Source organism: Trichosurus vulpecula, chromosome 3 (assembly GCF_011100635.1).
Source record: "Trichosurus vulpecula isolate mTriVul1 chromosome 3, mTriVul1.pri, whole genome shotgun sequence".
Classification (NCBI taxonomy): Eukaryota; Metazoa; Chordata; class Mammalia; order Diprotodontia; family Phalangeridae; genus Trichosurus; species Trichosurus vulpecula.
The window spans coordinates 424,366,380-424,438,468 of record NC_050575.1 but is presented as its reverse complement, the minus strand read 5'-3'; the positions used below and the strand labels follow the sequence as shown (position 1 = coordinate 424,438,468).

At 39.5% G+C, this 72,089-nt stretch overlaps 1 protein-coding gene across 2 annotated transcripts; it reads right to left on the bottom strand.

Annotated features, from left to right (window-relative positions):
* Positions 1 to 32,799: 32,799 nt before the first annotated feature.
* Positions 32,800 to 49,363, bottom strand: LRRTM4 (leucine rich repeat transmembrane neuronal 4). Of its 2 annotated transcripts, XM_036751767.1 has the most exons (3): positions 48,681 to 49,363; positions 45,168 to 46,763; positions 32,800 to 32,833 (listed from the first exon to the last, which is right to left on the bottom strand). In XM_036751767.1, exons 1-2 carry the CDS (start codon positions 48,682 to 48,684, stop codon positions 45,211 to 45,213), a joined length of 1,557 nt encoding a protein of 518 aa, XP_036607662.1. In that variant the 5' UTR covers positions 48,685 to 49,363; the 3' UTR covers positions 32,800 to 32,833; positions 45,168 to 45,210. The 2 variants fall into 2 exon arrangements, with proteins under 2 accessions (XP_036607662.1, XP_036607661.1); XM_036751766.1 differs by lacking the exon at positions 32,800 to 32,833 and having other exon boundaries at positions 40,852 to 46,763.
* Positions 49,364 to 72,089: the final 22,726 nt, after the last annotated feature.

Sequence of the window (72,089 nt, the reverse complement as noted above, 5' to 3'; positions counted from 1 at the left end):
CTAGCTCAGCGTTTGAAAGGCTCTGAAGGAAAGTGTGGGAGAGAAGAGGTATTAGACTGCCTACCAAACTGAAGGTCTAAAGAGCCATTGTACTGACCTCATTAATATATGCCCATGAAACCTGGACAGTAAACCAGTCAGCACCACGCCAAGAAACTGAATCATCTCCATTTGAATTGTCTTAGGAAGATTCTGAAGATCACCTAGCAGGAAAAGGACACTGAGGTCCTTTCTCAAACTAAACTGCCAAGCATTAAAACTCTACTGCAGAGAGCACAACTCCAAAGGGCTGGCCACATTATTCGAATGCCAAATGTAAGCTTGCCAAAAAGACTATTTTATGAAGAACTCACACAGGGCAAACACTCACATGGTGGGCAGAAAAAGGGATACAAGGACACTCTCAAGGTCTCTCTTAAGAACTTTGGAAATGATTGTGTGACATGGGAGACACTGACGCAGGACCCCTCAGCATGGTGTGCCCTGATCAGAGAAGGTGCTGTGCTCTATGAGCAAAGCAGAATTGAAACATTTCAAAAGAAATGCAGGATGTATAAATTTAGAGAATCTACCCCAAATGTTCACATGGACTATTTGTGTCCAACCCATGGTAGAACATTCTGAGCTTGCATTGTTCTGATCAGCCACAGTGGAACACACTGAAAATTGACTTTCGCATAATGATGTCATTTTGGTCCTCTTGGAGAATGAAGGACAACAACCAACCAACCAACCAACCATTATCATCCTAATATTACAGAAGAGGAAACTTGAACTAAGGGGCATTAAGTAAATTACAAATATTTGTTTGGCTTCTTTATTTCAGAGATAGAATTTGAACCATTCTCTTCTGATTCTGAGGCTAGCATAATTTTTTTTTTCTATTTTGTGACACTGCTTTAAAGAAATAACAATAATATGAAATAATTCCTGGTAAGAGAGGTTCAAGCAAAGGTCTGGTGTGAGGAAGAGGAGGGAAGGATGAAGTCATTGAGCTAGGGGACAGGCTGAGAAAACACACTGCTGAAAATTGGAGGGGTATGAATTGATGGGGAGGGGAGGGGACAGCAAGTAGCTCATTATGGCAAGAGTGTAGAGTATCAAAGAGTATTTAGTATGGCCTGTGTCTAGAAAGGTTGCGTAGCACAAAAATGTTTCAAGGACCATGAATGTAAGGCAACAGAGTTTGAATTTTGGAGAGTCGGCAATAGGAACCCATTCAAGGGTTTTTAATAGAGTGGCATGATCAAATTTGCAATTCACATATTCCTGAGAAATTTCTTACTGACAGGCTATAATTACTGTAATAATAGCTCATATAAACAAAGGAGATAAGTTTAAATAAACAAATGATTTTAGTGGGTAATACAAGCATAAATAGAATTCTAATGAATTTCTTAATATGATTGTCACTTTTATTGACATTACCTCAAGCTTTCTGGGTAATCATAATGTTTTTGGGTAAATGTGGAAAGTCCTATTTTGAGCATTGCCTGACCAAAGAAAAGAGGGAGGAAATGATTGGGGGGTAGGGAGACACTGGGAAATGCTTTTCTAGCCACCTCTTCCACAGCTTCCTCAACAGCTCACACCAGAGAACAGGACCCGCAGGAACTTCTGCCCTGGGGTTGTACTCTTCTCATTGGTCATTGCCTCTTCAGGAACTTTATTTCAGGAAAATGACAGCCCTGCTTGGGGCAGCTAAGTTGGCCATTGGATACAGTATTGAGGCTGGAGTCAGGAAGACCTTAGTCTAAATCCAGACTCAGATACTTAATAACTGTGTGACCCTGGGTAAGTCACTTACCCCTGTTTGCCTCAGTTTCATCATCTGTAAAATGAGTTGGAGAAGGAAATGGCAAACCATTCCAGTATCTTTGCCAAGGAGATCCCAAATACGGTCACAAATAGTCAGACACAACACAACAACAAACAACACCAACATAGCCCTGCTTCATTAGCCTTTCTCTCCAACCATTTCCTCCAGACCTCTCTCAGCATCCCCCTCTCTACTGTGCATGATGGCATTTCTTTCTTTTCTCTCTTCCACCCTCATTTGGTACCGAAATCATGATCAAATCAACTTCTCCATTGTTCTTGAATAGGAATGGGGTGCTTCAATTAAACCCTCCATACACACTCATCAGCCTTGTAACCTTCTGGACCAAAATGCCCCTCCCTTTCCATCATTCCCTGATCTGTATTATTGCCTCATTAGAATGTAAACTATTCGAGGGCAGAGACTGTGATTATATTTGTATCTCCGGAGCTTGGCATTCATTCATTTAGATTAGTAAATGTTCCAGAGTTGAACTCAATCCTTCAATCAAAAACATTGACGATGAGTTCTACTTCTCCCTCTCTCATTTTTTTAACCTAGGTGACCTTGGGCAAGTCAACTTCTTAGGCCTCAGTTTCCTCTCATAACAAGATGAAAGAGTTAGACTGGACATTCTCTAAAGTCCTTCCCACATCTAAATATGTAATTCGATGAGTCTACATTTTTCCACTGGAATCAAGCTATTCTTTAAATTACAAAGTATCTTAGAAAGCCCATAATTTCTTGTACTTCTTTGATGAGGCACTGGTCTTAGAATTAGTAAAATATTGGTTCAAATCCCACCTCAGATACTTACTAGCTGTGGGACACTAGGCAGGCCACTTATTTTCTTTACGCCTCTGTTTTCTCTTATGTAAAATGAGGCCAGATTTAACAGCTTTTATCATGCCTTCAAGTTGTCAATCTAGTTTCCTATGATTATAAATCATCAAGGTGAAATCAAATCTCCATCAATTGCTTCCAATCTGACTAAGAAAGGAACAAAGATATAGAACTTGCTAAGAGTGCACGTGGTACAAGAATTATGCTGGGTCAAGATCCTCTCCCTAGAAACATGCAGGTCAGGCTTCATTTGTATGGCATGTTTATTAATCTGAGTTTATGGTGTGTTTCTTTACACATCATATGTAATCTCCTGTAATGGAATGTAAATTCCTTGAAGGAAACAGATTTTTCCTTCCTGTATTTGTTGTCCTAGAACCCAGAATAGAGCATGTCATCTAATAGATGTATAATAAATATGTATTGAGTTTGTTGGAGCCATTCACGATCCTTGAAAAAATTCATGGTGCACCCCATCTCCTTCCTTTCCCTCACATCAGAGAAGGACATGTCCATGATCACAAACACATATTCATAGAACAACAGGTTTCCAATGAAATTTCAGACTGAAATTCTAAAAGAGGAAAAAGCAGGACTGACTCAGTTAAAAGAAAATAGGTATCAGGAAGACCTGCAAATAATCATCCCTTTGATAATCATAAGGTCGTTTGATTCACAGATGATAGTGAAATCATTTTAAGCAATTGGATTTAAAAAGAAATAGAGTAGGCCTTCCATCTCCCCTAATTAGCACTCAAAACAGGGAGGAGGAGGCTGTGAAATTCCCTACTTGGGCAGAAATTTAAGCTCAGCAAAGCTTAGTAGGAGGCAGAGACATTCCTTCAACCTGGCTCTAGAAACAGCCTGGTCCATGGGAAAAAGAAATGGACTTGAGGTCCTTGTCCAAGCACTACCTTGACATATCATCCTAGGCCTTCTGATCCTTGATTTTCTTATCAGTAAACCAGGTATTATCATATGTGTAATTTTTATCCAGAAAACTGTGAGGAAAATGAAGCATTCTGGGGTCCAGCTAGATTGATTTGCTTGTCTTTCACAGAGATATTCTATTTTCCATCCTTGTGTATTTGCACAGCCTGCCCTCCATGCCTAGACTTTTTTTTCCCCCTTGACACTCCACCTCTTGGAGACCTTACCACCAATCAAGATAATGCTGGAGTCACCAACAGGAAGCTGTTCCTTTTAGCATTTACTCTGTCAGCTCCTTATATCTCTGTCCTTCCATTATCATTCATTTATTTCATATATTATTTCTGAATTTACTTAACCACCTATAAGTTGTTAGCTAGAATGTAAGCATGCTGAGGGAAGGAACAGATTTTCCTTTCTTTTTTGATCTTTATAAACAAAAAAGCTTATTAATTGTCCAAGAAAGTATAGAGACTTAACAGATATTTATTGACTTGAATGCAATTAAATTGAATATCATCACTTTTATATAGATAATAAAAGAGAGACTTAAGGCATGCGGTCTTGTCCATGGTCAAATAGCAATAATGCATCCTAATCATATCATCTGTCTCCAAACCCAGTGGTCTTTCCAATACATTATTTTTTATGTATGCTCTCTCATGTCAGAGGCCATATCATTTTTTTTTCATGTTTTATCTTTATGTTGCCAATGCCTTACCCAATTGAGGTACTGTGCATAGAGAAGACAGTCGATTCATTTCGTCTCCAATCAATTTTAGATGAATTGAATACTCATTCACTCTAAAAGGTCACTGACAATATATTATTCTTGAGAAGGGCATTTAAAATTTAAAAGAGGATTCTGAAGATATTAATTCAAAAAATAAATCTCTAATGGTCAATTGGTAGGCATTATAGAGGATACCTGGATTATTTGGCTTCCTGAGACTACTTAAATGACACCATATAGACTACATTTCAACAAGCATTTATTAAAGGCCTAGTATGTAGCAAGCATTGGTCCAGGCACTGGTGAACAAAGACAAAGATGGAAGCTTTACTTAAGGAATAAATGGATTCTACTGGGAGAGGAGACAACAACTACACAGATAAGTAAATACAAGAGAAAAAGCACAATCACCTGAGTGGATTGGAAGAGGATTTCTGGGATGTAGCAGACCCTTGATGGCAAATGGAATTTAAATAAAAGCAGTCACAGCCAAGCTAAATTGGGAAGAAAAGTAGAGATTCTAGGAGATTGAGGTAATGTATTGTATACTGAAAAATATTCATACAAAGACTTGGAGACAGGAAAGGGATTGTTGAGTTCTCCGAATGATAACTCCTAGTCCAGTTATAGCACGCATATGACGTTTGCAGAGTAGTGTTCTGTTACTTGATCCTCAAACAACTTTTTGAGATAAGTGACATTATGCTCACTTTATAGATGAGGAAACTGAGGCTGAGAGAGGGTAAGTGACTTGGCCAGGATCTCATAGCTAATGTCTGAGGAAGGATTTGAACTTTAGTCTTCCGGATTTCCTTACGGTATTCTCTTGCCCACTGTACCACTTGGCTGCCTGACAAGGTAGAGTATATGCTGTGGAGTAATAGTAATTGAAGTTGAGAAGGTACAGCACCAGATGGCCCCAGATAGGGAAAGGATTGAAATTTGTTGCCACATTATGAGGAATTACCTAGATTTTGCCTAACTGCACCAGCTCTGGTCCCTTCTAACATTCCTGGTTTGATGCAAAATGAGCTTCTGTCATCATCTGTTTCTGTGTGCCCAACCTGGAAACACCATGACAACAGCAATACCACCAATGTTTGTAGTCCTGATAAAACAAGGGAAAGTCTTTTTATTTCTTTTTAATTGAAATGTGCATTATTTTCCATTTTCTTCCATGGCAACATTTTTTATGGGAAACCCAACACATTTAAAAATAGTGTAGAAACTTTTGTAACTCTGGCCTATGCCTCCACGGATCCTTCTCATGTGAGAAGAAAAATAAAATAAACAGATAAACAAACAAACAAAAAGCCTTTGTTTAGAAAAGAGGCAACCTGACTTTAATCATGGGATAAATTTCATAGAAACAAAAGAATTAAATCCAGTCTGGCTCTCATGGTCCTGAACAAAGCTTATCAGACAGGAGCATATGGGCCCAGCAAAGACTTGCAAATGTAATTGGGTGGAAGGGAAAATAGCCTAGCTTCTCTGGAACTCTAATTAAAAGAAAAAAACCCTAAATTAATTACTTTAGGCGAGTCAGAGTCAAACCGGCCTTTGGTACCAAGCAAATAAAAAAATATCAGAAGTCAAGTAGGATCATCATACGCTGTCTCATGTTTCAGTTAAACTTTTGAGTCCATTAATCAGAGAGGACGAAGTAATATGAATTTGATGGGTTTGATTTGGGAAAATAAAGTCCTATTCTGATTTGTTCATCTTGACTCCTGAAATCAAAATTACATCTTTTCTCAGGATCACAGAATTTGAGATTTTAAAAGACGTCAAAAGCTAGCAATTCCAGAATAGGCATATTATCTACATAAATAACCATTTATTATCCTGTTCTGCTTTAGAATCTCCATAAGGAAGAACCCATCAGCTGGTGAGGCAGACAGCCCATTCCATTCTTGGACAGCTCAAAATGGGAGAAACTCCTACAGGATATCAAGAAGAGATGGCTCTTTTTGCAACTAATTGTTGCTAGTCCTGCCTTCTCGAGGCCAAACAGAATAAATCAATTCCCTTCTCCTTCACATACATAAAGGCAATGATCATGCCCTCCCTTGACTCTCCTCTTCTCCATGCTAAACCTTCCCTACTACTTCAACTAAACATTAAATGATAAAAATTTAAAAACTTCATCATCCTAGTGGCCATATTCTAATTTATCAGTGTCCTTTCTACAATATGGTACCCAGAACTGAATGTGAAACCTCCAGTTGGGCTGATTATGACAGTGTTTAGAAGAAAGATTTCTTCCTTATTCCTGGAAGTTCAGCCCAGCATTAACTTGAATTTGCATTTTTCATAAAGCCTAATTGGTCACTGTAGGGCTCTCTTTTGTCCAGAGAGTAACAACTTATTGACAGGAAATTCTGGGAAGAGAGGAATACTCCTAACATAGCAGGTGTCTGAGCTCTCCTTCTATTGGTGCCACCACTATATAGAAAGAATACCTTGACATGTGGCAGAATCAGGCAGAGGCTCTCTAACGAAAAGTTCAATCTGTGACCCCTCTCCAGGATTGGCTAAAATATCTTTCTAAATAAGGACAAAAGCGATGGTGGTGGGGGTCGCAGATTGTCTTCCAATAGGTACTGGACAGATTCCATCAAATCATTCCCCATGATTAAAGAGCTGGAATATTCAAATTGATTACCACTCCATAGATCATCCTTGGAAGGGATAGGAATTTGAATCCTATCTTAGATATTCACTAACTGTGTGTCCTTGGGCAAGTCACTTAACTTCTAAGAAACTCAGTTGCCTTATTTGTAAAATAAAGAAGTTGTACTCAATGGCCTCTAAGGTCAGGCCCAAAGCTATGATCTATGACCTCACTGGCTATCTAGTTCATCCCATGCCAGGCTAAATATTTTCTATAAAACCTACCCAGTGAGTGCTCATTCCATCTCTACTTGAGGACCTACCATAAAGGAGACCTGGTTTAGCTCATCTGCCAAGATAGTTTGACCAAGGTGTGGCTGCTACATATGCAACACCTTCTTTGGAGCCACAGGTGAAAGTTGAGTGACAGGTGGACATTAAAGGTGGATGAGCAGCACTTAACAGGGCTTGGTAGGCCCTCACACCAGAGGTTCTAGTCCTCCCAGAACACCCCACGCAGCCCAAGCATTCAAACTCTACTTCAGAGGGCGCAACTCCAATGGGCTGGCACCATGGTCCTGCCAAATGTACATTTACCTAAAAGGCTTTTTTTATGGAGAAACCATGCTAGGCAAGCATTCACTCAGAGGTTGGAAGAATCAGCACAGGGACACTCTCAGGGATTATGTAAAAAAACACTTTAGTATCAATTGTAAGATATAGGAGACACTGGCGCAGGATCATCCAGCATGGCATGCCTGCATTAAAGAAAGCATTGTGTTCTATCAACAAAGCAGAACTGCAGTATCACAAAGGAAATATGAGAGGTGAAAATCAAGCAATCTCCATCCTAAATGTTTAAATGAACTATTTGTACCCAACCTTTGGTAGAGCATTCTGAGCTTGTATTGGACTCATCAGCCCCAGTTGAACACACTGCCTTGACCCCAACATTGTGATGTCATCGGTCTTCCAGCATGAAGGGTAGGCAACAACAACAATAAAGGAGAGCTAAACTACATCACCACGCTATGCTTTTTGACAAGGCTAATTAATAGAGATTTTTCTCTCTGACACTAGGCCTGATTCTGTCTCTGTTGCTTCCAGCTATTTCTTTTACTTTTGACCTCCAGAGACAGCAACAACCCTGTTCACATCTTTGATGGCAGTTATGAGGATATTCCTAACATACATGGGTCCACCTGTTTTGATCTCTCTGTCTCAAATACCCAGATTTTATTTTACCTTCACTCCAAAGGTGATGTTTTACAAAATGGTAAGAATCATATACCTTAATCTTCAGAAGCATTCACAATATATCTTTTCAGCTCCCTTATACTGAGCTCTTCCCATAGGCATATTGGCCATACTCAGGCTTTGCAGACACCATTTTCACCATTTTCTCCTTTCTCTTTCCTCTCTTCCTCATTTTCTCTCTCTCTCCCTCCTTCTTTCATTCTTTCCTACTTTTTTCCTTCTTTCCTTCCTTGAATAAAGCACAGGTAATATTTAGTTTAAAAAGAAATCATGTGAGAGGTACCATGATACACAGTATATGGAGCTATCCATGTTGAAATCAGAACGATCACCATTCAAATTCTGCTTCTTACCTATATTGGCTGTGTGGCTATGAGTAAATAGTTTAACTTACTGGTGCCCCAGGCAACTTTCTAAGGTGATAATTTAGAGATGAGTTAACCTATTAGTATTCTACTGCAAGACCCCTCCCACTAGCATTGGCATGTTGGGTTCTCTGGAAGAGGATCTTTATTTTTCTGCTCAGGATTCTAGCAGCAAACCTTGATTAGTTGGTGTTTCTAATACTACTGGTCATGAGTGCTCATTCATTGTTTTACTTATTACCATTTATCTAACCAGAGTGAATTAGCTTTTAGAAAGGCATATATGATAAGTTATAGTAGAAACAATTGGCAAATAGAGTAACCCTCTTCCCTGTGAGAGAACGACGCATTCTCTCACAATTAAATGCAGAGTCCACAGGGAAAGTGAATTAAGTCCAAGAGATCACATGTGCAAAATAGTGTGATCTTACTGAGTGCAGGGACTATTTTTCACTTTTCTCTGTATCCCTGGAGCTTGCCACAGTGCCTAACAAATAGCAGACACTTAATAAGCGCTTACTGTCTTGAGTTCATAGTTCCTGTTTACTAGAAATCCTTGTGTGGATATGTGGAATCCTCATGAGTTCCCCTTTGGGTGTAGCTCTCTCTTGGGCTATCAAGTCTGGGCTACAAAGGTGCCCTTGTGGAATACCCAAGTTGTCTTTCCTTTAAGTGTCTACCTTTACTTTGATGTATCTCTCAGCTCTTCATACAGAAGCTTCCATCATCTACTTGTGTTCTGAGAACACTGCTACTGATGATGACAATGAAAACTCCCAGTGTTCTGAATTAGTCAGTTCCCTCAGCCACTACCTGACTGACCAGTTACTGGAATCCTTTAATTCTAAACTGTCTTGATATGATAGACATAAAGGTGTGTATCAGACACATTATGTCTTTTAAACAATCCAGAGGTATTTCCTGTCTGTTACCTGAATTCATTCAATGATTAGAATACTTCATTCCCCAAATTTATTAAGGACAATTTTTTGCATCTAGTTCATGACTTTGATTGATTGTTTCAATGGAGAAGTATGGACCTTCTTTCATTGATGTGAAGTGGATGCCCACCCTTAATACTTATATCCATGGCAGAGGGGTTTTCCATATGTGTTACATATCCTTATGAAAGCATAGGTTCAGAAGATTCCCTATTTCGTTCCTCCACCCTCTTAAAAGTACAAGATGTTTAATGGTCTCAATGCCTTATGGGGGGGAAGGGAATTACATTATTAATAGTCAATGTGTAGCAAGAACAGAAAGTAGATTCCTATTTTTTAGAAGGCTGGCCAGCCTCAATGCTGGTAACTATACATAAAGTGAATGAGATAATATAAGGTTTTCTCAGACACAATTCAAGAGACAATTTTATCTTGAAAAGAATGAAAATTTGAATGAAATTTTACTTTGTCCAGAGAAAATAAAAACACTGTTTGGATCAGTTAAACACTATGATTATGATTAGTATTTCCCATTCAAACCTAGGATGGATCAAAGGTCAAAGCATTTCCTCTTTTTCTTTTTCTCAAATAGGCAGCATCAACGTTAGCCACAGCTTACAAACACCCATGTGGATTTTTATCAGTGTTTACTCTGGGTCCAGCTCATTTTATATGCCAATGCATTTCTGATCAACTTTTGTCCCATCATTTTTTAGGAAAAGGTAAGATTATGTTATGAAATTCATTTAGAGACATTCCCCTTTTTATTCCTCTCCTTGTAATGGAGGAGCAGAGAAAAAGATATTGGAGGATGCCAGAAACCTTGTGCACCAATGGAAGGTTTGCTAACGGCTAACTTTGTGAGAAGGAGGCCAAGAATGGAGAAACCTCCAAGAAACTGAACCCTCCCTCCCTTCCCCCAGTCATTAATTCTGCAGCCATTAAGCCTATTTGCCAGAAAGGACTGTCTCTTTCCCTATATAGATTCTTGGCTGAAGGGATCTTAGAGGATATCTAATCAATCCCTTTGGATCCTCTCAAAGAGCCTATATTTGCCTTAATGCCTCATAGACTTAGAGTTGGAACCTCTTTATTATAAATATGAGGAAACTGAGGAACAAATAGGTTATGTGGTTTGCACAGAGTCACAGAGCTAGAACATTCCTGAGTTGGAATTTGAAACCTGGTCTTGCAACCCCAAGTAGAGTGCCTCATTTGTACAAAATGCTACCTCTCATTTGACCTTCTCAAAGAGGTGTCTCTTTGTAAAGGAGAGTGATTGTGTCCAGGACACATTTTAAGGGATTCAGAGATACCATGCCTTCTTTTGGGGCGGGGCGGGGATTTTTGAGGTACTTTTGCCCTCAATCAAAAGGCCTGGCAATTCAAGGTTTAATGACTATCTAGGTTTTCCCTTTCTGGTTCCTTGGGCATACATTTAAATGATTCATCTCAGGAAAACTCCATGACTTCCTAGGCTATAAAACAGAGTCCTTAGAGCTGGGATGGTCTTCTGACAAATCCCCTCATTATAACAGAGAAAGAAAGAAACTGAGCTCAAGATCACACGGGTAGTTCCTGGCAGAAATAGAGCTTGAATCCAGGCCTTCTAGAGCTATTCAGATGTTTCAGCTGCCACTCTGGGTTCCTGGACTTCTAACTGGTCAATATTCATCAAATCTTGCTTGGCTCAAGATACTTCTCTTCTTTCCCCCACTCACCACTTCCCTGCCATGCTCCTTGAAGATTACTTGCTTCCCCTGCCAAATACCATTTCAATTCTAGCTCTGAGAGTATTCAAATGAACACTAGCATTCCTGGAATGGTTTTGCCAATCAATTTCCCTCTGTTTCTAATCACCATACTGATGGCTTTTCTGTCCACAATACTTCTCCCGGTCAACCAGTCATCTATATGTTTTGTCTTCTCTTATTAAAATATATAATCTTCAAGAGTAGAGATTGCCTTGCTCATTTGTATTTGAAGAAGCAGCACCTAGCTCAGTGGCTAGCACAAAGGAATTCTGTAAAAAGGTTTTTATTTTGCCCATTTATTCACTCTTTCCACTGTCATGAAAATCCTCTTGATGTGTTACACGCACATAGCGAAAATAAAATATTTCCATAGTGGTGAAAGGGAGTAAGTAAAATTATCTAGAAAAGCCTTTGTCATTCTCTTCTTGGCAGTGAAGAGACAAAGTCCAATAACAAGACTGAATTTTTATTATTTTTTTCCAATGTATTCATACTTTAAAAAATTAAACCATTTCTTAATTTGCTGTTCACAATGAGTGTTTTCTTGGAGAAAATTAAAAATGACTAATATCCAACAAAGTATCCCCTTGTCTGCTAATATGTGAAAGAGCTCTCTACTTTTGGAGTCAGAGACTTAGATTTAAATCTTGCCACTGACACTAACACTTTGGCATGTTACAAGGCATCTCCTTGACTCAGTTTTTCTAATTCTTACAATGCAGGAGTTACACTAGCTAGACTTTGAGGTCCTTTCTAAAACTACGATCTTATAACTATCTCAGGTCAGCTGGGTGGTGCAGTGGATAGAGCACCACCAGGAATCAGGAAGACTTGAGTTCAAATGTAGCCTCATACACTTACTAGTTGTGTGACACTGGATAATTCACTTAACCCTATTGGTCTCAGCTTCTTCATCTGTAAAACAGGCTGGAGAAGGAAATAGCAAAGCACTTTGCCAAGAAAACTCCAAATGAGGTAATGAAGAGATGGGCATGACTTTAATAACTCAAGAATAATCCCTGCTTCATTGAAAAATGAGGAAACTGAGACACTAAAAACAGGAATTTACTTGTCTAATGTCACACAGCTAATCTGTGGCAGATGTAGGATGAGAATCTCGATTTTCTGATTTAAAATCTAGAGATCTTTTTTTAAACTACAATACACTGTCTTTCTTACAGAACTGTCCTAGCTATGAGGCAACCTATTTTCTGTCCTTTTTTAACCAAAAAAAAACCAAATTATTTGCCTTTACACAACACTTGAAGCCTACAAATCAAGATAACACTTATTTTAATATTCTATAATTCATATAAAATACTGTCAAAAACTCAAATTCACAGTCACAAATATGTATTAGGAATCTCTGTTATTAACTATGTCTGAAACTCACAGTCTGTAAGACTTTGCTCATTTAACATCTCTGTACTCCAAACTGCTCTGTACAATCCAAGGTGTGGAGAAGATCTGCCTTGGTAGGGGGACTGTCCTCACCTGGAAGTTTACCATGCCAATGAAATCTCAGGTCTAATGCCACACCGTCTCCAGAGCCCATGTTCTAGGATTTGGGAATACAAAGACAATAGTGAACAGCCTCTGTCCTCAAGGAGCTTATATGCTATAGAAGAATCCGAAGAAATGGTATTGTTGTCATATTTTGCATCTGAAGGTTTGGGGTGTATGTGTTAATTGTCTGTTTGTTTTTGGCATAGGTGTCACGGTATGCATGTTAATTACTCTAAGGAACACTCAGTGAGGAAACTCTCTACCAATGAAGATCAACACCTGGTCTTTCCATATGCAGCTGAGGTGAACCTATTTTCACTATACTTTGCATAATTATATGAATTTTACTGTAATCATAGATTATTAAATTTTGATTTAAGCAGTTTGTACCTTTTGGTGCATTCCTCCCCCCATTCATTCTACCCCAGCATCTCAGACAAGAAAGAAGATAAATCCCCCAAGACCACACTAATTCCTGTAACCTTTCTTTGCTTGTCTAGCTAAGGGCCTGAAGATGGATGAGGGTAGACCTATCCTGAGCAAATATAAAGTATATCACATTGGCCTTACCTCCCTGTCCTGGAGGAGCATATGGGATTCTGTTAGTGAACACCCAACAACAGCTGCCGACTGTCAGCCCAGCTGCTCAGGGCTGTTAGGGAGCAGAATGTGGGAATGGGACATGGAATATGCCTCCATGTAGACAGATCTGTGAAGAAATCAAACCTGAGCCTGTGGTTTCCTACCTTATTCTTAGAACAGTTTCACTATCCTCATATGGCTGCCCTTACCTTGGGAAATAATTTATTCTGTCAACAAAGACTTATTAAGCATCTATTTGTGTCCAGCATTGGCTTGCTAGTTGGCATAGCAGATAGAGTGTCAGGCCTGGAGTCAGGAAGACCTGAGTTCACATTTGGCCTCACATAGTTACTAGCTGTGTGGCCCTGGGCAAGTCACTTCACCTGTTTGCCTCAGTTTCCTTATCTATTAAATGAGCTGGAGAAGGAAATGTCAAATCAGTCCAGTAACTTTGCCAGGAAAACTCCAAATAGGATGACAGAGAGACAGATGTGACTGAAAAATGACATATATGTATATATGTACCTATATTGTATATGTATATTTTATACACACGTATGTACTTATACATATATACATGCAATACGATATGCATATATACACATACATACACCTACAGGCATTTGTGTGTATGTACATATACACACACATCCACACGTGTGTGTGTATATGCATGTGTGTGTGTGTGTAGACAGATAGATATAGATATACTGGCTGAGAAATGGAAGTAGGCCAATTTTGTCTTTTCTATTTTCCCACCTAACATTCCTGTGACCTTCCCCCGATATACACGCACAGCCTTTTTCATTAAAATTTTACTATTTTGTATTTAAGTTTAAAACGAATAAAAATGTAAAAATAATGCTACATTAACCCCCCATGGGCTAAACTACCATCAGTGATTGCCTCATTCCCTAAAATCACCACTCACTCTCCATCTTTATCCCCATTCATTCATTGCCTTAGTCATTGCTGTGAGGCAGCTAGAAGACACAGTGGATATAGTACTGGACCTGGTATGAGGAAGATTTGAGTTCAGATTCAGCCTCAGCTACTTCCTAGCCGTGTGACCAAAGGCAAGTCAGTTATGCTCTGTTTCCTCACCTGTAAAATGGGGATGAGAACAATACCTAAGGAGCAGGTTTGCATGATTATTAAATGAGATAAAATCAGTAAAGCGCTTACTTCCTGGCACATAGTAGGTGATCTACAATCCTCTTCACTGTTCTCAGGCAGATGGCATGGATTGCAAATAATTTCCCAGGAGAAGGGCTTTTATGTGGAAAGAGAAAAGGATTTATAGTCAGAGATGCCTGGTTCTAATGTCGGTTCTTCCATTTACTATGTCTATGACCTTGGGAAAGTCATTTCTGTGGCTCTGTGTTTCCTGTTTTGCAAAAAGGAGGAGGTTGGAACTCTCGGGTCTCTTTCAGTCTTTGATCTCGTCAAACGCCTTTAATTTGACCGATGATACTGACAAGCTAAATGACATCCTCAAGGTAAATGAGAAAAGGAGATGGGGATTCAAATCTAGTTCTTCAGGTTCCAAGTCAATTTATAGAACACACCCATTTGGAAAAATTGCATCATAAATCCAGGGCTGGAAGCATCCTTAGAGGCCATTGAGTCTAATCTCCTCTTTTTCCAGATGGGAAAACTGAGGCACAGAGAAGTGTGTTAGTAAGGATCACGCATCTCTCAAGCATTTGAATAGAGGTTTTCCTGAATCCAAGCCCAATTTACTCTGTGCCTGGAATCCTGTTATTCTATGATCTAGGAAGCAACCATAGAAAGCATGCCTCAGCGAATAAAGCCGCTGAGCTTCCTCCCAGTAGCCATGGGGGGTGGGTAATGCAAGCCAACACAGAAGCCAACACAGAAGGTCCTTTCTTTCAGAGAAGAGGAGGCTGATAGATGAGTAAAACAGAAGCTTCTTAGGAGAAAATGTTAGAGACGGAGGGGGAGGAGAGAAAGAGAGAGATGAGAATCATAGGGGAGCAGCGTAAAAAAATCGCAGCAAGATTTCAAACTGAAATTCAATAATAGAAAACTAATGTAGCTGAAATTATAAGCTTGCTGTGAACTCTAAAGATATTGCTATGGAATAGATGGGAAACAGTGCCAGGTTACCAGCCACATCAAGATACTGTTCTCCAGCAAGAGAATGCTGGAATGAGGTTTTATTTCCAAGAGGAAAGGATTCATTTATAAGTGTGTATGTATATTGTATGAAGGCATGTGTGTACACATATGCACATATATGCATGTACATACATATGGATACAGGGGTATACATATGCACTTGTATGTGTGTGCATATACATACACATATATGTATATATAAATACATGCATACACACACCTCTGTGTGTGTGTGTGTGTGTGTGTGTGTGTGTATGTACATGGGGACAGCAAGGTGGTGCTGAAAGAGATAGAATGCCAGGCCTGAAGCAGGAAGACTCATTTTCCTGAGTTCAAATCTGGCCTGAGATACATCCCAGCTGTTTGAATCTGGGCAAATCACTGAACCCCGTTTGGCCCAGTTTCCTCACTTGTAAAACGAGCTGGAGGAAAAAATGGCAAACCACTCCAGCATCTTTGTGAAGAAAGCCCCAAATGGGCTCACCAAGGGTCAGACACAACTGAAACGCCTGAACAACAACAAAGGACAAAGTGGAAAGGGCGCTTGCAGTGAGAGTACAGGCATTCAGTCCTTACTTCTGTTACTTACAACCCTTTGTGACTTTGGAAAAATCTAGGATGTCCGGGCCTATGGAATGAAGAGATTGGAGTAAACTCTTTTTAAGGTCTATTTGATCTCTGAGTCTATCCACCAATTCTCTATGACATTCTACTTCCTAACCTGGTAAATGTGGAAAGTGGAATAAGGCCACCTGCCATGCCAATGAAACTCACACATAGCAAGCTTTGTAGTCATTAAAGTTTCGTGTTCTTGAGGCTGACAGTAGTGCTGACCATGTTGTGGGAGCAGGCTAAGCAATGAGGACCACAATACAAAAGGTGAACTAAAGAGGTTTTGAAACAACAGACTTTGTCGACCTTCTTTGGAAGACATCGCATGCAGTTATGTTAACAGAGAACATCTATAAGCCATATTTGTATTGACTTAAAGAGTTTGCTGGAAGTAGGAAGGAGTGGGGGAGGTAACTAGTCAATCTTCTCGCAGGCCAAATTGTGGTTACAATCAACATTTTTTTAAGTCAGTAGAGTGTCATTAATAAATGTCTTTCATGTGAAGATAGTAGAGGGCTGTGTACCCAAATGTGGCCAAAGGATGACAGACATTTAGTTATGTGCACTTGGATGAAAAAAAAAAAACAGATGGATGGGTGGAGCTACCAACCAATTTGATACCCTCACAGGGTGAGCCAGCTGGCACTTTGGGTGTTTTATGGCACTGGTTCATGGGCTTCTGGGAACCTTTGGCATGTTCCATATAAATATTTATATATATATATATATATATATATATATATATATATATATATATACACATACATATATATACATATATACGTATATAAACATATATATATATACATATATGTATGGTCTACCTACTCGTCTCCAACCCTTGAAATCTCTATCTTCCTTCATGGCCTAGCATTAATGTCAACTGCTGCAGAAGCCTAGTCCTGATGCACCAGTTGTCAGTCCTCACTGCTCCTAACATATTTTTTTATTTATTTTACCAATAATCTGTATTTACTTATCTAGAGACATGTTGTATCCCTCTTCCACTCCACTCTCTCAGCCCCAAGTAGCTTGTGATATCCTTGAGGAAAAACATCTTTTCTTTTCTTTTCTTTTTTTTTAGTGGGGGATGGGGAGAATCAGTTGTATCTGCAGCACCTAAGAAAGGGCCTGGAAAATAGTAAGTATTTAATAAATGTTTATTGATTGGTTCCATAAGGCAAGTCATTTTGGAGCCAATGTGTATTAAACTATAAAGGGTGACCTAGAAATTGAACATTATTGAAGAATAAACAAATTCCCTGAAAAAGAGGAAATAAAAATTTATTTTAGACCATTAAGAGACTAATGGATAAAGGAAACTAGTTCCTGATGGGGCGGGTGATATAAGGCAGATATATATGAATTCAAGAAGATTTCTATCATTCTGTATACTTTTAAGGAAAGTTAACACTACTTAAGATCCATCGTGACTGTTTGAGCTTGACACCATGGACAAAAGATAATGTATTTTCCTGGGAATATAGTCTATTTCTAGAGAATGAGTACTGGGCTAAATGGATAAGTAACTTGTTCTAATGTATTCTTCCCCTTAAGATCTCAGAATTTTCTATTGAAAATGTTTATAAAATTTTGCCTGAATATATATGTGTATGTATGTATATGAGGGGGTAGGAGTATGGGGGGGGGGGTTCCAGGAGGACTATGGTGAGAGGGCTTGCCAAGCCCTTTTGAGGGCTGCTCATTCACCTTTGGTGTCCACCTTTCACTTAACTCTCACCCACGGCTGCAAGAAGCTGTAGCGTGCACAGCAACCATACACCCAATAAACCATCTCAGTAGACAGACTAGATCAGGTTAAGGGTAACCAAAACGTCTCAAACCCATCAGTAAGTTAGGAAGATTTCTACCCCAAGTACTTCCTCTGGCAGATTTGGTGGATGAGAACAATTTGTTCCAAGGGCCATGAAGATGGGCTGAAGTTGGTGCTGTGAAGCGCTTAGAGCTTGGTCAGACACTGAAGAGGCCAAAGTGACTGACTGCATCCCAGGCCATGGTTACTTATCTTAACTTTTATGCAGCCACTGGGTTTCAATGATTCTGGAAGAGAGTGTGAAACTTATGACTTTGTTCATCTCTGCCTCACTTAAATCTTGTTTACTCATGAGTCAAGACATCACTCCAGGATGTCACAGGACTTCTTTGAAAATAAAAGACCAACAACAATGTACATACATACATACATACGTACATACATATGTACGTATGTATGTGTATATCCATGCACATCTATTCAGGCCAAACTTCATATATGTGCATAGTAACAAACGTGTGTATATATGTGTGTGTGCGCTCGCGCACACGCTGTGGGAAATTCCATGGGTCCTCAGCTCCTATTGAAAAAGCAGATCTATGAGCTTTTCAAGACTCTTTGAGAAGATGGGTAGTTTTGCTTGTTAGGACTTAAAACGTCACTTTACCTTGTGTTGTACTTATGTGCTGTATGGAGTATAGAACTGAACCAGCACCACCACCACCCCTCTAGAATGTAAACTCCTTGAGGGCAGGCGTTATTTGTTACCTGTCTGTCCCTAGTCTCTTGAAGAGTAGCTGTCACATAGGGCTTCTTGAGTTGAATTGAATGTAACATCAGTTATGCCACCATCTTAGGCCATGTTCCTGGCTCCTTGCCTTGGTCATGTACCTTGGAAATAAGCTGCTACACTTTGCTAACTCCTTAAATGGAAGGCCTTTTGCCCTGCTATCCTCCCTAACTTAAACAAAAAAGTAGATGCAGGTGGAGTACAAACTCCACGGGACCTGCAGACCACATCACACAGAGGCCTATGGATCAATACCCATCATAAAGTGACTGGTTTTTTCCCCTTTGTTTCCCATAGGACCTGTGCTTAGGGCTCAGATTCAATTTATTCAATTCTATTTGATTCCAGAATCATTTATGGAGTGCCTACTACAGGCCAAGCCTGAGCCTAGTGCCTGGTGATACAAAGACAAAAACACTACTTCACCTTCCCTTGAGGAGACATCCTTCTCTCTGAACCTATGTGGATTACAGCAATTACAGCCATTTTCTCTTCAAAAGTATGTTGTATTCATATACATATATATACATATGTGTGTGTGTGTGCACGCGCAAGAAAATAAAGGAACTCTGCCCTCATTGGTTCCAATCATGGTTGGACAACTAGTAGTAATGGCCTCCACCTCCAGCTCTTGATTTAGTCTCCAGGGGCCTCCCAAGCTGGCAACATGACTTAATTGTTTCTTTAGGGACACTGAACTCATAATGGACTTTGATTTGTGTTGATTTTCAATAAACTTCCTGCTAGGGGTATTTAGGCTGATACATCTGCCTAACAGCTCAAAGGCACCGCTGCATGTGACACTAATAAAGAAAGAGAAGAGGAAATAGAGATTTCCTTTTAAAAAAAGGAGCTGAACTTCTAATTGCATCAATTTTGAAGCAGGGACACCTGATAAGTCAGCCTTGAAAGGTTGCCAACATGAGATGACTGTCCCCATCACCCGCACTAAGTAGCAATCAAGACCCGACAAATTGGGAAGAAACCATTGTCAAAAAGGAGCGTCAATGTTAAAGGACTGTGGGAAGACAAGGACACTTTCATCACTACTGACACTGCAAACTGGTCCAGCTATTCTGGAAAAGGATTTGCTATCTGTGACAAGTGATTAAGTTATCTATTCCCTTTGAACCAGTGATCATAATTTGGGGCATGCACTCCAAGGAGATCAAAGATAAAATGAAAGTTTAGGTATATATATAACAATTCTTAGCAGCATTTTGGATTGTACCAAGAACTGGAGAGAAAATATGGGTGCCATTTGACTGAAAAAAAAATGTCCATGGATGAATGCTAGTAAAAGAAATAGCAAGTATGTGTAATCCCCCCCAAACATTTGAAGACTTATAAGAACTGATATAGAGTGACATAAGAAAGACCAAGAAACTATTATGCACAATACATACAAGAACGTGAATGGGAAAATTCACTAAAAGCAGCCACAGTGAGTAATTTTAATGACTAACCTTGGTGTAAGAGAATAGATAGTTACAGTCAATTGAGGCATGGAGCAGAAAGTGTATTGGTGGTCTATTTTTTTGTTAATTGTTTATCTTTAGTATAAGTCCCCAATATAGGAGGCTAGAGAAAAGTGAAAGGCTAGCAGATTGGTTATTATATTGCTGGCTATGGAAAAGGAAGACCTGAGTTCAAACCAGACTTTAGCACTTAACCAGGTATGTGGCCCTGGATGAGTCCCTTATAACAATAACAAGAAAAATAAGAAGAAGGACAATAAACAGCAACAGCAGCAACAGCCAGCATTTCCACTGTGCATGCTATGTACTAGGCACTGTGCTAAGATGATTTACATTATATTTCAGAAGTGGTAAAGAGCCACTGAAGTTTCTTGAGTAGGGGGGTGAGATGGTCCATCCTGCATTTTAAGAATCTCACATAGCTTAGTGTAGGATGGACTGGAGTGAGGAGAGACTTGGGGCAGACAGACATACCAGCAGGCCATGCATAATCGAGACATCGATTATGAGGTGAAGAAGGCATGTTCCACTGCCTGCATGGAAGTATCAGAGAGGACAAGGGGGTAATTCTACATTTTGTATAAGGTCAGTGTCCCAGTCTGTTAAGAAATCAGTGCTTTAACTAATTTTATTGAATATTAATGTTCCAATACCAATGATAGAGAAAGCACAGACCCTGGGGTGAAATGGTCCAAGTTCAAATACTTCTTCTATCACTTGCTACCAAGAGCAATTCAGTTAACCTCTTTGACCTCAGTCTTTTCTATGTGTGTAAAATGGGGACCCATGATCTCCGAGGTTTCTTTCACCTCTCAGTCTATTATACCCTGCAATCTCTGCTTAAGATGACTGCCTAAGCCCCCTCCTTTTTTTTCGAAGTGGCCCTCAGAACTTGCAGAGGAGACCAGCAAGGTACAAGATGCAACACAGTTCCAAGATGCTAATTATTTGAGTACAAACCTGGAGTAGCCCAGAAGTCTATGAGCTGCCAATATCAGCCAGCAGAGGTCTCAGAGGCTTCTTTGATTACACTGAGTAAGGCCGTTCCACTTTGGAACGTCTCTAAGTGTGAAGAATTTGTGTTTCTTTCACTGAGCCTATATATGTCTCTGCAACCTTCCCCCATTGCTTCAAGTTCTTCAAATCTGAGGCCCTCTGAACTTGTCAAGGGTCAGACAAACTACTTTCAGGATGGGCAAGAGCTCCAAATGGAGCTGATCTGTTGTTTTTTAATGATTAGGAAATCCATGAAGAGAGTCAAATAAGGGGAGGAGGGACTTCCAATCTCTATTGGTAGAGCAGTTACCTAGATTGTGAAACTCCATGTTTGTGAAGTATTGAAGAAGACTATATAACCTATGGACTTCCCAGCCACAAGCCTTGGGTCTCTATTGGATAGGAGCTATCCTGGAGCAAACCTATCAATGACAGTGGCAAATCTACCAATGATACTGAATGAGTGTTGCCTCACTCAAAGTGAAAACTTGGAAAGACCTTAGTGCAAGGTCTCCCATTGCATCCTGGGGCATCTCCAATCATCCTGATCTATATCTGGCCACTGGATCCAGATGGTTGTGGAGGAGAAAGTGAAGCTGGTGAAGTTATACAGCCCTACCTCACTTAAATCCAATTCAGTTGCAAGTCATGGCATCATCTTCCTGATGTCAGTCCTCTTTGAGAATGAAGAACAAACCACAACAACTTTGGCTCATTTTGCCCTCAAACCCTCCTCCCTGCCTCAAGATTTCCCAGTCCAGGACCAAGGGCCACACAGATATAGCTAAGAAGGTCCCACCAGATTCAGTTCCAGCATTTAACATAACAAAAGTTTTATCACTCATAATTCTGCAGTTATTCCACTTCCTCCAAAAAGATAATAATAATAATTATAGTACAAACTAGGATTCATATAGTGCCTACTCTGTTCCAGGCAATGTGATTTATAAATATTATTTTATTTGATACTTACAACAACCCTGGGAGGTAAGACCTATTATTATTCATCATATTTTATAGTTCAAAAAACTACAACAAACTGAGATCAAATGACTTGACCAAGGTTGCACATCCACTAAGAATCTGTATTTGAACTTGGATATTCCTGAGTCCAGGTTTGGTACCCTATTCACTGGGCTACCTAGCTACCTATCAGATGAATGATCACTTGCTTACTATACATGTTGCCGAATGATTCCTTTGGGGGGCATGGACTGGAAAATAGCCACTGAGATACCTTTCAATTTTATTTTTCCCCACTTTGTGATGTTGACATCCAAGTTGGCATCATTCTTTCTATTGCTGATAGCAAAAAGCTTAATTTGTCATCCTCAGATGGCTAACCCATGATACTTTTTTAGTCAGGCCTTATGTGTTTATATTTCTCTCTCATTAGGTCCAACGCATAGGATGATATCTTTGGGGATTTGACAGATTAAACAAAAAAAATCACACACATACACAACTTCAAAACTGAGTGATAAGTTTTATTTTGAGTGAAAACTGTGTACTTCTGGAGGGTAAGAGTGGATGGCATCTGGGGCACTTCCCCCCTAGTCACAAGGAAGCTGCTGTAGACATGAGATCGAATACAGATGGTGTATCTGATGAAAGCCACTGGCATTGGAAATCAGGCAAGATCATGTCTCCCTGAAGGGACAGTTGCACAGCCAGCAGGATTGAGTAGAAAATAAGTCTGGGACCCTCCACAAATGGGAGTAGAAAAAAATAGGTTTTAAGCTTTATGGAATGAATCTCATGTTATATGTCTTCATTTAACCTTTTTGAGATAAGGAGATGGAAATTACTACTACAAGGCAGAAAATTGATTTCCTAGTAGGCATTAGTCCCACTAGTGATGAAGGTGGCTGAGTTGGGTCTGGAAAAGGAGAAGGAAAGACACAGAAGAGCCTCTTGAGGACATTAATTCTTTTCTCCCGCTTCAGAACAAAAACACATTTTCTTCAGAATATCCTTGAAAACCCAAGGATTAGAAGATCACAGATTTAGAGCAGAAAGAGAATTTATTGGTCTCATCTAACCCCCTGATTTTACAGATGAGGAACTGAGGTTTAATGACTTGATCTAGGTTACACAGAGTAAAGAGTACAGTAGGGCTTTGCACCCATTTCCTCTTTCTGGATGCAACACTGTGTGTCCCATACTCAACATATCTAAAACAGAATTCACATTTGTGCTCTAAAATTCTAACATTCAAAAATTCTCTATTATTGCTGAAGGCACCACCATACTCCAAATAACAGAGGTGTGTGTGTGCGCGCGCATGTGTGTGTGCATGTGTGTGTGTGTCAATGCTTATGTGCACATGTATGTGAAGAGACTTGGAAGTTGGACTCTGATTTGGGAGCTTGAGAGCCAAATTGTATCAATTTTCCCCATTAAAAGTCATTATAAATTGTAGGACGATATGAACCTTTGGGTTTGCTCATCTTTGTTTCTTTTCCACTCTGCCCCTTGATGATTTGGTGGGAGAGAAAACTGTCTTTTCTACAGACGGATAACTCGTCCATACATTTGCTGAAACTAGGTCTGGGGACGAGAAGAATGGAAAACCTACTTCCACGATGAACTCCCAGACTCATCCTGATGATAGGAGTCTGTTATAGGAGATACAGTAGTAAATTTGGAATCGAGAAGACCTAGGGGGAAAAGTCTGCTATTGACATGAACCAGGTATATGATCACTTCACCTTTCTGAGGTGAAGAAGGCATCAAAGAGGTCACATGCTCCCATGTGATCACTGTGGAAGAGAGTGTGGCGAAAGAAGGGAAGATAACTGAGGTGTAACTACGGATAACATTCTCCTTAATGCATCATGCAGAAGCCAAGGAGCTATGAACTTAGAGAACCCAAGAATCTCAGAGTTGGACGGAACAACAGAGGTCATCCCTTACTACTCCAACCTGAAATAGAAGCTTTTTCTTCTATAGCAATGCCTTGTTTGCATGGTAAAAGGCCATGATAGATACAACAGTCTTTTATTACTAATTCTTTTCAAGTTATATTTTGTCTCCTAAACCAAAACGTAAACTTCTTGAGCAAGAACCATCTCATATTTCTATGTGCTACCCCCAACACCCTAACTGCCTCCAACAGTGCTGAAGCACGTAACAGGGGCTTACCATAGCTCCCTGGATTACTGGTTTAGTGGACATATAAAATCAGATTTCTTTCTCCACACAGAAGTGCACACTTGTCCTCCTTTCATAGAAAATAAGCTCTGCCACTGAGATATTGAATCAGGCAAAATGTATTTATATTTGTTACTCTGTCAAGAAGCTGTTCTATGTACCCATGAGTGATGCTTAATGGGTAAACATTATCTGCTTAGAAATGTAACATGTGTTTCCCTCATCCCCCCACCCACAAACAATCCTTCCCTTCATAGAAGAGTGTGGTGTAGAAAAAGTAAAAATATCCACTTAAACTTGGGTGCAAAAGATCACATTTGGATTCTGAGATTTCTCATTCACTCACACTGCTGCTTCAGAAGGGTTATTTGATGCAGCATACAGAAGAAAAGGAACCCCAGGAACATGAGACTCACCCATTCATGAAGGGAGTTGCCACTGTAACATAGATGGCATGTGACCATGGGGCCTCTCCTTGAAAACTTCTGAGAAGGGTGAACCCCATGCCTCTAAAGTCAGACAATTATTTGAACCCACTGACTTCATTTTGCAGATTTGGGGAATAAAGGTAAGAAATATTGAAACAGATCCCTCCAAACGATAAAGGGGGAAAAATTGAAAGAGGCACAATTAAAAACCAAGTCCCCAGGTTCTAGATCCAGAGTTCGAGACTTCCTCCCCTCACTTAAGATCATAGGGTCATAGTTTGAAAGCTTAAAGTTGTTTTAGAGCTAATGGAATCCCAATTTTCAGGGGCTGTGTATGTTGTTTTCCTTGATTTCTTACCCAGCATCTATCTTGCAGGTGCATAATTCTCTACACATAGTTTTTACTAAATAGATATCAAAATGGCTTTGAGCTACCATTCTATAGTTTCTTAGCAATATGACCTTAAACCTCCATCTTTTCTTATTTACACTTATACATACTATGTGTAAATATACAATGTGTGCAGGAGAGAGAGACAAAGAGACAGAATGACAAGAGGAGAGAGAAAAAAAGGAGGGATGTAGGTGAATGAAAAAGAGGGGGAGAGGAAGGGGGAAGAGAGAGAAGGAGAAGGGGGAGGAAGGGAGGGAGGGGGAGAGGGGGAGAAAGGGAGAGAGACAGAGAGCGACAGAAAGAGAGAGACAGACAGACGGAGGCAGGGAGGGAGGGGGCAGAGAGAGACAGAAAGAGAGAGAGACAGAGAGAGGGACAGAGAGAAAGAGACAGAGAGACAGACAGAGAGAGACAGACAGAGAGACAGAGAGATGGAGAAAGACAGAGAGAGCAAAAAGAAATAGAAATCATGAATTGTTTTTGTTTTCATTCTGTCCTCCTCATTTTGGAATGTTAAGCCTGTTGATGAGAGGTGATGGCTCTCTCAGCAGGCCTACGTTTCATAATGTTCTCTTGGCAACAGATTCCCCTTGATTCATTAGCGTGCAAACCCCATTGCCAATCAATGGTGGGATGATAATGAAAAGTTTTCCAAAACTTGCTCATGCCTGATGCTCCATTCTTGACAGTCTACAGGGAGAGGGGAGGTTTAACTCAGTTTCAAAAGAATAGTATTTCCAAGAACCCCACCCCCCCCACCAAAGGGGAAGAATAAGCAACAAATGAAATATGTCAAGAATAAGCATAGACAATTTAAAATAATTTTGAGTCTCTGGTGCCTTATTTCTACTGTGATTTGAACAATTTTTATTCCAACTGTGACAACAGACAGAAGCCTTCATTTTCCATTTTTATTTCCTACAAGGCATTGGCTTTTAAATCAAATACCCAACATGAGATTTTGTAACTCGGGGAAGCAAATGAAAAGGCTGAGAAAGAGATGGGTGATGATTCACCATTAAGAGCACACATTTTTGTTGCACTCAATGATCACCGTGGACATATTGGAAGCATTAGTGTCTTTGAGCCAGTTTCTAGGCTAATAAAAGGAAAATAAAATTTGATGCAATTACTAATCTAAAATACCTTACCCTCCCCCTGCCTCCATTCATTGTAAGGTAAATGCAGTGGTATGGAAGGCAGAAATATGTTTTTAAAGTCCACATCCCCATTTAAGCCTTTATTATAGCACCATGCTAACAATGCTCGTCCTGTTCAGCTCTTCTTGTTGGAGTTCCCAGTCATCTTCATGCTTCCCTCTCATATAAAAGGCCATTACTGAACCTTACCTCCTAAATTATTTTCTATATATTTTGTATTTGTTCTTGTTTGCATATTGTTTCTACCCAGTAGAATTTAAATTCTTTGAGATCAGGAGCTATTTTCATTGTTTTCTTTATAACCACAATAGCTAGGATAATTCCTGGCTAAATAAATGCTTGTCAAATTGAATGGTATCTAAAAGTTGAACATTTCAAAACCGTAATATGAATGAAATGTATCATCCACAAGTCCAATCAGAATCTCTGAAGCCATTACTATTGTTATGATCAAAAACCTAATTTTCTAAAAATAACATATGTAGATTACATATATATACACACACATATATACATATACATATAAGAGCTTTGCAAATTAATTTTATAGGCCTCTGGTGGATAGACTGTGCAAATATTTTTTATTACATTTACAGATGAAAAAAATGAGACTCAATGTGGTTAAGTAACATATAGACATGTAGCTATTAAATGTCTAAGGCAGGGTTTGAATTTATGGCTTACCTGACTCCACTCTATTTCCTTTGTCCCCTGTTATCTCTGAGATAGGAAGTTATGCTGTGTTGTGAAGCAACTCTAAAATTTAGGTCCTCAAATACACCCTTATTACCTACCCTGAGAATGGCAAATCTCATATTAATAAATGATTAGGGTGAAAGATTTGAAGGTGGTAGTTAAAATTGAAAACAATCAAGCCATTTATAGCATACCATAAGTTTATTTCTCAAATTAGCTATCTTCTTATCTAGAAAGAGAAGGAGAAACAAGCCAAGTAAATTATTGTAAGAGATGGGAATAAGGAGAAAACTGAGCCAACATCGAGTATTGTCCAGGAAGCACAGGTCTGAGATGGGGTAGTCCTTGAATAACCCAAGTTAACATGAGAATTGTTCAGTATCCATTGGAGGCCTGTTCATGGCTCTGAAGGAAAATAGATGTGCAATAAATGTTTATGAAATGAATGAATGAGACTGAATTAATTAATAATGGAATGTGGAAAATGAATGGATGAATGAATGAATAATTAAAATGGAATATGGACCAATAACCACAGCAAAAAACGAGATACAATGTATAATCCAAGCAAGGGCATATACAAGTTACATACAGCAGCAAGCTTAGGAGATAGCATCAGAAAAAGAATAAAGTAGGTAATATGCCCATCCATTCATTTGTCTATTCTTTACCTACAGTGTCGCATTCAGCCTCCTGCGTACTGTGGAATATGCCCCATGGAGGGTCTTCAGGAAGTCAAAATCAGAAAAGCAAGAACAAAGCAATATTCGGCCATGAGTATCTGAGTTTGGAACCACTGCATAAGAGAGAATTTCACGTGGAAATAGTTCGATAACTATGGATAGCACGCAGGGAGGGAAGTTGTTTGGGGAGGTGGAGAGCTTTTACCTTAGAAACACAACCACCAAACCTAATTTCTTCCCTCGTCTTGTTAAAGTGATCTCATTAACTTCATACTGAGTTTCTTCATCTTTACTGCAGCATCTTCAGCCCTTAAGAGCACATGGTCTATGTGTTCGGTCAGTCAGTCAAGAAACATTTATTGCATGTCTACCATTTCCCAGGCACCGGGCTAAGCACTGGGGATATAAGCACTATGTATTATGGCATTACTTGAGACATCACAGCGATGGGCATGTCCTCCTAGCATTCATCAGGCTGAAATCTTAACCTCATAGTTCATCCATTAAGGTTCTCTCTTGAGGAAAAGGGTCCTGCTATACTGTGTTTGTTTACGTACATCAATACATCTAACAATTCAACAGCAATACATTGAAAAAGCCCATTATGTGCAAAATTATGTATAACTGAACTTTTTTTTTCTCCTCCTGGGCAAAGGTTTTAGGACATATTGTGTCTAGAACCCAAATCCCGAAATATTGATGGAGGTATGAGTTTTAATCAAATTTTGATAAAGTTATATTTATCTGGTGAGTAGTCTGACTTGAATATAAATGTTTATAGATGAAAATGTGTATTCTCCATGTTTATCTCATATAGATTTGGCCATATCACCTGTCTAGGCTTAAAGATTGAATGAAACTTCAATTCACTACACATCACACTTCACTCAGGTCTCTCGTGAACAAAAGCACTCAAAATAATTTCCTCCCGTCAAATAACACCCATCCTCATCTTTCAAACAAATTGCTAGGTAACTCCCAATTCCTCAAAACCTATTTATAATCTGTCAGGTCATGTGGAAAGTTAATTGTGATGTTTGTCTCTATTTTGATGAAGGAAAATGGTGGAGCCAAAGGGATAAGATATGTCTGGGTGAAGGCAAAATCAAACAAAAAACAACCACATCGTCATGGTTCCAGATGAATTTTTAATGATTTCCAAACAAGGATTTGACCATCACATGTTCAAGCCCAGTCTTCAGGTGGGTTTTCATACAATGCTTCTTAATGCTTTGGGGATACTGTCTCCAATAAACATCATTTAAGATTTGTATAACCAGCTGCTATCCACATACATTCTAGTTAAATCTTATTTGCATTGGAACCCTCTCAAAAAGCATTATCTAATTTCTCTTCACATTCTGTAAAACTTTATCATACTCTAGTCAGCACCTCACACAATGCAGTCATTCCCTGCCCCCTAATTATACATGATTTTTTTATGGTGATGGGCTCTTAGGAGAAAATATTTATTTCTCACCATCTTGACATTGTGATTAACTCATTGATGAGGAATGAAGATTACTGATTATTCCAGAAACTTCCATTTCTTTTCCTGATGTGTTTTGGTGATAAAATAATGCCAGTTGAGCAAGTGATGTTTCCCCTCTATAGCTAATATGGAAAATTTCTTCCTTTTCTTGTCAAAGCACCTATCTTGGAAACTCCTGACTCTGGTTCTGTCTTCCACAAGGTTGTCAAATTAAACTAATGAAGCTTATCTTAACATAAAGCATTTCCAATGACATCAGAAAAGGATACAGTTATATAAAAAGCAAAACCAAGATTTAAAAAAAAACTGTTATTTCAAGTGTGTTTAGAAAATCCCCAATGAGCTGATTAGACACAACATTCTTTTGCTAATCCCAAAAGACTATCCTTGTCTTTCCTACTAAATTACTAGGGAACTCCACTTCCCAAAACTATTTATAATCTGTCAGTCATAGGAAACTAAAATTTGGATGATGTTATTAGGGAGTGGAGACACTGGAGGATATCACACAGTTCTCATAGGAAGAAATTAAGTCCCAGATGAATGACTATTCACACATGCTGTCAGAATGGATGTGGGATGTAGATGACTCCTGGCCTATGTGTGTATTAAATTGATTGAGTAATCTTCAGAGAAATTGATATGAGTTAGTGACAAATCCAAGATAGACACTGGGGATTTCAGAAGAATGATCTTGTCCATGGATTTTTTTTAAAATCAAATAATTTTTGCTTTGTTTCCCATATTTCTGTCAGTTTTGTTTAATTTGATGAACTCGGAACCAGTGGGGTGGAGTGGTGGATAATGTCTCTGGAGAGAAGAATAGTGGGTCAAAATGAGAAGAAGTTCCACCCATCAATATGCAACAGGGCCTACCTGTAACAAACATGGATTTCTAAACTGTTGTTATTTTCATGATACCCAATTACCCAATCACAAAATGAGTGATTTCTATTGCATCAAATAGCCCACACCTTCCCTTTTTCCATCTCCCCCCCACACTGCCCTTTCCAAAGAGTGAAGGCCAGGTGACATCAATGAGAACACATGCATGCTGAAAGAATGCAAAGCATTATTTTATTATTAATATGATAATAAGTACAGATTCCCAGTGACACAGATGACATAATACATGTGATCCTTGAATACCAGTCTCTGAATTCTGCAATGCTAACATACTGAGGAATGGAATTTATGAAAATTAACAGAAAGCTGAAAGGGCATCATGCCCCATACTTTGGTGGGATTCTTTTTTAATAACTCATTCATAGAACTGACCAAGAGTTTAACAGATTTCCTTTAGGAGACTGGCACTGAGCAGACTACGAGTAACTTAATCTTTACTTTTATTGTTCTATCATCTTCTGGCCCAATTGGATGGTTCAGCAAATAGATATCCATTTTCCTGTGTTTAATGAACCCTTGTATCTTTATCTCATAACTAAAATCTGAACTTAGAGCTCTGCTATGAAAAAATACAAGTTATGGCCCCTGTTGGGATAACCAATTACCCAAGAATTTCTGACCCTCTAATAGGTCTCTAGAGACTACCTGAAGCTTGGTACTGTGTTCTGAACAGTTCTGAACAGAGTAGGCACTCAAAAATGCTAGTAATAAAGTAACAAATAAACAAAAAGTAAGACACCGTCTCATCTTCTCCTTCCTTTTTCCCTCTATCTCTCCATATCCAATGTTTATGATAAAGTTTCTTGTTCAAAATACGATGTATTTATATAAAAACAAGTGTAAGAAAATAATGAAATAAATGTATATAAATGTAGTCCTCTCGAGTTCCATTTCCACACCTCATCAGACAATTTAATCTCCAAGTCCTTGGTCTATCTTAAACATGAGATTTCCTTTATATTGGTTGAAATACAAGCTGGTGGTCATGAACTTTAGATGGCTTTTACCCTTCCCCATCCCATCCCCAGAAAAAAGGTTTCAGTTTGCACATACAAGGAGAATGGATATTCAGGCAAGGAATATGGGGAAAATAAGATGCTTAATGTATAAATAGCTAAATACTTCATACTTTAAACATTATGAAACATCCAAAAAATCTCTGTTCCTTGAAACTGAACAATAAGCATCTCCCTGATTTTGGCATACTTTTAATATTATCTCTATGCACTCTATACTGTCATTAATAAAGTGCTTCCGATGCAAATATTTTATGCAAATAAATAGCCTATACCTAACCATTAAATACAATATAAAAATGATGGTACTTTTCCCTTCCACAGCATATTCATTGGATTCAAAATTAGTAGCAAAAATTCAGTGCTGTCATTCCTGACATCAATACTCATAATATTTTACTTACTTTCCATTTCTTTCCATCCTTTTCTTCCCTCTATACTTTCTTGGTCTTGCAGAAAGAAAAGAAGGAAGAAAGGGAGGGAGGAAGTAAAGAAGGCAGGCAGGGAGGGAAGGAAAGTGGGGAGAGAAGGAGGGAAAGAAGGAAGGAGGGAGAAAGGGAGAGAGGGAAGGAAGGAGGGGAAGAAGAAAGAAAGAAAGGAAAAGAAGGAAGGAAGGAAGGAAGGAAGGAAGGAAGGAAGGAAGGAAGGACGGACGGACGGAAGGAAGGAAGGAAGGCAGGACGGAAAAGGAGCTGACAAAAGCAGGAACAATAAACAGAATCTAATTTCTTTGTAGTGACTGACAAGTCTGTCTGGTCTGAATTTTAGATTTGCTCAAATCTGGGAAATGAAGGCTTAAGACACTTAATTGTAGTATAAGGATAAAGTGAGATAACAAGAGAAAATGACACCTTACCATGTCATTAATTGATCTGTCAACATTTTTAAAGAATCATTTCACAATGAAATTTGTTAATGTCATGAACTTTGGAATGATTCAGGAAATAAAAGGATATTTAGCTTATTTTAACCCCCTTAGATGAATAAGTCTCAAGAAGAATGTCAAATGGAACATTCTTATCTCACAAAAGAGGAGAAATATTATATTTACTTATAAAGTTTCTCTCACTTTCCTATTTTTTAATAAGGGAGGGAGTGACAGCATAGTATATTGGATAAAGATTCCTTGGTTGAACCAAGAAATGTGTCTAAATACTGGCTCTGACACATATTGGCTGAATGACCCTGGACAAGTCACTTATACTCTTGGTGCTCTAGGCAAATCTCTGAGACTCTGGGTTTCAGAGAAGTCACTGCCCTGTAGTGGCAGGGGGAGTTTCCTCCATCTGAGTGTTCTCTATATAAATGAATGAAATGACAGGTCTAGTCCTTATCCCTAAAATAGAAGAAAAGGAAGAAATGAAGTAGAATTTTCAAGCAATTGCACCTTAGTTGTCTCACTCTCAGTTGAAATTCCCATTCCCATTTACAGAAGGATTAGTGACTAATCTACTAATCAGAATTCTGTCATCATCAAAGTTGAAAAGGTAATTAATAGTTAAATATCCTAATACCACTTGCACCCTTATCCTTCGCAGCAGGGAGGGGAGAAGCAATGGTCTATTTTGGAGACAAAGCGAGGAAATACTAGAGATATGCAAAGGGCAGGGGCGAGGGAGGGGATGATGTTTAGCATTCCCTTTCCTTTTAAGTATTAGATGTATAATTGAAAATATTTGGTTCCATAAAAGGGCTGCTGAGATGTTATAGCCTCAACTCACAGATGATATATATCAGTCGCACTGGAGGAAAACAATACCATTTCTGCACCTGTAGACAAGGAGAAGGAAGAGGGAGATTGAATTCAGGGGAAAAAAATAATAAATGATGACAGAGGTTGTAGGGGGTAGAGGAATGAGAGCTTAGCATTTCTTCCCTCCTCAAATAAGCAGCAAGCTACTCTTCTTGGTTTTATTCTACCCTAATCTTGCAAAGTTAACAAAATGTGTTAGAAATTAGCCCACCTACAGTTATGCACTAATTCCAAAGCAGGTCAAAAACATATCCAAAAAAATTGGATGGTGGATGGAGAGAGATGCACACATAACGTAATATGCACGACGCATACACACACACGTGTGTGTGTTAAATATGTGTATATATATATGCAGACATTTATATGTATATATACGCATATACTTATATTTATAAAATACAGAAGGAAAGATATTAATTGCAAATGTGCAATGTGGATTTAATGGTAGTGAGTATGAATAGTATGTATTGTTGTATTATAGCACAAAAGGCGAGGGAGCCATTCTGGAAGAGCAGCTCTGCCACATAGGAATGGTGGTTATTGGAGAAGAGATGCCAAAGAAAAATATCATATGAATACAGCCCCATTATTCTTAGCTTTATGGGCAGCATACCACTGGGGCTCAGAAGTCAAAGAAGATTTCCCAGGGGTGGGGAACCTGTGGCCTTGAGTCCACACATGGCCCTCTAGATCCTCAAGTGTGGCCTTTTGATGGAATCCTAACTTCAGGAAGTTTTTCTGTAAAGTCTGGATTCAGTCAATGGGCCTCACTTGAGGACCTAGAGGGGCACGTGTCCCTGAGGGCACAGATTCCCCACCCCAGAATTCTATGCTTTGATCCAATGATCAAAGCCAACCTATGAATTAAACCTGAGTTTTTTTGTAATAAAAAAAGAGCTAATGTGATACTAACAAGGGACTTTGCTGTCACCCTTGAGGTGAGGCAGTGGGGTTCTATGGACCATGGAAATAAGGGTATTCTTTGAGCTGCTCAATAATAAATCAGGAATGAGGGCCAAGGAACCAAGGAACTTCATTCTGTGCCACAACATCAAATCATCTGGAAATACAGGAAATACCAGGTCTCCTGTGCTAATTAAAATTTACCTTATCTGAATACTTGGAGCTGAGACAGAACCGCTGAGACAGAACCAATGCAACATCACCAGCTTATATTCTCTATAATAAGAATAAGGTCTCCTAAACAAAACACACACATGTGTATGCACACTAGGTACACAAAGTCATATATAATTATGTATTTGTATATATTAGAATTAAGCAATATGGCTGAAGGATGGCCTTGGAGTCACAAAGACCTGGGATCAATTTCCATTTTCGGTAATCACTGGCCATATGATCTAGACAACTCATTCAATCTCTCAGTGCCTCCAGTTGACTTTCTAAGATTATATATTTTTAATGGAGATCCAAAGAGATGGGAGGAGTCGAAACATGGATAAAATCACAATTATTCATCCCTCAGACAGTTATCACATGTGGCACATATATGTATTTCACAACCAAACCCATTCGAAAATACTAAGTATTTGAAGCTCCTAAAAGTGATTCCTAGAAAAAATGCCAATCTATTTTGATTGCTCTTGGTAAAAACTCCTGTGGCTCAAAATGGCATCAGGGTTTTCCTCCTACAATATTATGTAATGCCTACATTCTCTTTTGCAATTAAATCATAAAGTGCTTCTGGAAATACAACTATTGCTGCCTAGATTTCTGATACTATTTGTGGCCAATACTGGGAATGTTGTCAACCCTCTTTCTGGGTGAGGGGCATAAAATGTTAATTGCCACCTAAAGAAAATCCTATTAAATATAATGTAGGTGTAGATTATGGAGTTCATGAAATAACATCAGTGTTTACAAAATACTTTATGCAGTTCTCAGGAACATAGACAAGGCAAACGCAAGACGAGAAAGCAGGGACAGAATTCAAATCGTACTGATGGAAGGCCCATATGGTTCAGATAAGAAATGTCTTGGAGGATGTAAATTGGGATACTTTTTAACAGATAGCTCCCATCTGTGATGTGAGGGGCAAAAGCACTGAAGTTAATAGATAGAAAAATAGAGGCTTCTGGCCCATCTTAGTGAAACCCTCGTGACGTCATCTGTTGCCACCTATTGTCATCATTATGGCTGATAACAACAATGATGATGCATCCATGGTGAGCAGGGCATTTTTCACACCCGCAGTTGTGTTTATCGATAACGATCATTTTATATTTATGTGGCAGCTCGCAATGGAAGAGCTCAGAGTGGTTTCCAAACAGTAGCTCATTAATCATTTCAGCATCGCTGCAAGTTTGTTGGGCAGTTATTATCCCTGTTCTATAGGTGAAAAAAAAAATGTTTCGCAGAAGGGTCAAAGATACTTCCCAATTCGACATATCAGAAGTCAAGCAATTTAGTTATAGACCGTAGAGACCTAGTTTTACCACCTGATCTAATGATGGCCTCAATGTAATATTGTCCTAATTTGTGACTTGACCATCAACCTCAAAGTATTCCATGGTGACCTTTCCTGTATTATTTTTTCCATCCTATAAACTTAAGAGTAAACATCTACTGTTCACTTAAAAGTATGACTGACTGAAAACATTAAAAGATTCTTTTCTTTCCCCTGTCCTCACACCTAATCAACACATCCCCCCCCTTTCTCTTTCTCTCTGAAATAAATATGTCCGTAGGAATTACTAAAAATTGCAAATCCCAATTTCAAAGCACTTCATATGAAAAATGTAATGAGAATCCCATCATGCCCAAAGTTACAGGACAAATTTTTTTAAATCATTATTTTGATCACCTATTTTGGGGATGTATTTGAACACGGATGGCTTTAAATGATCATGAGTTCAGAAACTGCACCTTTCTGACTTAAAACAAAACAAACATTTATATGTCGGGGAGCTCGGGGAAAATTATTTAAGCTATATTAAGCAGGACTTGAGGGAGAAGGGAGGAGAGGAATAATAATCAGGCAGCCTATCACCTAGGTGAGTTTATCTTCCAAAGATGATAACCATATAGTCTATAATAATTACAATGAACTTTCCATGCCGTATTCAGTGACATTTAAGTTCATCAAGAGAGATCACCTAAGCTTTGTATTATTCTATCTAAAAACAACTGAAAAGGGGAAAAACAAAGAGAAGGGCTTTTCATGATGTAGTGAAAAGAACAAAGGATTTTGAGGCAGATGGCCTTGGAGATACTTACTAACTAGGGAGTCTTGGGAAGCTCTGAGCTCCATTGTCTTCATCTGCAAAATAAGGGAGTTGGGAAAGTCGATCTCTACATTTTCTTCAAGCTCTAGATCTAGGATTCTACGATGGAAGCATGTGGATGGAACTTCGCTAATCTGTGTGATACATATTGGGAGTCATTGATGCCTACATGCTTAGAATGTTATTTGGAATATTTTTTTAATTTTATATTAGGGAACTTTAACCTGAGTCTGTAAAATTTTTAAAATATAGGTTATTACTGTTACAGTATAATTGGTTTCCTTTTAATCCTTTGTATTTTATTTTATAAATTTTAAATCGTTATTCTCAGAAGGTGTCCATAAGCTTTACCACAGTGACAACAGGGATCACGGTACACCCAAGAATGGAAGGGAATAAATGTTCATATAGCACCTACTATGCTCTCAAATACTACGTTAAGCACTTTTAAAAAATATTTTATCATTTCATCCTCACAACAGCTTTGAGAGGTAGGTGCTGGTATTATCCCCATTTTATAGTTGAGGAAGCTGAGGAAAACAGATGTTAACCGAATCACCCAGGGTCACACAGCTAGTAAGTGTCTAAGGCTGGATTTGAATTCAAGTCTTCTTGACTTCAGGGCCAGCATTCCTAATTTATGCCATCTGCAAAGGCATGGGAAAGTTGTGATATTCAGCACCAGAAAACAAACACAAAGACCTATACTAATGTAATCACAGACTTCAGCAACAGATATAGTATAGATATAAAAATATGTATTCAAAGAACTTGGGTTCGAATCCTATATCTGACACTGCTTATGTGAGCCTGGGTAAGACACTTAATCCTTCTATGGCTCAAATTCCTTATGTAAGCACTAGGATTCAATATTTATGGCATAGCCAGTACCCACACTGGGACATCGCTCAAGCTGTCTAAATCACAGCGCTCACTTGTGCTCTCTCTCTCTCCATATATACACACATATATGTGAGCACACACGTACATACATGTATGTATGTGTATATTATATATGTATATTTGTATGTGAATATATTCTGTGCATGTATATATATACACATATATACATACACACCACACACATATTATGATTTTCATCATCTATATGGTCTACCACATACAACAGAGAATTCTTATCCTTTCCAACTTTCTCTCAATATGATAGAACTAAAATATCACCACTAATGAAATATATACTCCTTGAGGGCAGGACTTGTTTCTTTCTTTCTTTTTTTCATTTGTTTTGCATCTCTAGTGCCTGGAACATAAAAGCACAATTTTGATAAGGCATGGCTGTATATTTACCATGAACATATCCATTCTGGCACCTCTATACATCATTGTCTACATACAAGTGGGCATTTTGCTTATTCAGACACCAAAGATGAAGTAGTACAGTGAAAATGTGCCCTGCCATAGATAGTAACTATGAGAACTGATCTCCATTACAACTGAATGTCTCTGTATTGAAATAATCAAGCACATTAAAAAAAACATAGCCCATTGTTGACTGTGCTAGTCAAGTGTAGCTTTGGGGTGACCAGTGGTTGAAATGCTTCTAGGTGCCCCTAGGTGTGGTCCATGAGTTTTAATTCCATGCCAACTTCTTCATGGTTGCATTTATTTTATTTTCATTTTTCATGGTTCTAGAACAGGCATGGGAGAGGTGTCACTGCAGGAGAAAAAACACTCAGGATCTTTTCATCAAGGGATTAATGTAATTAAGGAACAAATGACGAGGATTTTTGTTGGACTTAACTATCAGTGGCTGTAGGTCTATCTATGACTGTTCAGTAAGAGAGCAAAGTACTGGGAGATAACGATTCCAGGCAAATTACATGTGAATAAGTATGTATTTATCAGTTCCACACAAGAGATAGATAGGACCTCCAATATCATCTAGTTTAAGACCTCTATCTTTACAGATTGAAAACTAAGACCTAAGGCAGTTAAGTGACCTGCCCGATGGCATGCATATAGTGTCAGAGACAAGATTTGAACACATTTCATCTGCTTCCAGAGTCAGCATTTTTTACATTATACCACACTGACTTGGAAGGCAAGCATAGAGAATCCCAATGAATTTGTACAGTGTTGAAGAAAAACAGGAAAATCCAGAATGATTCAGGATGGCTACATAAAAAGAAAACAGAAGAAATGATCAGTGACATTAAAAAAATGTCCATTTGCATAGAATTGTTTGGAAAATGTAAATTTGGCTAAATGTGACTATAACTATTTATTATTGTATCTACTATCATATCATCATAGATTTCAGGCTGGAAGGAAACTGTGGTGTACAGGCATTTAGTCACTTCTGACTCTTCGTGACCCCATGGACCATAGCACATCAATGCTGTCCATAGTGTTTTCTTGGCAAAGATACAGAAGTGGCTTGCCATTTCCAAGAAGTCAGTCAACCTCCTACTCCAATGTTTTTAGTGATGAAGAATCTGGCTTGTCTAGGGTCATATACTTAGTAGGAGATGCAAAATTTGAACCTAGGTCTTCCTGAATCTAAGTTCAGAACTCTATCCTTTACTGAACAGTGCCTCTAAATACATTACCTTTTAAAGATTCACATTGCTTTCTTATTGGGGGCTGAGGGGAACAGATCTGTAAATTCATAGGTAAAGGGAATTCTGACATAAATATCTTCTTCCATCCCTGTAGACAAGAAACTTCTGAATATTTTTGTTTTAGAAGGTTGCTTGAGGCATTGACCAATTATGTAACTTAGCCAGGGACACATCATGCATCAGTGACTGGCCTGTAATCCAGGAATTCCTGACTCTTCATCTGCCCATCCGCCCCTTACATTATGCTATGATGCTCTCTGATGTAATGTATATGTCTATTAATAAAATTAAAATAATATTATCCATCTGTATATATGCATGTGTATAGATAAATACATATATTTATGTGTATATATATGCATATATGTATATTTGCCCACATTAGTGAAGTCACAGATCTAACAAAATATTGAAATACTTTCTTAAACATATAAGATTGCCTCATCTCCAACTTGGAATGAATTCACAGAATTCCAGTTCCCGTAATAAGTATATCCAATATCGCTGATGTTTAATTTCCAGAGGCAGAACTTACCAGAGGCAGGCAGACAGACAGATAGATAGATAGATAGATAGATAGATAGATAGATAGATAGATAACCTCTCTCTACCTCTACATCTATCCCTCCATCTATCTATCTAAATATTAGCAATCTTCTAATAGAAGTCAAGTTCTTATCCTTGGAGCCTAGCAGCTCAGCTGGCGCAAAGTAAGCCTTAACAGATGCTTTTCAGAAGATAGATGGGTGGTTTGGCATTGACTATTTCAAGTTTTTGATATACTTCCCTTTCCTTTAACCTTCAAATATCATAAATGAGCTCTGGATTCACCCGGTCCTCAGTCCTCCTATTGCTTGCTAACATATCTGGTTTGACCTCACATAAGGATGTATTCCAATGGGCAACATTCTAATGGCCAAATTTACTTTAATCTTTACGTTCCTCAGTAGGGAAAACACAGCCTACTTAAATCTGTTATTGAACGCTGCTCATGGCCTTGATCCTTCCCTAGCAGTTTCTGAGAGAGAATTTGCTAAGCACATAAGACTTTCTTTCCCACAGGACAATTTGTAACTTCCTAACTTCCTAACTTAGGAACTAGGATTTACAGGAGAAAAGTATCATGGCAATTTCCCTTTTACTATTAATCTGTGTTCATAAACATTGAGAATACCCCTAAATTGTTGCAACTGTTATATCTAAAGCTGTTTTAACTTAAATCAAACTGGAAAAAATGTTGAATTTTTCCATTAATTTTATGCTTTTCCACTGATAAGATGATCATCCCATTTTCCCAGACATTCACTGCATGGGTTAATATATATCATGCCCTAGTGTCAAAGCCCTGTCTTTTTTATGACCATTTATGGGAATTTCAGTCATTTAGGGAATTCTGTATTATCTTGATACATGGGACGAAAGTCCTGCAAGATTATGAAATTACATACACAAAGTTGTCTTAAAATACTGTCCCCAAACAACATACTATATGCAGAGTTAGAAAAGAAAATTCCTGAGAAGGCTGTGGGAGATAACAATAACCCATTTCTGAGTACGGTTGGTACCTCAAGAAAGAAGTTACCGAGTAGGATAAGAAATACTGATTAATGCTTTGTACTCCAAGGCTGATTGATAGTGAGCCCTCAACCTCCCCACTCAGTTATGGCTTCCCCCCAACATGTCCCAAGATATGGGGGCATACTACGTAAGCTGGAGAAGACAGGGTCCAATACTGGACAAAAGACGTATCTGAGAGTAAAAGGATCTTTGGCCCATCATAGGCCAAAGCCTGGAGGGCCTTGGGTTCTCTTTTGTCTTCAGTTTGGCAGACTGCTTAAAGATGTCAATTTATTACATCATTGCCCACAGACATTTAAGAACCATATACAAAGGAAAATATTAAGTTCGTTCATTTAAAAAAAAAAACTTTTAATAACAAAAACATTTGAGTCCAGACAGACAACTGGGGATTTAGAAGAATAGCCAGATTTTGAAATCAATTAGGAATTAAATGAATTCTTTCAGAAAAATGATTTATTTAGAGGAATTATTTTCCCTATTTTTTTTAATCCTCGAAATCAGTTTATGCAGGTAGACACAATTGTATTGGGAACAAAGGAGCAAAATGTCACGATAGTAGAAAACCATAGACATGTTCGGTAACCAATATAGTCTAAACTAGTCCTCAAGAAGACAAACAGGCTTAACGGGCTTAGGCCTAAGAAAGGCATCCAGTTTTATTTGACTTGTTATACATGTCTTTCTTTTTTCCACTTATTTTTGCTAATCAAAATGAAATTGATGGCTTAAGAAATACAATGTGGTGAAGTAATTTTAAGAATATTGCAAACCATCCATATCATACAATATATAAGGACTGTCACAATATTTTCTTTCTTTATTACAATTTCTACATTTGTGTGTGGGGATAACTGTTTATGAGATGAAGGATCTGGAAGAGTGATGGGTCTGAGCCTACCGCTATCATATGTTTGCATAAGTATATTACCTTTCCAGGCCACTGGAGTACTGCCGTTCAGAAAACTTGGAAAAAGTCAGTGTCTAAAGTGCCTATAAAATAGTCAAGGGAAGTAGGAAAGTGGACAGTTTGCACCTAGTCAGAGAATAGAAAAGGGAGAAGGATTGCATAGTCACATGATGTCTGAAATCTTCATGGAACCAATAAAAATAGAGAAAAGCTAACAATTAAAATCCCAAGGAAATGCAAATGAACCCAAGCTACAGCTAATACATCCCTATAAAAACAAAACAAAAAACAAAAAAATAGAATCACTCCTAACTTTTAAAACCATCGCAGCTTAACCCTTAAGAGATTACAATAAGGTGCTTATTTCAAGGATTAGTATTCTCTTTTCCTAAAATTTAAAGTGGTATTTTTTTAATTTAAAATCAAAGGTTAAAATCACAGGAACACAGACTTAGAGCTAGAAGGGTCCTTAGGAGTCATCTAGTCCAACCCTCTTTATTTTTCAGATGCAAAAACTGAGGCCCTGAGAAGCTTAGCAGTTTTGCTCAAGCTCATATGGGTAACACACCACAAATGCAGTAGAATTTGAACTCCGATTCTCTGACTGATGACGAATTTTTCTTTCCACTGTACTCCACCATGTCTCCTTTCCCCAGTTTCTTGGTTAAGGTCATTATTCTTTTAGTCATTAAGCTTCAATGATAAAATTAAAAATGAAACACTCAGAGACAAAAGCAGCCACTGGTTTATTCTGTATGACCCCTTCATTGAGAAATAAATAAATTAATTAAAGTATTTAAGGATGGAAGAAAAGTCCTTCAGGAGGTGAGAGAAGTGGTTCCATTTAGAGAAAGATCAATAAAATGTCATGAGAAAAAGCAAGAAAATTTAAAGATTTGATTTTTTTTTCTTTCAATCAACACTGTAAAGTTAGGGAAGAGTTGTTTAACCACTACGTCTTCTCTCTCTAGTCACACTCAGTGAATAAGCAGTGAGGGACCCTGCTAGGCTAATCCCAGTGGAACAGCAATGACTGCAAACATTGTGACTTGTGAGTTTATTATTTTTAAGGTGCTTTCATTCCTTCCATCAGAATATTCATTATTAATAATGATTTATTTCATGTCTGCTTTCTACTTAATAGAATTCATGGTTGCCAAATATTATGCATATATACATACATATGCATGTATGTATAAATACATATATACATATACAAGTACCTTATGACACTTACAAATTGAATTGGAGAAGTAGAAATATATGTGTATGTATATATGTATGCATGTATATGTATATATACATGCATATATATTCATATAGGTAAATACATACACAGATGTGTGTATGGTATATATGTATATGTCTATAATTTTTCCTTCTCCAATTTGACTTGTAAGTACTATATGGTTTATAATCATTTTTAAAAGTGAATAATTTTAACTATGGCATCAAAGATAATATTATCTTGGCCTATGGTGTCTTTGTGGTAGATTCTGGATACTATTACTTGTCCTGCACAATCAAAGGCATTAATAACTCTTTGAGTTTCTGACAGAACTTAACAACTGAGAAAATCCCAGTGTGTGTATGGAACATGAGGAACATGAGAAAACTTGACTGCCTAACTTTAGCTAATGGACATGATTGGTTTTGTTTTGGTTTTTCTCTTTCAGGAATTATTCTAGCAAAAAAAAATGATATAGACATTAAAAAAATACTGATACATAACTGGTCTCTCTAGCTAAGCAGGTTTTCCTCATGTCAATATCTAATATTTCCTCTCATATATACTGCCCTATGGATGTATTTTTGAGAGGAAAAATGATTTATCATCTCATATAGATTTCTTTGAGACCCCTCCTATTAAAAGCAAACCTACATGTGTATTTCCTTGATAAATATTTCTTCAAACATTTTGACATTGGAAGGAGAAAGAAATAGCATGAAAACAATAGGAAAGATAATACTGGAAAGGATATCTTGTGAAATGTTATCTAGTCTTGGGTGTGTTGCTAATCAGATGTTTTGCTTTGGCTAAAACAATTTCTCTCCCCACGATGTGGTTGCCTCAATTGTAAAATGATGGGTGGGATTGGACTTGGTGATCTCTATAATGTCCCTATCAGCTTTCAAATGCCTTTGTGAATTTCCTTCCTATTTAGTACTTCTCCAAAGGAAAGAAAAAAGCATCAGTCCTTAGGTAAAGTAAGGATACCAATTAACTTAGTGAAGAGGATGGTCTTTCTTTCCATTCCATCTTGCTCAATATTTAAATGGGTATAAAATATAAGGCACCAATAGGGAAGAGGTTCTTCATCAATGTTAGCATTCTAAAATACTAATGAGGGTTCAAAATCCATCAAGTCTTGTAGATCTTCCTACAAAACCCTCTACTACCACCCAGTATTCACACAGCAATTTATAACCCGGGTGTCTTGTTACCTATTTATCCTCAAGCTGCATCAGATGTAAAAAGAAAATTTGAAAAGTTCACCATTTGCAATGCTTTTCAATAGTCCTCACGGTCCTAATCTGTAGGTTATTTGAGCTTCAGTGGTTTGTCCCAAAGTGTTTTAGCTACTAGCCATCTTGAGTACTGTGGTGTGGTTGGAGAAGAGACAGTTTAAGGCTAGATGAAATTTACTATATTGTTTGACTGATATGGAAGCAGTGGGCAGGATGGCGGGGGGGTGTTGTGAGTTACAGGGCTCTAAACTGTTTTGGAAAATCTTTTTTCCAAAGGCAAGTAACTGTAAATAGAATATCAGATAGCCCCCCGGCCAATCCTGAGCCCCTCCTTGTACCAGAGTAGTGGGATGATAGCGTCACCCTAATGATTCATGTTTTAAGGTTAACTTTGCCTTAGAATATTAGGAATTTATCCCTAATTATGAGCTAGGGGCAGGGACTAAGGGAGCTTTAGGTTTTTCCTGGTCTTTATTATGTACCCACAATTTATAAGGCCTAAATTTAGGATTCAAACTACGTGTTCATCACCCATGACATTTCTTCCCCCAAACTTTAAACACAAATTCTAAAAGGCAATCCCTTAAAATATTGCTTTGAGACATTAGGTGAAGCTAAATGTATAGAAAGAGAAAATAGTCAAAAACTCAATCCCCTGCCTTTCACTGTAACGGTATTTGTGGTCAGTTTTAGTCAAAGAGATTAACAATACACATCATTTCCTTCTGGGATAACACCAGCAATGACAGACAGTTCACCTCATGCCTTGAATTGTGTATGGCTAAACCACCTATAATATCACAGCCCAGTAGAAGCTATCCCTTGACATGTAGTTATAGTTAACACAAATCCTCTGATTCCGGACAACTAGCCAATAATCAAACATCATATGCCTTTAAAAACAAACCAGAAAAAAAAGTTTCACAGGCCCTTCTGATGACAGGGAAAATCCCACATTGAAATAATAACAATAATAAAACCTCCTTGCATTATAGCAGAGCAGACTCCTGACATTCCCTAGGTTGGCATAAAGTTTGAGATGAAAAGTAAAAAGTGGCAGGTATCCCTGTGTGTTAGACATGGCTATTACCTGCTTGAGTTAGAAACTGAAACATTTACAGCAAAATCAACCCTTGGTCAATTTCTCTTTGGTTTATATCCTCTTCAAATCCAGCAATTTTGGTATTTTTTTTTTATTAACATGGACGCTCCTTCATTCATATTGCTAAAAAAAATAAAATAAACAAACCAGAAAACCAAGAACCAGACATCAAATCCATACTCAAAAAAGAGAAAGAAAAAAGAAACAAAAACAGTTCTTAAAAGTCCAACCCCTATGTACAAACTTTAAGAAGTAGATGCTGTAACACGGAGGTTTATTTCCAACTTAATCTCAGCCTCGAATGTACTTCCTTCAAGTCTCAACTCCTTTAAAAATAACCAGTCACTTTCCTGGTGGTTGTAATTTAATTAAATAACCTTTCACACTGAGCAAAACCCCAAAGCAAAAGGCTCATTAATCTTTCTAGTGATTAGAGACACCTCAAGAGCTTCAAACATTTACCTCTCCTTCCCAGCAGCTGAAATGCTTTTAGGAGGATCATGGTTCATACCTCACATTCCCTGGAGCCAGAGATGGTGTATGTGCAAGGCCCTGATCCATTAACTGATACATCCATGGTCTCAGAGTTTGTTGGCTTGTAGTCCACGTAATACTCCTGTAATGGGGAGTTCATTTGTCTTTCAGACTCTCTGGCCTTTTTCCGGCGTCTCTTCATGAGAGAATGCTGCTGGAGCTGCTTCATGCTGGCCGGATAACGCTTCCAAGACACGTAGATAACCAAGAGGATCATAGCCACAGAGAGAAAGAGGGCCACACTGCCAGCAATGATCTTGTGGAACGACACGTGCTCATACTCTGGCTCTGTGCCAGGCATCGGAAAACCCGGGGAAGGGCTCGGTGTGATTGGAGTCGGTTGGGTGGTTTCCAGTTTGGAGACAGTGGGTTTGAGAACAATCAGAGGCTTCTGGGGAGTTTGTGGGGCCTGATGAGACTTCTCTGTCACAACCACCTGGATTTCAGCACATATATTGTATGTTTCCACGGCATCGCTGACCTTCTCCCCCTGGATTTGCTTAGGGCCCGCACATATCATGGTGCTCTCTTTATTCCCTTTGAAATTTTTAAGCCAAGAAAAAAGGGGGCAAATGCTCCGACTACATTCCCACATGTTCCCTGACAAGGTAATGGATATTAAAGAGATCCAGGCATTGACAGTCTCCTGAGAGATGTTGGTGAGCTTGTTGGAATCCAGATTCAACTTCTGCAAGTTGGGCAGGCATTTAAAAGTGCCTGGCTCGATCCCTTGGATATCATTCCCTGATAAATCCAAGTTGTGAAGGGAGCTCCAAGTCCACGTCAAGCCTTGGTTGATCGAACGGATCCGATTCCACTGCAAATAGATAGAACGAAGGTTGAAGAGTCGGGGAAAGTGGGCAAAGTTGATCTTAGAAAACTGGTTGTGCTCCAGATGGAGCTCCTTCAACTTCAAGAGGCCAGCAAAAGCATTCCGGGAAAGGCTCCGGAGGCGGTTGTAGCCCAGGTCCAGAAAGTCCAGGTTCCGGCAGTCTTGGAAAACCCGGATGGGCACTGTCTTCAGAGAGTTGGACCTCAGGTGCAAGATGATCAGCTTCCGGAGGCCCTTGAATTGCTCTGACTGCAATGTTTGTAGTTTGTTGTAGGAGAGGTCCAGGTTCCGGAGGTTAGGAACCGGGTGGAATGTCTTGTTGTGCAGGTGGGTGATTTTATTGGAGCTCAGAATCAATTCCTTCAGCCTGCGGATCCCCTGAAAGGCATCCTCGTCCACAGAGCTGATGTAGTTATGGTCCAGATAGAGCCACACGAGCTGATTCAGACCCGCAAACTGATTGGCTTTCAGTTTCTGGATGCTGTTGAACCGCAGCGATAAGCCCTGGGACCCACCAGAAATGTTCCTGGGGATGTCTGCGAAGGCGTGAGACTCACAGTACACAATTTTCCCATCGCATCTGCAGTTCCTGGGGCAAGGTCTCTGAGCACCCGTGAGCATCACAAGCAGGACTGTGGGCAACAGCACTAGTACCACGCTCATGCCTCTCAGCTGCTTAATTAAATGGAAACCTACAACAGGGAAAGAAGAAAACAAGTGGGCATTTGAGGCTAGGTAAATCTCTCGCTAGCAGCTTTCCGTGGGGGAGGAGGGGTTTCGGAGGGCTTTGGCAGGTGGGGAGGTGTAAAGGAAGCTTACTGCTTTTTTTTTTCTTTTTTTTTTCCTAAGGCATGATTTTCCTTATCACTGCATAGGAGCTCTTAAGGAAGTGTCTCTTTCTTGATGCTCAATTACTTTGGGAATGATTTATGGGTCTCTGGAGCTAAGCACAGCCTTCTTGGGTTCCAGCGGTTCGCATGTTCATCAGCATGATACGTTGCAGGGATTTTCTTATCACCTGACACCACAGTTCTAACAAGTAACATATTTGTCAAGTCACTGTATTGAATGCCAGCCATGGAAGGAAGTGAAGTGTGGCTTCTGGTGATTTGGGGGGGGAGGGATCCTTACTTAATAAACCCACCACTTATAAATCCTTCCTGACTGGGGGAAAATGTGATTGTTTAACATTACTGCAGAGAGAGGAGTTCATAGCTTGTAAAGTTTCCCCTGCCGTAAAATGTGTGCCCCTCTCCTAATAGGAAGCTAGGATGCGAGGTCTGGGAGATGGCATGGGGACTGATCCCGACAGCCAATGGAGCGTGGCATGAAGACTAATAACACAGAGCGGCAATTCTAGCCTCTTAATAAATGCATACGTAATAAACAGACAAGAAGATAGCTGCGTTTTGTGGGTCCCTTGCCCATGATCCATGCATGGCAAGCAACGGATACTGCAAAGTTTCCCTCGCCAGAGCCTCATGAAACGTTTCCTACCCGGCAAGAAATGGTCCGTGGGTAGAAGAGTTATGTTACTGAATACAGTCAGTCCCTCTTTCATATTCAGGGACTGATTAAGGGGACAGAGATCAGAATACTTTCTCTCCTTCAACTCCGCGTCCTCCTCGCCCCCCCCAACCCCCAGTAATGTCAGGACTGCTGGGTTCCCGCAAAGTTGACTGCTTCTAGCAATCAGGTTTCATTTCCCTGTCGTTTGGATTTTAAAGCTCTTCTCTCCTCTATCAATAATGGTTTTATTATTTCTCCGACGGGGAGGGGGGGGGGAGGGAGGAAAAATAAAGACTTCGATTGACTGCAGTTTTCTCTTTCGCATGTTCCCAATTTTAAAACAAGAGGCAATCAGCACAGATCCTTCATCTAAAAATCCTGTCTTCCAGTGGAAGGGCTTTTTTTTCCTTTTAATTTAGACCCTGATCTTGCGCTGTGCTCTCTCCTCGCCAGCCCCAGTCTCACTGAAATACGTTCCAGTTATTCCAGACAGGAGAAGGGGTGGGGGTGCTAGAGAGAAGCGGGGGGTAAGGCAGTCACACTTGAAAAAATAAGGCTGGCAAATGACTGCTTGAAATTTGGAAGCTGGGTTAGGGCTCTGGCTTGAAATACAGGAACAATGCTGGTGAAATCACCTCTAAAGTAACAAACAGACACACAAACACACGCAAACTAGAAAGTGTTAACTAGCCTCCTGACAGCCAAGAGGACTCAAAGCATGGGTAATATTATCATGGAATCAGGAGGCAGCCCTGTGTTTGTGTAACCCACAGATCCCAATCTGGCTATGCAGGAGCAGCTAGAGATCATCTGAGGAGGCATCCCCTTTTTAGAGTCTGGTCAACTCCTTTCTGTAAATTTACAAAACCATTGTATACTGGTGGGGGGGGGGGGAGGCTAGGGGGGGGGGGAGAGGGTGGAGGAGAATGATCTAAAAATATTGTAACAACTCCAGTGAGTCACCTGGCCAAGTAATGTCCTACTGCTAGCTGCCACCCCCCATCACCCCCCTACCCTTCTGTCAGCCTTAATGCCATGGCTGAGTCTGTCCCCCCAGAGCTAGAGCTTTGATGAGAAGGAAATAACAAAAGTTCACTTACCCATCCTTTGTCATCCAAAAGCAGCTCCCCCTCTCTTTCTTCCTTTCCTTCCTTCCTTCCTCCCTCAGGTCTCTTCTTGCTGGCTCCCTGGTCTTTAATCCACCACAGCCTTCATGCCATGGGTACAGCTGTCACTCACAACCATCATGATCGGGCATATGTGCCAGGAACCCACACAAAGTTCCCCAGAGAGGACAAGGGAGAAAAAAATAAAAGAAAGAAAAGAAAAAAAAAAGAAGAAATGGGGGTTGGGGAAGGGGGGAGGGAGGAAGCAGGTGGGGGAGGGAGGGGAGGAGGGAAGAGGCTCTAGGCTCTAAGGGCCATAGTGTAATTGACCAGAGGGCCCCAGGCTGAAATTGACAATCCCTGTGGAGGGGCCCTAGCACATCGCAGGGAAAGCAAACAACTTCTCTGAAGAGCTTCCCCCCAGTACCTGGCATTCCTTATGGCGCTGCCTTTGGCCATGCCCAGCTCCAGCCAGGCATCCTCTGGGGCCCCCCCTCACTTCTGGGAGCAAGTAGGCCTCCCTCCCGGGGCTGGAGGGGAGACCAGCCCAGCTCCTGGATTTCAGAAGGGAGGCAAGCTCTGTTTCTCCATTGAGCAGGGCAGGTCTAGAGCTCTTTGTAGCTAGGCTGAGAGGCAGCTCTTGTCTAATTCCGAAGCCTTTCCCTGAGACTGATGGTGCTCGGAGCTTGTTGGTGCTAATGCTTTCGTTTGTGATACACTGAGTGCCCTCCACTGGAGAAAACAGATCGCACATTAAAGGCATGAACAAGTGAGCCTGTCAGGGCTTTGCAGCCTTCCCTCTCTGGTTCAGACAGGAAAATTAAAGGCACAGAAACACAACCCTCCACCCCCCCATTATTAAATGCTTATGGAAAAGATTCCCTTGCACTGACTGCAAAAACTAAATAAAACACCTGTTCCCTCCATATTTAGCAATCAACAGTATTTATTTAAAGGAGGCCATGACCAGAATGTGTATTCCCTCCACGAATTACAGATGTTTTATTATCCTGATGCAACAGGGGAAATGGTGCATCTTATAGGGTTGCTTTTCTCTTTTTTTTTTCTTTCTCTTTGGTTTGTTTTTATTTTTAAAAGAAGCAACTTGAAATAGGGCTGAGCAAACTGGGCTGAGAATTATACAAAGCAGGTACCTACAACTGTTAGTTAAAAAACAAGATTGTAAAGTCCATTGCAAACATGGTATTAAGCAAGAGGGGAAGACCCAAAAAGGGCAAGCCTCAGAATCAGAAAAATGGAGGTCCACATCTTACCTTTGCAAGTTTATTGAATACTCAGATTCCTGAACTCTACAATCCAGCCAAACTTGGATATTTGGTATTATAGTATGTGATATTTCATTTCCCATTTCCATACTTTTGCCCAAGTCATCTCCCCCGACTATGAGGCACACCTTCGTTACTGCCTCCACTTGGAATTCCTTATTTCCTTCAAAAAGCCACTCAAGGTATCTGCTACATGAAACCTTTCCTGATCCTCCCCCCTCTAGCTATCCTTCCTCCCAAAGTTATCTTGTAGTTATTATGAATATAAATATATGTGTATGCTATGTGTATTTGCATCTAGGGGCAGCTAGATGGCACAGTGGATAGAGCACCAGGAATCAGGAAGACCTGGGTTCAAACTTGGCCTCAGACACTTAGTATCTTTGTGACCCTGGGCAAGTCAGTTTCCTCATCTGTAAAATGAACTTCGGAAGGAAATGGCAAAACATCCTAGAATCTTTGCCAAGAAAACCTCAAATGGGGTCACAAGAGTCAGATACAACTGAACAACAACCACAAGAAGAAATTATGAGATGGGAGGAGAGAAGAGTCATATTAGACAATTACCTGGTCTGACTTTAAATAACTGAACCAATGTTAAATATCATTGTTCAGTGAGAGTACATATCAAGTGAGTCAACCAATCAGAGGGACCTGGCACATAGCAGATACTAAGTAAATGCTAATTCCTACTCCCTTCCCCTTCACTTCTCTTCAGTCAAAATGTTCAACTAGGTGTGAGAAGAAATCTGCACATATTGTGTGATGGAAGTGGTTGCGCTCTGAACAAACTTTGGAAATAAGAAATTGTAACATCTAATATCTTAGTAGTAGAAGCCTCCCTCAAATCCATGAGAAATTGCTTCTAGGTGAAGAGAAGAACCCCTTTGCTTCAGGGCCCTACTCCTCTTTGCCCCCCCCCCACTTCCAGGTGGTGAAGTACCAGTTAAACTTATTAAAGATTTTAAATTTTTAATCAGCATTCAGGGACACCAAAATTGATAGAACTAGCTGTATCAAGAGTCTAGGACAGATTGGATATTATATGGAAAAGTAGCCAAGACAATACACAGTGGTATTCTTACACTTATAGAGTGCTCACACTTCTGATGATAGATTTCAAAAGTTTCATGAACTTCAATGGGGCAAATTACATCTTTATTTTTATTCATCAAAATTTGGCATTTCCTTCAATTATTTAAAAATATGATTCTGGGAAAGGCTTTATTCATCAGCTTCCCCAGACTAGTAAAGGAGTCTCTTTCTGTCTCTGTCTCTGTCTCTCATAGACACACACGGAAAGAGAGAGAGAGAGAGAGAGAGAGAGAGAGAGAGAGAGAGAGAGAGAGAGAGAGAGAGAGAGAGAGAAGAGAGAGAGAGAGAGAGAGAGAGAGAGAGAGAGAGAGAGAGAGAGAGAGAGAGATTAAGAATCTCAGAATCTTCGTTCTAGAGCAAGTCAACTTTTGTTGTAGTATGTTATGGAAATACTTGCTTTATTCCATAAATTAAAAAAAAAAGCCAACTTATAAAAAATATCTTGAGGGTTCCAGCAAAGAGAATTCAGGAATTATGATTTACCTACTTTTACCATATCTGATTTTTAAGATTGAACCCACTTTCCCCTGGATCCTTTATGTGCTGGTAAAATTCTTTATGGGGAGGGATGCTTGTAACAATTATACTACCATAGTAAAGTCTCATTTTGAAAAGCTTTTTTAAGTCTGTCTGAGTAATAGATAACACTAGATGACTCTTAGGGGAAGCATAAAGGTGGAGGATAATGGAATTTGAAATGATCCTCCAGATTCTCAGGGTCTCCTAAAACTCTGAGGAGAAATGCTGCTATGTTTCAGGGCTTCTGATCACCTTTAGACATACAAATCCCAGTGAGCAAGATGGTCCATGCACTCAAAGAGGCTGCCTTCTAATGAGGAAAGCTGGTCCATGTAGGGTCATAGTAGCAGGGCAGTGTTTTGGCAGTGGTGATTTGACTACCATAGCTAGAACAGATTGGGAGGGTGGGGAAGGGTACGTTCATCGTAGTGTCACATGAAGATGATGAATAAGGCAGTTCCTTTTCTGAGCTAAATGTGGTGAATGCTCACCAATGTAAGCCCAGGATACCAGGGCCAGAACTTAGAGCAGTAGATCAGGGGTAGAGGCTGAAGTACAGGAAAGTGGTAGGTACTTAATAAAAAGGAATAGAATAATCATTTACTAAGCACTTATTATGTCTATATGCTAAACACTTTACAAACATTATCTCATTTGAGCCTATTATCCTCATTTTATAATTGAGGAAACTGAGATGCAGAGAGCTTAAGTGACTTGCCCAGGGTCCCACAACTAATAAGTGTCAGAGGCTGGGTTCGAACTTGTCTTCCTGAAAACATGCTCATTGCTCTATTCACTGTGCCACTGCTTGATAAGTGATTGTGAATTGAGACACATCTTTATCCCACAGCCACTGGTGATCTCCCTCCAGAATTGCTGTGAGTATAATTTGAGTGTTTAACACTTGTTGATTGGTACACATCTTTTCCCGCTAAGAAACCAATAGTTCCTTCAGCACAAGGACAGCATCATTCCTATCTTTGCATTTCCTGTGTCTAACACAGTGTCTGGCACACAGTAGGTGCTTAATAAGTGTTTATTGCTTGACTGACTGCTTAATGGAATGAATACGGAAAATGGCAAGTCACTTTGTTTCTCAGTGTCTGAACTATCAGTTCCTGCTGAGCTGAGCTCTGTGTGTGTATATGTACATATATGTATATATGTGTATATTTATTTATATGTATGTATATTTATATATACATTTTATAGATGTCTGTATGTGTGTATATGTATGTATATTTATATATGTATACTTATATAAACATTTTATATGTGTTTGTGTGTGTATATTTATGTGTGTGTATATTTATATGTGTGTATACATGCAATATTATATATGTGCATATATATGTATGTGCACATAAAAGGGATTTCCACAATTAAAATCTTCTACATAGATGAAATTGCAGATCTATACATACAAGAGAAAAAGAAAAAATGAAAAGACTGTAGTCACCTCTAACTATTTTGAGGAACATTTTTTTAAACTGTGATGAAAAGATCATTTATTTTATAAAAGAAAAAAATATTCCCCAAAGAAGTGCTAAAAGTCATCATGGTCATCATCAGGGATGTTCACAGAGGCTGTAGACGAATCATCTTGCATATAGAGCTGTATTGACCCTTATGCCCTTATGGGAGCAATAAATGTAGGGATATTACTGATTAGCGGCGGAATTCAAGTGTAAAGTTTGCAATGCAGTTTATATAACAAGTCATTGGTGGTTCCTAACAGTCCTTTCAGGGAAGCCTTGGGGTTCTTTTTTCTCTGAAGACAAAGAAAAAGGTATGTGGTAGGTGGCAACAAGCTGCAATCTAAAATGGAAAAGAAATTCTGAAGTACAGGAGGAAAGGATGTCCTCAAGGAATTGTCTGAAGGAAAGAGAGGAGGGGCTGGTCACATGGTAAGAGAGAAGTATACTGGACAGACAGTGCCAGAACTCCATTGGTACTTTCTCTGGACAAAAAGAGGGTGGCAGCTAGGTGGTACATTGGATTGGGCACTGGCCTAGAATCAGGAAGACCTGAATTCAAATCTAACCTCAGACACTGACTAGCTATATGAAGTTGGGCCGGCCGTATAGCCTCTGTTTGCCTCAGTTTCCTCATGTGTAAAAGGAAATAATACTAGGAGGCCTTTTATGCCTCCCAGGCTTGTTGTGAGGATAGAGTGAGTTATTTGTAAGGAGCTTTGCAAACCTAAAGCATTATATAAATGCCAGATAATGATGATGATGATGATGATGAAAGGAAAAAGGTTTCCAGTATGTCAATTAATGGATAGTGATCTGAATCCTTGTAAGAACCTCTCAAATCAATGAGATCATTGGCCCTTTGTGTGTGTGTGTGTGTGCATGTGTGTGTGTATGTGTATAATGTAATTGAAGGTTTACTCCAGGGCCTGACACATAATAGGCACATAATAAATGCTTGCTGACTTGACATTTTAATCCCTTTGAATATCTAAGTGTTTTACCAAAGAAGAAGCTGAGGCTCGGAATGGTCACATGACTCACTTTCGGATGACGTAGGTGGAAATGGAACCCACGTCTTCTTGACTCCAGCTCCAACACCCTATTTCCCACATTGATTTAGTTCATTCCGCTTCGATCCAACTCAAGCCAATTACACAAACATTTATTAAATGCCTACTGTGTCAGAAAGCGGGTAAGGCATCGACAGAACGGAATGCCAGGTGACCCAATAACTTAATCACAGCTGGAAATATTTCCAGGCTCTTTCCCTAACCTCTTCCAAATTGAGTATATAAATTGGTTCTGGGCTGATGAATTTCAGCCTTGCTGAAGATTTGAGCACACCATTGTGATTCCTGGGCATTTATACACCGGTAGCCTGGGAAGTTCCCTGGAAGGATGGAGAAAGTGATGAACTATTTCAGAGAAGGTAAGAAGCTAGGGCACACTTTGCAGCTGAACTTAGACTGAACTTCAGAAAACTTCAAATAATTCCCCCCCCAACTTTTTTTGGCTCCCTTCATTTATTCATTTCAAATTCATCTGTCAAACCACAGCTTTCTTACAACCCAGAAGCATGAACCAGCGAGATGCTGCGAATGAGAGATTGCTGGCTAAGATTTCTAACCTAATTTTACAAATGCAAGAAGTTTAAATGAGATTTAGATAAGCATCTGCTCTTTGTGTAGATTATTGCAAATAAAACGTTTGAAAAAAAAAGTACTTGGTTATGGATTGCCTATGTAAATATTAATAACCAACAAGGCATTTTGTTAAGAATAACAATTAACATGCAAGTTGACCTTAAATTTAGATGCTGCTTAGATTCTTTGCAATCTGAGGCAAGGGGAATGTCCTTATGTCTCCCCCAAAACACACACACACACACACACACACACACACACACACACACTCCTCACCTGGAGTGTAAGGCCTAAGATTCTATCATGAAAACTTTTATCTCTTTTGATTAAGAGACAGAGGAGAGAGGCAAGCAGATAGGACAATAAAGAAGGGGTGAGGAAACTTCAGCCCGGAGGCCACACGTGGCCCTCTAGGCCGTCAAGTTTGGCCCTGTGACTGAATCCAAACTTCAGAGAACAAATCCCCTTAATAAAAGAATTTGTTTTGTACAACTTGGACTCAGTCAATAGGCTGCACCCAAGGACCTAGAGGGCCACATGTGGCCTCGGGGCTGCAGGTTCCCCACCCATGCTCTAAACTGTAGACCTCTCCCCAAACTGTTTTGAACCCCCAAGTCCCAAAAAAGGCCTAAAACCTGGATTGACCAATCAGGAGAGGCATCGTGGCCCACTCTGAGCTTAATCTACCATAATGCTTTGCAACACTTTGGCATAATAGCCACATCTTCTCTGGGTGAACTGAAAATGCCCCTTCCTGTGTCAACACTACAAGGCCAGGTGAAGCTGACCAGAGTATTCTTCTGTTAGTGACTACCAAGGACAAGACATCTTGACAAGACACTATCTTAAACAATGGGACTTTTCTTATCTTAATATTTTATGGACATATACTATGTTACAGTATGTTAATAGTAAAGAAAACACAAATGCCTTGGGCTGTATTTTTGATCAACACTTTGTCAACTCTCTTATTTTGTTGTTTTTGCAACCTATGGAATTAGGAAAATTTCTTTCTCATAATATGGTAAAACATATATGGAGATCATAAATATGAGTGACACAGACATCTGGAGTTGGGATTGTTCTAAAATGTATTTAAGCCTTCTCATTCTTTTTATCAGAGAGTCAGAACTTACATTTTGGTACATGTATCTGCTAACTTTAAGGGAATAAAACTATATGAATATATACATATACACACACACACACACACACACACACACACACACACACACACACACATATAATCACATAGCCTGTTTGCCTCTTTTAACCAAACTTTCAGGTTAATAGTCAATAGTATCTTAGGTGAATGAAGTCTTCAAAAGCAAAGTCTGATACTTTTCTTTGTAGAAAGATGTGAAAGACTCCAGGTACACAATGGTGAGCAGAGGCTGGTTGTTTTGACAGTTACTCTTTGTTGACTGTGCTTAGGGGCATGCTGGTAAATGTTTAACAACCACGCTTTCTAGAAGAAAAAAAATATCCTCACACTTTAATGTTTAATCTGAATAATTAGCACTTTCTTAAGTCCTAACAATGAGCAAAAATTTACAGGGAATTTCTGAGGTACAAATGCTCACCTTATACATTTAACAAATCAGTCTCACAAGCCTGGTTAGAATCAGCTAGAATCTAGTACCCAGTTACTATGCCCCAAAGAGAATTCATGGGATGCTCCCACAGTCTCGGTGTAGTTTTATGTTTTTAATGTTTTAAGATGCCTTCAGATTTGGGTGGCCTCTGCATTTCCCACTTAAGCATGAACCCTCCTAATTTTCCAACTTCTATTAAGGGTACCTCCTTTACTGTGCCCTTTTCCCATCACTAGCCTCAAATCAGGAGCATAGTGGTTTTATTCTTATAACTAAAACATATCTAATTTCAATTGTCTCCTCTTCAACCAGGCTCCAATTACCTGCTTTTGGGTTGGAGGATCATATATATAGAGGGATGGAAATAACTTAGTCCATCCAAAGATGAAGACTTTTGTGCCAAGAAATGTTAAGTGATTTACTCAGAATCACCTAAGTAGCTCACACTGTCAGTAAACATTTATTGAACACCTATTATGTGCCAAGGCACTGTGCTAGAGACAGGATCCAAATCCAGGTCCTCTTCTTTTTTTTCAAATCTAGCAATCTTTTTCATGGTACAATGATGCCAGGCTGGGCTGTCTCTTTCATGGACAATTTCAATGACTCCTAACTATTCTCCTTTCCAATCTCATCCCTTCCCAACTTCCACGCAGCTATTAGAATAATCCTCCTTAGGGCAGCTAGGTGGCGAAGTGAGTAGAGCACAAGCCCTGGAGTCAGGAGGACCTGAGTACAAATCCAGCCTCAGACACTTGACACTTACTAGCTGTGTGACCTTGGGCAAGTCACTTAACCCCGATTGCCCTACACAAAAAAAAAAAAAAGAATAATCTTCCTAAATCTCAGTGGATGCTCATTGGAATCCATTGACTTCCTCCTGTCTCCTGAATGAAATACAAACCCCTTTGTTTGGTTTGTAATGTGTTTCTTAAGCTACTTCTTAAAAAAAAAAAAACAAACATTAGCTTTGGAGTCAAAGGTCTTCAGGTCAAATCTGGCCTCTGGTGCCAAATACCTTAAGTTACTTTAAGCAAGTCAGTTAACCATTCTGGGACCCAGTTTCTGCCCATGTAAAATATGGGGGGTGGGGTTGGACTAAGAAAATTGTGATCTATGCTTCTTGAGCATTTTAAATTTCTCTTCATTCTAGCAGAATAAGCTTATTTACTCTTCTGCACACATTTCCTTTAGTGCCTTTTCTAAGTCATGCCCAAAACCTGAAATGATGTCCATCCTCTCCTCTCAGAATCCCTACTTTTCTTCAAGGCTTAGCTCAAGGACCATCTCTTATACATGCAGTTTTCCAAACCCTGCTAAGGTCACAAAGATAGCAGTTGGGGGATCTAAGTGATTTAAAACCTTGTTTGTCTAACTTTGGATTCCAATGTTTTTCAAAGTACCACAAATTTAAATCTGAAAAAATCCTTATGGGAATGAAGCCAAAGTCGCTAGTTTTACAAATGAGAAAACAGGCTTAAAATGGGTAAGTGACTTGATCTGGGTCACATATATTAAGGGCCTCAGGCAAGGTTTCAAGTGGTGTCTTCCTACCTGCAAGGGCCTTGCATTTTTATTGTACCCACTTATCTCTGCATCTATGGGGAGCTAGATGGCACAGTGGATAGAATGCCAGTCCTGGAGTCAGGAAAGCTCATCTTCCTGTGTTTAAATTGGACTTCAGACACTTACTAGCTATATGACCCTGGGCAAGTCACTTAACTCTGTTTGACTCAGTTTCTTCATCTGTAAACTGAGTTAGGGATGGAAATGGCAAACCACTCCTGTATCTCTGCCAAGAAAACCCCAAATTTTGGGAGGTGGGGTTATGGAGAGCCAGATACAACTGAAAAACAACTACAACACATCTCTGCATGTGTGGTGGTCCTCAAGGTAAATAAATATAAGGTCCTTGAGGATGGAGTCCATTTAATTTTTTTTCTCGTAACCTTAGCACCTCCCACAGTGCCTGAAAAATAGTCAACACTTAATTGATGCTTTTTGCATCTAATTGAATAGAACTGATAACATACTTGAGGCTCAGAGAAGAGACCATTTTGCAAGGTCACATAGGAAGCATTTCAGGAAGTTAGGATTCAATATTGCTTCTCTGGTTCTAGAGTTAAATCTTTTTCTTAGGATTATAGGATCATAGATATCGAGCTAGAAGATGATCTAGTCGCAGTCGCATCTACTCCCCTTATTTTACAGAGACAGAAAAGCCGATGCTTAGAACAGTTAAGCGACTTGACAAGAATCACACAGTTATAAAATGTCTGAGAAGGAATTTGAACTCATGTCTCCCTGAACTAAAATTCTAGCATTCTTCCCATTATGCCACATGTGCAAAATAGCAGGGACCACAGAAAATAGGATCACTGGATCCTGGAGGATAGACACAGGGACCACTTTTAAGGGGCAAGGGGAGGCTGGGCAACCAAAGACTACTCCTTGCTCACTTCCAATTTTGTCTTATCCTAGGACTCAGTTTTCATGGTACAAAAAAATTCTATTTTTAATACATGTGGGCAATATATACATGTGCATGCATGTATATGTGCATGTGTGTATGCATGCATGCATCCTCTCTCAACTGATAGCAAAGTCGTATTTGGAAATTACCTGGTTGCCAATCTATTCATGGCCCCAGTGACTTACTGGATTTTGGATTCAAGGCCTAGAGACTGTTAGTCACAAGTTGAGTTCTTAGCCTTTTCCTGATCACAAGCTTTGTTGTCCTTATCTTCCTCAGGTCACTTTTCTCTTTGCTTTGCTGTCAAACTATGAAGCTCCCCAGCTCAGCACCACTCAATCACCCCTTTCCCATCTACCACATTCACTGACATCATCATATCCCTGTAACTTCTGACACTCTGTGTCTAAGTTTTCTGAAGCCCTGAATTCTAAAAGCAAATTGCATATTTCATCCTTCTACCATCTTCAAAGTATTAAAAAAAAATTCAGTCAATAGGCCCATGCTATTCATGGGCTTCTCTCTCAAATATACTGTCACGCTTGTGACAGAGAGCTCATTCAATCAGATAATCCCAATTATCTCTTAACGTGTATAATGGCCAAGTCATCTATCCAAAAATCCTGATCTCCTTTCCCTTCCGTTTTAACCCAGCTTCTCGCTTCTCCAACAGATATGAGTTTACTTACATTATGGATGTGTGTGGTTGTATGTGTGGGGCAGTGGGGTTTCATTCTCTTCTCCTCATGCTGTAGTTTAGTAACAGTTGATGTATTCATGGAAAAGAAGGGGTGAATAACAGAAGTAATGAAGTATTAATGGGTTAACAAAATGAAAGGGGGGATCTTTGCTCTATTATCTCTATGTAGTGGGAAACTATATCTCAGATTGAATTAGAGGGGAAACATGCCATTAGCCAGGAAACAATTGGTCATGACCCTTATGGACTTTAGAAAGGTGAATGTGTCTGTAAGCCTCAAGGGAGTCACAACAGTTAAGCATTTCAAGAGCAGGACTGTGATCTCTATACCTCCCAAGGAGAGGATTAGGGGAGGGAGTTTTATCACTCTGCTTCATCCTTGATCAATCTCAGTGTTTTGCATTGAAGTTCCCAGCCAAGTGGGAAAAGGTGAATCCTTTAGGGAGCAAAGAAATATACTCTCTAGGGAAACATAGGGGCAGAGGAGCCTTAAACATTCATGGTTACACAACAATTTCAAGGAAGATGACCCTGGCAACAAAGAAGAAAGCCCCCAAGGGGAGCACCTTAAGGAAATCACCAAAAAGAGAAAGGGCATTGAGTCCCTATAGCACCAGAGGGGCAACTAGGTAGCAGAGTGGATAGAGCACCCAGCCTGGAATCAGGAAGACCTCTCTTCCTGAGTTCAAATCTAGCCTCAGACACTTACTAGCTGTGGGACCCTGGGCAAGTCACTTAACCCTGCTTGCCTCAGTTTCCTCCTCTGTAAAAATGAGCTGGAGAAGGAAATGTAGAGGCCTCTGTGCCCCCTACCATGTTAATGAGTGTAGCCTCCTTTGTTGGCTTCTTGTTGTTCTTTAAAAAAAAGAACCATTTATGCGTGACCTGTGGTAGAACATCCCAAGCCCATATTGGTCCAGTCAGCCATAGTTAGACATACTGTGACTTGACTCCAACATAGTGATATCACTTGGTCCTCTTCAAGAATGAAGGACAACAACCATCTGTTGTTGTGTAGTCATTTCAGTTGTGTCTGACTCTTTGTTACCCCATTTGAGGTTTTCTTGGTGGAGATAATGGAGTGGTTTGCTATTTCCTGCTCCAGTTCATTTTACAGATGAGGAAACTGAGGCAAACAGGGTTAAGTGACTTGCTCAGGGTCAAATAGCTAGTAAGTGTCCGAGGGCAGATTTGAACTCAGGACTCCAGGCCTGGCACTCTATTCACTGCACCTCCTAGCTGCCTTTGATTGGCTGCGTGTATACTTAAAATTGGCAAGACTTGGCTAGTAGGTCTCTTTTCCTGTCACTTTTATCTTCTGTGTCCTGAGGTTAAAGATCCCAGTTCAGCTAAAGTGAAGGGACCATGAATTGGATGGGGGTGGGGTGGGGCGGGGACTCTCCATCCTCTTCTCCCTTGCTTTTACTCTGCTCCGAGAAATGGGTCTGGGGATGTTTGTTTCTGTTCTCTGTTGTTTGTCCTTCTTGGGTGCAGGTATTGGAGGAGATCCCATGGGACCTGGAATCAGCAGTAGGAGTCTGAACGCTGGCAATGACCTTGGAGACAAGATGGAAAATGGGATGGTGAAGTCAGTCTGCCTGGCTTAGGAGCCCTAAAAATTCAAAATGCCTGAAACTTGAGTCCCTGGGGTATTTGGGACTTGGAACTGGGACTGTGCTCTAAACTAAACTCTGAATCTAGTTCCTTTATCCTCCCCAGAAACTGAAGTGGTACGGGACAAGGAGGAGGCTTATGCTTCCCATCATGCTGAAGGAGTAATTTGTATATTTGTGATCTTGTCTTCTAAAGTAAGTATTTCTTTGTAAAAGCACATTCCAGTTCTAGGTATCCTGAGGAGCCTCTGGAACATGTCTAGACAAATGATGGTTACATTAACATCATTATACAAATAGATAATAGGATTCTAGAACCATATATTTAGAGCTGAAAAAGACTTCAAAAGTTTTCTGGTCTGACCCCACATTTTATACACAAGGAAACTAAAGGCCATGGAGATTAAGTGACTTGCCCAAGGTCATACAATTGGTGAGCAATCAGAGGTGAAATCAGAACCCATTTTTTCTTTATTTTAGAGGAAAGGTTCATTCCAGGGTACCCCACACGGTGTATTCTCTCAGAGAAACTAGAAAGGACTGTTTGGTTTCTTACTTTAAATTTTTAGTACTTTTATAGTGCCGTGAACATGGTAGATATATAATAAATATTTAAATTGAATTTGCACATTTTTTGTTCTAGCCAATCTAGTCTTTACCTAGACATACTTTGTCCTCCCTGCCTTGCCTTTGGGCAGAAGCTATTCCCACTTCTGCAATGCATTTGCTTTTTATTTCTATCCATTGTAATCTTTCAGATTCTTTAAGACTCAACTCTTTGAGATCTCCCAAATGAAAGTGTTTCCTCCCTCCCTGAATAATTTGAAATTAATTTTAAGATTGAGCTAAATATATCTTTAACAGCAAATGTAAAAATTCCCTTTCACTTTTAACTATACCAGAAATTATCCTTAGGTTTGTATTAGTAATTCCATCACTCTCAGTTAACTCAAAGACAGAATTCCAAAGGAGGTAATAGAGGGGTTTATGGCAGAATAATGAAAATTTACCTAAGTTTTAGCAAATGGGTCTTTGAGAAAGCATAAGATCCCACTATGCATGGGATTGACAGTATTCTTCATATACAGATATTTTTAAACCGGCTACCTTTTCTCCTACTTCCATTCCTTTTGTCCCTGAAGACTTTCAGCTGTGATATATGTGAAATATTCTCTTTCTATAAAGGTACTACCAGCCTTCCTGTCACCTAGAAATTGCTCCAATGAATTCTTCCAACCAAGGTCTCTTTTGATTGTGACACAATCACTGATGTCATGGTCCTCTTTGAGAACGAAGGACAAGCCACACAATCACTGTATGAATTGCTCCCTCATTGCAAGACACGGCATCCTCAATGCTGGATACAGCTTTTGTTGGATATCCTAGGTCACTCACGGGGCCTGTGCTGACCCCTCACCTGGCTTTTCTGTCAGAGAACTCAGACGTGATTTCTCTCCTTTTAAGTTCTCTTGGACCTCTTTAAGCAAAGGAGATGTAGAAAAATGAGGAAGTCCCATAAAATCATGGGTTTTCTTAGAAGGCCAGGAGCTCATCAGAATCATTGCAGCCCTTCCACGAGAAATACATCAGGGCCCCTTTTCTAAATGCATGGCCTGTAGTTCTTCTGACTCTCTAAAGCAGTCAGGGACACATGAACCAGAGGCTAAATTCTTAGACCTTTTTGTATGCACACTTAGGCCTGGTTCACCAGCCAATCAAAAGGCTGTTTTTTCAGCTGATTGAAGAGGAATAGCCACAGAACACTTCAGCGTTCTCTAATATGGACAGCCCTGACTTCACAATGATGGGAAGTTTCCTCACTACACAGGTATTACATTAGGTCGAGCACACTTCACATGTTCTTAAAAACTGGGCTTTCATTGGCCAGTCCCATTTATGATCACCCTACCTAATTTTGTCCATCTGTCTCTCTGTCATGTAGATATGCATGCATATATGTATTTGTTTATGTACATATATATATGTATATATATATATACACACATATATTTGTGTATGGTATATACACATATACCCATAGTCTGCTCACAATAATTTATAATCCTTCTTTGTAAGACTTCACATATGAGTTTAAATGCTAATCTGGATTGCCTACAGCGACCATTTCTCCCGGTTTGGCAAGTAACTCAGATGTTTTATGACTAAAATATTTCTCTGTTCTTTTTATCTCCTTGTTGTAGCAATTAATTTACAGTTGTTTAACTTCCACTTGGAATTATTGTAGTGTAAATGTCATTTCTGTTGTCCTTTTTCATTTTTTCCAATAACTTATTTAAATAATTCCAGGTTAAATGTTCTTAATTGCATATCTCTTTTTTTTCTATTACTATTCTTTCTTGTTTATCATAAATTCTGCTCTGAACTAGGATGAACTGATTGTCTGACTGTGTGGAGTATCTTCTTATCCAACTGAGAGAAGTAGAGGAGGGAAAACCAATCTAAAGAAAACTTGACAAGATCTCCAACTAAGCAAAGTCATTCCAAGGGTATTCAAGGATAAAGAAGTCAAGAGAACTGTACACAGAAGAAAAATAGAAATGATTTGCTAAAAATGAGTGGTCACAAGAAACTCTTTTCTCCATCAATGATAGCGGAGCCGTTATACTTAGACTCCAAAGTCTCTATCCCTGAGGTATTTACATCCAAAAACAAATGGGGGTAAAAATAACAAAGACAGGAAAACAAGTTAATCTGACCAATTATACATAAACATGTATGCACATATACAAATATGTATATAAATTTACATTTGCACATGTTTGCAAATATGTTTGTACAATATATTCATATATGTATGTGTATATACCGATTTGCATATGCATGAACATTTAATTTTTACAAGATGTCTCCCACCCATATGTCAAGAATATTTAAGATTTTTTGTAAGATGTAAAGACAGAAATACTCATGTATAATGACCCTTTGATGACAAACATAGGGCAGGACATAAAAACAGGTAGATGGCTACTTGCCAAAAGTCTTATCTACCTGTGATGATGGGCCAGGTAGGTGGCACAGTGGATAGAGAACCTGGACCTGGAGTCAGAAAGGCCTGAGTTCAAATCCTGCTTCAGACAGTTAGTGACTATGTGACCCTGGGAAAGTCACTTAATCCTGTTTGCCTCAGTTTGCTCATCTATAAAAATGAGCCTGAGAAAGAAATGGCAAACCAGTCCAGGATTTTTGCCAAGAAAACTACAAGTGGGGTCATACAGAATCTACTGAAATAACAACACCAACAATACCGTGATGTAGGATATCTAGTGTCGAGGTCAGGACTGGGGAACCTGCAGCCTTAAGGCTACATGTGGCCCTCTAGGTCCTCAAGTGAAGCCCTTTGACTAAATCCAATGTTTGCAGAACAAATCAGTCAAAGGCCTGTGCTCGAGGACCTAGAGGGCCACATGTGGCCTTGAGGCTGCAAGTTCCCCACACTCGATCTAGGTCAAAGCAAGGATTCCCTCTGGCTGATGAGGTCTTCCAGGCACTCATTTGTGCGTCTGATGGGAAGCTGAATCATATAATCTCCCCCCTTCATTTTTATGAGCCATAAAGGACTTTTCTAGGGACCCTTGAGGAGAAGGAAATGGTAATGGTTCTTTATTCTGGTTTGCTATTTCACCAAGAAGTAAGAATGAGCCCTAGTGACATTCTCCATTAGCTCAGAAATGTCTTCCTCTACAGAACCATTGTCTGATCATGAGTAGAGGTGAACATTAGACAGGGAAGGCCTTAGGCCACACAGACTGTCAGAGCTTGGAGGGGCCTCAGGACATCATTAATTCCAAGCCCCTCATTTTACAAAGAGGGAAACCAAGGTCTCAAGAAGATGAACAACTTGCCCCTTGATCTCTATGTAAAAACGTTATTTATAGAACTCTGTCCTAAAAGTGGTTTGTCAAATATACAGAACTGGTGAAAAAAGTGGATTTGAATCCTGCTTAAAAAGTACTTATGGACTGACTGACTGCCCTTGTGCCAACTTGCCTGGGTTACAGCCATAGTATCCTAACTGTTCTCTCTACCTGTAGCCTCCGTTCTTCCTAACCCATTTTCTACACAGCTACCAAAGAGATAATTCCAAAAGACACAGCTCTGAATAGATCAACCCATGCTACACTACCCCAAAACTTCCAGTGGTTTCCCATGGATTCTAGCATAAACATCAAAATCCTCAGCCTGATATTCAATGGCTTCTATTGTCAATGGTAACTGTTGTCCTTTGGAACAGCAACCCTGAGAATCTTCCCCTTTCAGCTTGATTTTCTTTTCACTCTTTTTTTCTAATTAAAGGGGCCATCCCTTGACTCACTTCTTAAAGAGGCCTATTCAGTGAATGGGCGTTACCTCACTCCAAGTGAGTACATGAAAAGAAAAGACTTTAGCCTAAAAGGGCCAGGGTCTCCCAATGCATCCTGGGTCATCTCCCGTCATCTTGATGACTATCTGGTCACTGGGTCCAGATGGCTCTGGAGGAGAAAGTAAGACTGCTGACATTGCACAGCCCTCCCTCATTCAAATCAAAGTCAACTGCAAGTCGTGTCATCATTTCCCTGATGTCATGGTCCTATAATAGTTACCTTAGGCAAGCCACTCAATCTCTGCCTCTACTTGCCTGCCTATATAATGGATTATATGCGGATTACTCACACCATGGTATTTTTACAAAGTTCACATAAGAAATTTGAGGAAAAGCACTTTAAAAGTATAAGATATTTTACAAACTATTATCTTTGCTGCTGTTTGTATGTGCGTGCCTGTGTGTGTGTGTGTGTGTGTGTGTGTGTGTGTGTGTGTGTTGGGGAGGTATATTCTAGAATTTTGGTTTAATCTGTTTGTGCATCTTCTGGTGTGGAAATTGCTTTGATCACCACCCCCACGTACTAGAAATATCCCTCTCCTTCTCCACTTCCTTGTCCTCTTCCTATCACCATTTTACTTTTACATAGCATATTGTTCAGTTGATTTCAATCATGACTCACTCTCTGTAACCCCATTTGGTGTTTTCTTGGCAAAGATACTGGAGTGGTCTGATGTCTCCTTTTCTGCCTCATTTTACAACTGAGGAAACTGAGGCAAACACAGTTAAGTGACTTGCTCAGGGTCACATAGCTAGTAAGTGTCTGAGACCAGATTTGAACTCGTCTTCCTGACTCCAGACCCAGTGCTCTAACCACTTTGCCACATAGCTGCCATATAGCGTATTTCATTGTGATTTTTTGGTAGCAAATAAAAATTATGAAGTTTTTTTTTAAGCTAGAAGGTACAATATGTCTGTCTACCACTGTCAACACCCCCTTTCAAATATAAAGGAACCTTCTTAAGGACAAGGATTCTTTCATTTTTGCATTTGCGTCCTCAGAACAGAATACATTCCTTGACACATGGCAAGCAATTTGATTTTGTTTTTACACAAACTTTCTTCACGACAATTCTGCGTGGAAAATGGAACAAGAATTATTATTTTCATTTTAATGGTGAAGAAAATACGACTCAGAGATTTATTATAGTGAAGTTAAAGTCTCATAGCCAGTAAGCAGTAGAGCTCAGACTAGAACCTTTGGCTTCTTAATCCAAGATCAGGGCTATTAATGCTATGATTCTAATCTACGGAATAAATACAAAGATCTTTCCACAAGCCACTCTGCACAGACCCGGGTGTGCTTTCTAAAGGAAGATATTTGAATTCAAGGAAGATCATCACAGACCCAATTTTCCAACTTTACTGAAACAGTAGGAAATATGAGTCGAGATCTTTAAGCTGGGAGGGTGGGAACATGTTCTAGTAGGGGAAGCTTGTGAGAGGCAAGAATGGAAGAGCACTATGAAGAGTGGGAGAATGGATTGCAGGTGTGAAAGGACCACCTGCAGTGAGGGCCCAGTTGAGATTATGCAACAAAATTTGTAACATGCCCAAACAGTATCGTTTTGGGTGTGCAGCTAGTTAGTAGCAGAGACAAGGCCTCTTGACTCACCAACTAAGCCACACAAGTGTTATAATGATATTTAATTTTATATAATATTCGTAGCTGTCACATATACATTTTAAGGTTTCCCTTATGCTTTAGGCAACAATCTCATTTGGTCCTTACAGTAATCCTGTAACATGGATGGATAATATAAGTATTCTTTTCCCCCCATTTTACAGATGATGATACTGAAGAATCTCAGAGAGATTAATGCCTTTCCTCTGTTCCTATGGCCAGTCAGCGTCGGTAGTCAAACCCACATTTTCTTGATCCCAAGTCTAGCGCTATTTCTGATATACTCCTGGTTTTTGTTCAACTGTGTTGTATCCAACTCTTAAGGATCCTCTAAGGGTGACTCCCTGCAGTGTTTTCTTGTAAAAGAGTGGTTTGCCATCCCCTTCTTCCATGACACAGAGCACTCTGCCTCACTTCAATTCACACGCAAGTCAAGACATCAGTCATCAATACTGTGAAGTCATTGGTCTTCAAAAATGAAGGATGAACAACGGCAACAAGAAACTCATGCAGCTAAAATTCTCTCTAGGTAACACAGACATACAAATACTTGCGGAGAGAATTGCATTTAGGGAAGTAGCATGGCAAAGAGAGGCTTTTGGATTTTAATCTCTGCTTTGTATCTGAGCTGTTCAGAAAATCTCCTAACCCTTTGGGTCCCTGCTTTATCCTCTCTGAGGAGGGGGGAGCAAATCCACATTTACCTACTGGGGCTGTGGGGAGGATTAAGTAAATGATGACTGGAATGCACACAATGGCCCATAAAAATGCTAAGTACTCTTCTCATAGTCTCAGGCATTTTCTTGCTTACATTGCCAGTCAAAAAGCTATTATAATAAGTTCTGACTGTAGCTTATTACATCATGCATATCATTCTGGCATATTGTGTTTTTTATTATTGAGAAATTTTAAGTAATCAGAAAAATGAATTAAGTTATAATCCCTATGCTCACATCCCTTTCCCCAAAAGTACAAAAACAGTTAAAAATAACACTAAAATGTGATTGTGTATCATTTTAAATGCACTCATCTTTTGTAATTTTGGTAAAAAACAATAAAGGCTATAAACTTGAGTTTTAAATCAGGCAGGCAACAGGAATTCATTAAGCACCTACTAAGGCAAGATACTGTGCTAAATGGTGGGCCTGCAAGGAAAGAAAACAAACAAATTATACCTGCTTCCAGAGTTCAAATTCTAATGGGAGGTGGGGGTGGGGAGAGGACAGGCTAACAGCTCTATATAAACAACATACAGACAAGAAAACTGGAGATGATCAACAGAGAGAAGACATTAGAATTGAAAGGAGTGGAGATTTTAGCTCAGATCTGATGGAAGTGAGTGAGGGAAGGAGACTGCATTGGTAACTAAGGTGGGGCTCCAGGTGGGGCCAATGAAGGGAGGTCTGATTATATCTTTGCTCCCAAGTAGACCCCAAACCACTAGCTACTAGGTGCTAAGCCAATGTGGGCATGAAGCCCCCAAGGGTCCTAAGCGGAGTTGCTAAGACCAGAGCCATTAGTAAGAGCTTAAGTTCTGGTCACTCAGATGATATTTGATGATGGCTAAAGAATGCATAAAAAGGGAAGACAGAGCTATTTGCTTAGGGCTCTCACTCTTGGCAAAGTGCTCATGTGGAAACTCTGGGCAGCTGTAGTTAAGAGCCCTCCAGCTTGTAAACCTGGGTGTTGGGACTTTGTTAAACCCTGGTAACTATGCATTGAGATTTGACTCAGGCAAGGTCTGTCTCTTGATGTTTGTAATTTATTTGTACTTGCTCTGAAGCTCAGGGTGTTGACTTTTCCCCCTGAGCTGAGTGAACGATATTTGTATGTTGGATTAAAGTAAGATTGTTAACCCCTTAACTTTGCATTCCTTAGTAAAACAGATCAAAAGAACGTGGACTTGCAGCAGTCTGTGAGCTGGTTGTTGTTGGTTTTACACCCCCACAGTAGCTACTAGCCAAATTGTTGAAACAGAGGCCTTCCAGACATGACAGACAATGAATATCTAGGGGTAGCAAGATGGCCTGGCTTGTCTGAGGAACAGCAAGGAGGTAGGCCAGTGCCATAAGATAACAGAGTACTAGAAGGAGTAAAATGTTTGAAGACTGGACAGGTAAGCAGAGGCCATTTGTGAAGGACATTAAAAGCCCAACAGGAGATTTTATATTTGATTCTGAAGACAATGTTAGAGAGGAAGAGTAAAAATAATTCAAAATATTTCTTTCATTGTCATTATCCAATAATTTTTGTTAAATTCTCATTTGTTACTGGTGCTGGGAGACTGGATTTTGTCACTTTTCATATCCCTATTGCTTCCTGACACATAATAGGTGTGTAATAAATATTCTTTGGTTGATTGATTAAGTATTGATTGAATGGCCCCTCCCCTGCAAAGAATTCCTTAGCATCAATGGACTCTCTCTTTTCTCAGCTTCCAGACCTGTAATTAAGCTAATAGCTTGTACAATGCTTATGTGCCATAGATTGTGGATTATATCTATGGTCTTCTCATTTACTTTTGTAAATCTCATTCCCTCCCCTCTACCTCATACTACTTTCCCCTTGAGGCAGGAATTATGGCTTTTACTTTTGTTATTGCCTTAGACATAGGCCTAGACACATATTAGATGCTCAATAAATAATTGATGGCTAAATGGAAAAAAACAAATTTGCTTTCTTGGTGTGGATAATCCCAATAGAACCACTAGGTGGTGTTGATAGCCACTCACTAGGGAGTCCCGTCCTCACCTTGGTCATTTGTGCAGGTACTGCTGAGGGAAATATTTACTATGTAAGTGCAAGATGGCTGTTTCTTAGAGAGTTGGGGCAACGTTCTTCTGTTTCTTATCTAAGAAACTTTTTACCATACAGTATCAGACAGTTGTCAAAGAAGAAGTGAAATTTGTGGATGTATCCAGTTCACCCTCTGTCCAGAGGACCCCATCTTTACCATCCCGCCTGTCATTCTCCCCCCTTGCTGAAACCCTTCTTCTTCCTTAAGCAGTATATTTCAGTGGATTCTCGTCATATGATATTACCATAATTGACTTGATTTTAGACAAACGCTGACAAACATGCCTAATGTATCATACGGTTATTTTTTACTCTTGGCATAGAATCAGCAAGAAAATAAACAGAACCTAATAAGTAGCACATGATTAATAATACAACTTTTATGAAGCAGCTCCAAGCCTGCCATACTCTTATATCATGGCACCGGTTTGGTTGGGCCTCATGAGTTCTGGGAAATATACAAGGTGACTTTGCTTAGTTCTTTATGGCTCTAAGGCCTGAAAGTTGACAAAGCAAGGCAAATAGCATAGTTTTCACAGGAATTTCCAAATCTTTCCTTTCAATAGGCATGCTTATCAGATACTAACAACTTAATCTGTTTCTCTAGGACTGTTTTACCTAGGATACAGCCCAGGAAATGGAATCAGGATAAGATAGATACCTTTCCCCCTCTCCTTCCCCTCCAGTACTTGGTGTCTCAGGGTGGTTGAGAATTTACCGCCTCTTTCAGCTATAGCTGTTTGTCAGGGAGCAAGGTGAGCAGATTTGATGGTCAATATAAGCAAAGAGAAGAGTGTCGCCATGATTGTGATTGTGTCCTTCTATGACCTTGGACCATTTTTGTGCCTGTATTCTCTCCTCAGTTCTAGTTATAATCCCAGTCCAATCCTTGATGCTATGTAAAAAGGGTAGGGAAGGTACAGAAAATAATTGGGACAATATAAAAGTCAGAACGACATTTAATAACTCTGGATTACTTCACAAACAAAAATAAACCTTCATAGAAGGTGTTAATCATAATAAATAAATATTAATTATGTGCTCATTTTGAAAATTGGTTTGTCCTGGGGGCTAGGGAGAAATGATAAATTGGGCAGCTAGATAGAATAATGGTGTAACAACAATATGGCTTGTTGCTACTGTAGGAGTGTAAGACACAAGAAGACCAGCAGCAAGAGCTGCCAGCACAGGGTCTTTGACATGCTTTTCTAAGGAAAGCAACTTTAAGGGGTTAACAATCTTACTTTAATTAAACGTACATATATCATTCACTCAGTTCAGGAGGAAAAGCCAGCACCCTGAACTTCAGAGAGAATGCAAATAGAAATTACAAACATACATTATACAAACAGAGCAAATAAACACGAATCAGCAGACAGGCTTCTAGCTGTCTATCCAAGCAATATGCCAACAGTTACCAGAGAGACAAGCACCAACATCTGGGTTTTTTCAAAGCCTGAGGGGGAGAGGGGAGGGAGCATGGGGTGCAGGGGATGGGGTTCTCCAGCAGCTACCCAGAGTCTCCACACCAACACTCTTTCAGTGAGTGAGAGCCCCAAACAAAACACTGACCTCATAGTTTATATACCCTATTCAGGGTCAAGGGCGTCACAAACATGTGACTCAAACCCAAGTAAACTAGGCTTTCCCTTGAGGTAAGCAGGTCATCAAAGAAACAAAGGATACACTCATCAAAAGCACTTGATTACTTAAGTGCTCCAAAAGAGAAAGCAGTAAAAAAAAATTCCCATCCTGTTTAACCTTACAAGTGGCTATAGTACCATGCCTGGAGTCAGGAAGACCCAAGTTCACATCTGGACTCAGACACTTATAAGTTGTTTGACAGTGGCAAGTCACTTAACCCTTTTTTTGCCTCAGTTTCCTCATCTGTAAAATGAACTGGAGAAGCAAATGACAAATCACTGTAGTATCCCTACCAAGAAAACCCAAAATTGGGTCATTAGGAATTGGACACAACTGAAAATGACTGACCGACAACAGTAACAAAAAGGCAAGATGCACTCCCCATGTTCAGGTAACTCACATTCTAGTATATGTGAATCACATGGACATAAATAAACACAGAAACAAGCACGATAAGTTTAGAGGAACTTAATTTACAGGAGGAAAACTGTGGTGGATGGGGTTAGCAGGCAAAGTAATTTATGTAAATAATTCAGTGGAAAGAACAGTGGGTTTG